Here is a 62,363-nt window from a genome sequence, read left to right as displayed (position 1 = left end):
TTTTGATCAGCCCCAGAATGCTCTCGGATCACATGCCGGATGGTGTCCTCCGAGCTCTTAAGAGCCTGACCAGCAACAAGCCCTACTCACTCTGCCCGTCATCCTCAAACAACAATCAGCACAACATCGTCTGAACGTATTACACAACCAGACTTGTCTCAACGACATATTCAAAATCCCATTCCCGTTTGTAAAGGTGATTTGCATTCTCCATGTGCTTCCTATGTATTATATTTCTGTTCCTAAGCCTATATTTTGTTGCACTTTTACCATGGATACTCCATTGTAGTTGCAATCACACTGGAACATTATGAAAGGCACATTGGATTCGTTTGTTTGTTTGCACTTTTAATTATTTAACTGTAATGCTTCAGTTCTACGTTTTGTGTTACTGTGTCAGTCTTACATGAATGATCACATGATTATGGCATGATCACTTAATGTGCTTTGTGAACAATATGATATGTTTGTTCTTTACAGTAGGCCTATATACTCTGTAATGTGTGTGTGTGTGTGTGTGTGTGTGTGTGTGTGTGTGTGTGCGCGCGCGCGCGAGTGAGATGTATTGACTGGACAATGCTCCAGCCAGATGCTCAAAGTGAGCAGTGCGTCTTGCTTGTTTGTGGAATGATAAGGGATGACCATAATAATAGGGGTAGCTTTTGTCTAATAGTCTAAATGTTATGTCTTTACAGTCATTGCAGTTAGTGTTTTCCACTTTTGAGACATCAGGGTGAAAAGTGCCTAAGCTTTACAGGAAAAAGTATTACATTGTTTTGACAGAAAAAGGCAACCATGTTCTTAGTGTTGCTTAGAATGTCCCCAACTGATGTTCACTCTTTTGTTGGTGCAGATATCGTTGGGATACTATTCACGTTTGTGCAAACTGACAAGCCGTGGACAATACCCCCTCCCGAAAAGGCAGTAGAGTATTAGGGTTTGAGTCATTTGATGCTGTCATTTTCCCAAATATAACGCACTCAATCACATGATGCAAATAAACGCTTACGTGGAATGTACTGCCATTTTTTTTGTCCGCTATAATATTCTTTTACCGCTGTGTGTAATAGGCAGCACGAGGAGCATCACGTGCACTACAATGGCTCATAGAGCTCATACTTTGCTAGCCTACGCCAATCGAGCAAGCCCATATTTGAAGACAAGAACACAAAGAAAATATCTGTCTGGAAAAATTAAATGTCATTTCAGGGCGTTAAAAAAACAACAATCAAGCGACGATTTACTTTTTTTTCATTTGACGCTCTTTTTTTTCCCTTGATTAACATTTTTTTTCTACTGGGCTTTATTTTCAGTGAATGTCATGCCTCCTCTTTTACACCCACTGGTAGCATAATTGTAGTCATCCAAACTCCCAAACTGTCGTGCCCCAACGTGATACTTTCCTGCTAACCCTAACCCGTAGAGCGGAATTCCTCCCTTCTCTTCTTTCTCACATTATTTACTATTGGCATACAAATCTTTTCCTAGTCTGTTCGTTTGTATTTGCGATTGACATACAAACAACTCGCTGGGTTGCACACAAGACACAAATAGACATGCAAAACGTGATTTGAATTACATTAGCGAAGTTTTCCTCCGCTTTCCATAGGTAAAAGAAAAATGACGGCCTCCATCTGAGGGGCGCGCCCCTGTAATATAATTAGCAATATTTAGACCAATTTTTTTTTTTTAAAGATGCTTTTGAACATGCGTGTTGTCGAAATGTATAGTTTTTTTTTTAAGAATAACTCAGAAAATTTTACACACAATACCTTTTGAATCGCATTAGAAACGTAATGAGTTGAAATACAAAAGAGAAAATGTGAAGGTTGACGATGTCAATAAGAGTGATGCTTGACGACGAGGAAGTTGGCTTCACGGGCGCGCTCCCGTGGATCCAGCTTTACATTCCACCTTAAAAGCCCGCACGTGCGCGTTCTTGCCTTTAGATGGTATTGTTTCCCACAGGTTTGCATGGCAGAAGACTATGCTTTTCTAGCTCTTGTGTTCTTATCAAAACAGATTTAAGTGTTCTTCTGCTCTGCTTCTTTCCTGTTTCATGACCTACACCTTGCTAGCTGACATATGAGAGCCATTTTTGAAATTCCGATTTGCAAAAATTGAAATAAAATGAGTTTGAAATCACACAAAATGACCTTTGACCTACAAACTTTAGGTGATTCTGGCCATGTTTGGCCATGTTACCCCCATCAGCTCCGGCTGGCGTTGAGTTTCTCATCTGATTCTTAATCTACACATTGCTAGCTGTCAAAGGAAACAATTTTGTAAAATCAGATTTGCAAAAAATTGAATAATTTAAGTTTGAAATCACACAAAATTACATTATTCCGTTCTCACTTAAGGTGTTGGTTAAGAATCAAGTGAGAAACTCAATGCCATTTACCCTGGTGCTGATGGGAGGCTATCAAAGATGGTCAGCATCACCTTTAGTGAAAAAGTGGTCATGTCATTTTGTGTGGTTTCAAACTCGAATTATTGACATTTTTGCAAATCGGATTTTCCAAAATAGCTCTCACTTGACAGCTGGCACAGTGTAGATTAAGAATGAGGTGAGAAACTCAATGCCATTTTACTCTGGTGCTGATGGGAGACTGCCAAACGTGGACAGCATCACCTTAAGTGAGAATGAAGTAATGTAATTTTGTGTTGATTTCAAACTCAATTTATTTCAATTTTTGCAAATCGGATTTTGCAAAATGGGTCTTATTTGACAGCTAGCAAGATGTAAATTAATAATCAGATGAGAAACACAACGCCACTTTACCCTGGTGCTGATGGAGCCTTCCAAAGATGGCCAGCATCATCTTAAGAGAAAATGGACTAATGCACTTTTGTGTGATTTCAAAATCTTTTTTTTTCTTTCAAATTTTCCCAATCGGATTTTTCCGAAATGGGTCTCATTTGTCAGCTTGCATGATTTAGGTCATGAAAGAGGAGAGAAGCAGGGCAGAAGAACGTTTAAATCTGTTTTAATAACGACGCAAGGAGCGAGAAAAGCAGACTTCTGTCATGCAAACCTGTGGGAAACAATGCTATCTAAAGACGAGAAAGCGCAAATGCGGGCTTTTAAGGCAGAATGGAGAGGACGATTCTCGGGAGAGCGCCCGTGAAGCCAACTTCGGCGTCGTTGAAGCTTGTGAGTCAATGGGGTGGAGACAAATAGTCATTGAGAATCGTTTCCACAAATATATCAGAGCTGCAATTCAGACTGTACTCCAGTCCCTGTTTAAATGACGTCACGACGAATAACCTTACCCAGCTCATGCGGTGTTCATAGGTCTCGGGAATTTAAAAAGTATGAACTCGGATATTAATCCGTCTGAATCGCTTATTGAGAGTTCTATGTGTAACCAATTCTCCTTTTCACTACTGATAGAATCAAACAGAGTTTAAAAATGCACTAATTTAACCCTGCACAAGGTCAGTCACGTAAATGCTCATTCGAGTTACAATTTAGCATGAGTATAAAAGATCAATAATTTAACCATATTAGTCAAAAATAGTCACACCAACTATTTAATAGTTGCAATCATAACCAAACATGATGACATCCTGTCTGTATGTGGTTGGGGCTTGGCAATGTTAATTCCGTTCTAGTTTTTCCGATTGCTCTTTAACGTAGCAGCAGGAGCTCATCTGTTGGACAGTGAAACTAATCAGGAGCCAAGTAAAGTCTCCTCAGAACTGCTAACAACAACAAGGCTAGCAAAGCTCTTCAAGTCAACTGTGCGGAGAAGCCAAACATTACAGACGCCAAACGACGCGCGGTTTCTCTTACGAGTCAACGCAGAACACTTGAACTATGGTTTAGAAACCAGTCGGACTGCTTCGTGAGTAACAAGGCGAAAAGCCTCCGGACCGTCAATCTGAAACTTGCGGCTAGCTCACTCACATTAGCCGGGGGGTAGAAGTGTGCGAGTGGCGCAGGAAAATGGAGTTGTCCGACGTCGTCCTCTACCAGGACGATTCCTGCAACTCATCCATGATGTCCGAGCGAGTCTCGGGTCTGGCCAGTTCCATATACCGCGAGTTCGAGCGGCTCATCGCCAAGTACGACGAGGACGTAGTCAAGGAGCTGATGCCGCTCGTTGTCGCCGTGCTGGAGAACTTGGACTCGGTGTTCTCCGTCAACCAGGAGCACGAAGTGGAGCTGGAGCTTCTGAAGGAGGACAACGAGCAACTTGTCACCCAGTACGAACGAGAGAAGTCGCTGAGAAAGCACATTGAAGAGGTACGTGTTTATATCATGCATCCTGATTTCCAACCACAACAAGGGTTACAGATCGAATAATCCAACTACGTTCAACTACTAAGAGTGTAGTAGCTAAATTACATTCTAAATTTATTTTTAAAAATGATAAAATCACATAATTCGACTGCTGCACAAAGTACGATTTATTAGAACCAGAGTGGCAGCTTTTGTTGCACTTGTTACTGGAAGGTTTTACCTGTTGCAGAAACCAGAGGTTTCTTTAGGCCTGCAATTAACTATCATTTCAATTATTCAATTGATGTTCACTGATTTTATTGACTAATCATTGCATCGGATTTTTCACGAGTTTAATTTTCGCCTTTCATTAAATCATCAAGACATTTTTTTTTCAAGTTGAAGTTTCCAGAAGCGTTCATAATTGGGTTTCTGGTTTCGTCCATAACATCAGAAAATCAGAAAAGTGCTGCTTATTGCCTTCCTAAATAAAAGCAGATTTTGCTAATATTTATTTTGATTCAGCAACATGATAAATCATTCTGCCTTCAAACAGTACTATAGGAGTCTAAGAAAATTTCCAAAGAGACTGAATTTCTGAACATTTGGCTCATTTTAGGTCTCTACACAATTGATCATTCAAAATATTTATTGACTTAATCTGGTAATTAGTTACTATCGAATGAACAATTAATTGTTGCTCTGTTGTAGTTATTTATTTCTGTTTGGCTTTTTTATTCTTTAGTTTTTAGATTAATTTAATAGTACTATTATGAGAAATACTTCATTTTCGTTATGAAACAATGGCATTTGAATCACACACAAATTCAGTCGCTTGCATAAGCGTGTCCTACAACAGAGGTCCCCAACTACTGGTCAGTGGCCTGGTACTGGTCTACGAATCAACTGTTACCGGGCCGCATGGGCTGCAACCAAGATAATGAACTATTTCCATTTTATGTATTATCCGAGCCTAAAAGCTGTATTATTTTGAAAAACAAATTGAAAAAAAATTGAAAACTGGCCAGATTCTCTTGGATTTGTTTCAGTCACTTGAGTGCCAAAATTTCACTCGTAAATAAATTAAATGAACAAGAAAGAAATGTCTTTGGGAAGCGGGAAAGGCCCAGCCAATCAAGAGACATGCGATGAGCCTACAACTATGAAGAAAAGAAAGTCTTACTTGAAATAATGACTTAATGCGGTCAGGACCTCAAGCGCTACTTTGTCCGAAAAGCACCCACAAACTGAGAAGCAATGGATTTGCTACCTTTCTGTTACCCCCCGTCAATGACGATCAAATTGTCAAGCGTCAATATGTCCGCTCCCGATTCTTTACCTTTTTGTTACCAAAGTAAAAGTAAAAAAAAAAAAGTAAAAAAAAAACAAAAACCATTGACTGAAGTATGATGATTCTTTGGTCGTCTATAGATTGAAGCAGACATATTTTTTTCACTGAAACAAATTATTTTGAATTGAAAATTGATTCCAAATCATTGACCCAAAACTCATAACTGAATCAAATGATGAGAGAGTGAAAAAAAGTTGAAGCTTATTATTCACACTGAAAACTCGGGCAGTGCCGTTGTCAACACGATAGAGCTTATCCTGCACCTTGGACAGGATGATGCTGGAATAGTCTGGAAATGTTTTAACTGTGAAGTTTGTCACAGTCAATTTCACTTGAAATATAAATATGCATCACTGTGGTCTCATCTTTTATTACAGTTATCGGCTGTGAAATCTATTGATCAATGGACTGGTTTATGGCTGGCTCATTCTAACCTCTTTGGTTTAATGCGCATTTGAAGACGTACTCTGATGTTACTTTCACTTGCAGTTTAACAATCTCTAGTGTCTCATGTCGGAGGATGTTTACACTTTTAAGGTTTTGTATCTGTATTGTTTGATTTTATATTTTTTAAATGAGAAACGTTTTGTGTCCAGTGGCTATCAAATCGAAAGCCCTTTAACTTAGTATATTTAGGCAAAACAGTGGAAAAACACAATTTACTAGAGTGTAAATTGAATAATCACCACCACATTATCTGCTCAGCTGACTGCTGTTCTGTTGTCAGATCTTGTGGTCTTCTCACTAAAGTAAATTGCTTAGCCATGCAAATATGGTGCAATGACAGTTGTTTTATTTATAAGTACACTAAGGATGCACATGTATTGTGCAGAAGCCATAGAAGCAAAAGTGCACCGAGAACTTGTTGACTCATTGTGCTTTCTTTTTGTTTCTTAGCCAATCAGCACTTGATACTTGACCATTCTTCCACACTGCCTTTTGTTATGTGTATGAAGTCAACCATTGAGTTAAAAATGAATGCTTCAGGGGTCATGATGCAACACACCACTCTCACTTAACGGGGTTTACAAGTAAAAGAGTCACAGAAAGCGTCACAAATCACTCAAGGACATCCTCGGAACCCGGCCCCAGAAGGACAGAGAAAAACTCAAAACCTCATCGGGGGAAAAATAAGAAACCTTGAAAAGGTACTGCAGACGGGAGTACACCCGTTCCAGGTTCAACAGGCTGCTGTAGATGTTGAGTGCTAGATGACACATGTGCCATATGTGCCATATAAAGCAATGAAGGGTACTGTAGAATAATAAGAGTAAATTCTAAAGATGAAATGATGCAGGAAGATGCCTTTTGAGGAAGGTCTTTTTCAAATCATCACAGCAGCACCTCTGTGCCGTGCTCTCTTTTGCCTGCGTTCCTGGGTCCTAGTCGCATAATTTTTCACATCAACATTTCAAATCAATGTGCGTCCACCGGACACAACGCCTTTTGTAGCAGTGTACTAAAGAATCGTTTCACATAAAAATAGTAATTTTTATTTAGTATGATTTAAATGAATTTAAAACGTCACTGTATGAATATTGAAACTAAAAAATAAATAGATACACTGGCATTCCAGTTCTGTACTTTTTTTTTACTCCGTGGCTAACCAACAAAGTTCGGTTGTGGTCATTGTGTAAGCGGTTTAAGTGTCATCTCTCTATCACGGCTCCCTATCATGTTGAAGCTATCGTTCATATTTCTGCTGCCTTCAAATTGAAAAGAATCCATTTAGTTGGAAGGCTGCTCTTAATAGATAAACAACGACACCACGAGTGTCCTCGCACTCTTGCTCGCGCACTTGAATTCAATCAGCTAACCGGGAACAAATATTTGTACAGAACAGAAAGCAAATGGTCCGTTACCAACACAACACACAACTTAAGCATGTCCACAAAATAAGAACATAACAAAATGAAATTCAAAATAATGTATGCAAACTCCAAATTAATTCACACACACATCACAAATACATCCAAATGAATAAACATACTTTCTATACTGTCTACTCCCGATATGCTCAGAGATTAACAAACTGTCACACTTTCATGCTTTGCCCATATTCAAAAACTAACAAACAAAAAATTGTCACAGATAAACTGCATTGGTCTACAAGCCGCAGGTCGTAACATCACATATTTATGCAGAAAGATGGTATATGGAAGTTTTTTTGTTTTTGTTTTTATTTGTATTTAATTTTTTTAACTACCTGCTTACAGCAATATCTATCTTCAATTGACTGAACATGCCTGCATCTTTACCATCAACCTATTTTCAACATAGTAGTGGCTGTAGAGCAGGGATCACCAAGCGTTTTGAAAAGGCTACATCTTTGGTACTGAGAAATACTGAGAATACGAAGGGCTTCCAGTTTACGTGAAGACACCGATCATGTTAATGATTTTTCACAGTAATTAAGGAAAATCTGTAGTAAATATGTTAATCAATTTTAATATGTAATGCAAATGTAATAAATGTATCATTGTTTGTAAATTCATAGAAAATCACCAATGTTCTATCATTGGTAAGCTATTTGCAGAACAGGCCTGCAGGCTACTCGTGATCTTTGGGGGCTACCTGGTGGGCGGGCATCACATTGGTGACCCCTGCTGTAGCTTGAAATAACAGTTCTCAACTCAAAATCACTACTTCAATAGTGTCTCCCTTTTTCCCTTTTTTGATTGTTTATTTTATTGCACCTATTTGCACATAAATCATATATATATATATATATATATATATATATATATATATATATATATATATATATATATATATATATATATATATTTTTTTTTTTTTAATGGACTGCTCCAATAGCCCGTCGAGTCATAAGACTGCCATCAGAGGCCTCACATTGAACGTGACATGACTGGATGCTCACTGCAGGAAGGCGGTCCTATACTGTATTGATCCACCATGTTTAACGTTGGAAGTAGTTAAAGTGTAAAAAAACAACAACTGAAAAACATGTTGCTCAACCATGAGGTAGCGCAACCATAAGGCATAGCATACATCAAAGCATACATTTAGCAGAAAATTCTAATCTGCTCGCTTTTTTTAACCCACAAGGGCTGAAGAAGAGCAAAACAGAAATTGGACCGAGGCTACTTTCAGTATTGGCGTGCATGTCAATACAAAAGGATTTATTATTGGAAATGAAACGTGAAAACAAACTCTACAGGCAAGTCATGAAAGTCTTTCTGTGGAAAAAAAGAAGAATGGATTTTGTATTAAAATAAGTGCTGCCCAAGTGTTTGTGTGAGTCAAGCATTTGATGTACTGTAGTTATTTGTTCATTTTTAATATGTTTTTGTCATTTTATTTAATTCATATTCAATTAGTGGTAAAGAAATAAAATGATGTTCCCTTATGAAACTGCAAATTGTAATTTAGCATGCAATCTTGTGAAAGCTTGCCTGCTTTTAGTGTCACATTCTGTCTGGGTTTTTACTGTTGTGAGTTTTTTTTTTGTGGCGTTTGAGTTATTTCGCTTTTGGGTTCATGTTGTTTTTCCCTGATGTCTATTGTTAGTGTAATTTGTGTCTTGAGCGTGTTCTAGCTCTAGTGTCCTTACCTCTGTGGACTCCGCCTTCCCTGGCATGCCTCACGCGACGTCCCAATGTGTGTGTATACTGTTTGTATAAACTGGTGCCCTTCACATGCCTCTGTACCCATGAAGTAGCTCTTGGTTTCAAAAAGGTTGGTGACCCCTGGTCTACACTGTATGTGCTTAACTGATGACCAATCCAGGGCATACCCAAATTCAGCTGATATCAGCTTTAGCTCATAAATGACCTTCCATAGAAAATAGAAAATATAAATATAAATAGTAAAAAAAATGAAAGCCAAGTTAACAAAATGTCAATTTATAGATAGGCACAAGAAGTTGTTCGAAATAGATTTGACAAATAAATCTGAATTTGATATTTGGGATCTTCACGTTACAGTGAAGATTACATAACAGCCGGGGACAAAGGCACAGACCCTTAAACATTGCCTGTCAAAGTCCTATTTTCTTTTTCTGTTTTTATAAATAGCACATATTGCTAAAACTGGCAATGCTAATGTTCTGGAACCCTGCAATCACTGAACTATAAATGAGGCAAATGAAACCTTTAGAGGAGATGAAAATGAGCTGACACCACTCATGTTTATCAAAGGGAGTAAAGAACTATACTAATCACTGTTCTTATTATGACAGAAAGTGACAGTCAACCGAATAATCATATTAATTACCGTATTTTCCGCACTATAAGGCACACCGGATTATAAGGCGCACCCTCAATTAATGACACATTTTAAAACATTTTCCATATATAAGGCGCACCGCATTATAAAGTGCAACAGTAGAAGCAGTCAAACTTTATTAGATTACAAACCAGCTTTCTGACAACGCCATTCACTCCCAAAATGAATAAACGACTGCCTTATGTTTTATTTTATTAGTATTTCCGTGACAGCTTATCTTTTAACAGCAAGGTATAACATGTAGTGCAACATTTCTCAGGGAATTTTTCCTCCAGTGCAATCACAATATAGTAATACTCAAAGTAATAACAATAATAACTCAAATAATAACTCTAAACTCTCAATAGCATAATTACTAAATGTCAATCTGACCAACCTTGTTCAACTGTAAACACACAAAAGTGACTGGTAAAACTTACTTTATCAGTTAATTCCCCATCTATGAATCCCAATCTTAAATATTCATCCATATATACGGCGCACCGGATTATAAGGCGCACCATCAGCTTTAAAAAAAAAAAAAAAAAGGCTTTTAGGTGCGCCTTATAGTGCGGAAAATACAGTACAACAAATATTTTCGTTATTTAAGGCATATTCCACTTGTCACTGCTCCAAGTCCAGAGGCCTAGCCCCAGCTCGAGGTTTATCTCAATGGAGGAGGAAAAGGCAAGGCAGGAAATTCTTGAGGAAAAACAAGGACTTCCCTTATTTCTTTCGTCCAGTCATGGGTTTCTGCTAACCTACATGAGATTGTCAGCTAGTGCAGTGCAGAACCAGGGTTCAGATTAACACAAATCATTCTTCTGTAATGTGCATTTCAATACATTTCGTGTGTGTGTGTGTGTGTGTGTACATATAAAAAAAAAGCTGTCAATTGAGACGCATTTTCAAAAATCCATCCATCCATAGCCGCTTCCCCAATTGGCAAAAAATTGAAATGACCAAAAATGGCGTTCTGACAGCTAAGTCTATAGAAATTGTAGTTGTACCACACAAAATGTAGGGTTTTTGAATTTATGGTTGTGTTCAGAGAATCAAGTTATCTAAAGATTTTGATATGGTTACGCATATAAATGTTTACAGTGTGTCACTAGTAATAATATAATATTAACGCTATAAGTCATAGCACAACCTTTTTCTTTTGTAGCTTTTTAGGAGTGTTGCAAAAACCACAACTTCATCATGGGTTACTAATTTTTTAATTGATTATCTAAGCCAGGATTTTAAGCCGCAGTTTCCCTGGACTCACAGGACTAAACTTCTTCTGTCAGGGCGTGTTCCTTGTTGTGGTCTTCCCAGAAGCAGACAAGACGTTTTCAGAAACAAAGTTCATTTCAGCTTGTTAATTGAGTGCCAATACAGTGGTGCCCTGTGAGTTTGGTTGCATCCATGCACTTGTGCCTGAGCCACATGTGTTAGTGTACTGGAATCCAAAAACAAAAGGTGCATTATGCATCCATTGCTGGAGGAAGAGAGTGTGACAGTCAACACAGAAACTCATTCCCTGGTTTCTCATGTGCAGTTCAATCTTTTTTTTTTTTGGTCATGTGGATAAACTTCAGGATGAGAGTAACATGCTGAGTTTTGCTACAGTACAAGTATCATGAACCCCAAATTGTTGTTGGTAAATGTTTATACGCTGAGATTCAAGAAATCACTCTATAGGCTGAATTATGGCTCTCGAGGAACCGGAGTTCCCTACTCCTGGTATAAAATATACTTTTGTTCAGTAGTCTGTCAAAAGAAAACTATATTTCATGCAGATGAAAATGCAATGGGTGGTTGCCTCAAGCAGTTTGATGGCCTCAGATAAAGGTTACTGTGAAATTGTCACATAAAACAAAAGAGAATAACCTTTGTATATTTGAATACTAAATTATAATAATATCTTGGTCAAGCTATGTACTGTATGCAACTTTAATACTAACTAACTATATTTTTCAGACATTTAGGTGCAATTAAAAATTTTAATGAAAAAAAATGTGCTTTTTATTCTTAGTAGTCAGTCAAAGCACGGAAAATCTCAATTGATCAGGGGCACAAGAAGTTGCAGACTTCTAAAAAGAGCTCCTTGGTGAGGTACTAACAGGGAGAGCAACATTATGATATTGTTACTAAAGGAGTCTGCTTGTGAAGTGGCGGGTGATTCTCATCTGTTTGCAGATGAAAACCTCCCCTAGGTCAGAACTTCATATAAATAGGAGCCCACATCACAAGACTCCATCTTTACAAGCAACATGCCTGATCTGAATTCCCCTGAGTATCTGTCCGTTACAGTATGACTTTCAAGATTAGGTACCTGTGTTACTTTCTTACATTACCTAAACGATTACATATCAATCGTTGACTTAAATATAGTGTTCCAAATTTGATCTTTTAGATGCAGAATTTACTAGATTTAATAACTTGCAGTGTCTAACATCATATGTTGAGGATGGAGTCGCTGAAAGCAAAGTAGCGTGAAACTTGATTTAACAAACTAATTGAGTAGAGTTTGTCCATTTTAGCCGAGTATCTGTCAAATTGAAGTGCTTTTTTTCCCCTCAAGACTGCTACTATGATGGGGCACCATAAGTGCCAAAAATAATAAATCAAATACAGTCGGCCCCCGGCTTACGAGCACCCTGATTTACGAACAATTCGCCTTACGAGCGTGGATCAGGGAGATTTTTGTCCTCCGCTTACGAACAAACCTCTCGCCTTACGAGCAATTCGACATGCCGGCCATTGAGTATGTAGAAATGTTCTTGTTTAATTGCGTCAATAAAATCAACAGTAGCGACATCATCAATCATCAGTAGATACTTGTGGCAGTAACGTGAACGCTATTGGTCTTACAACGTCACACTGACTGTCTCACTCACGGTGTCTAAATATATTACCATTTAAGTGTAGTGTTTGTACAGCTAAAGGGAAAAACAGCTGACATGAAATTAAATGTGCCGATTGCAGGACAAAGAATTGTCATTGGTTTAAATGTGTGTTTTTTTTAAATTAATTGTCAATACATTCCAACCGTTTAAAAAAAAAAGTGCGAATAATTATCAGTCAGTCACGGAGATGCGAATATGCTATTGGTCGATTAAGGTCACCCGGTCTCACTCACGGAGATGCTATTGGCCGGCGTTACACGTCAATCACAGAAATGCCGATATGCTATTGGCCGAACGCCTTTATCTAGCTTGAAGGGACAGGATGGAAGGAAGCAGAGAAAATGAGTGAAAAACGGAATGTTGTGAAGACTTTGCAAACTTTATCTGTTAGACATAGCTTCTAAAATTACTAGCAGCGGTAAAGAAAGAAATAAGAGGATGATGTTTTAGTATCTGCGTGATTTGCACCCTGACTGAAAGAGTTACTGTAACACTGTAAGACCAATAGCATATCCATCGCCGTGTTATTTTAGAGCGTTGGACTCTGCCCCCTATGCTTACACCCAGCTCAAGTCTCGTCGTTTCAAAGGTAAAAGCTATTTATCCAATGTATTTATTATAAAATGCAAGTGTGCAGCAGATTATGTCACTCAATTTTAATATATGTATACAGTGTGTCGTTTTTACCTAAGACTTCTGCGCGCGATGCACGCATTCACGAATTAACATGGGTTTGGATTGCCCGCTATACGAGCAATTCGAGACACGAGCGTAGCCGCTGAACGGATTAAGTTCGTAACCCGGGGGCCCACTGTACTTTATGAAATAGCGTTAACATTATTAACATACACAAACCGCATCCTGTGGTTGTCTTGTGCATATGCGGTTTCTCCAACTGTACTCATCCTGCCCAATTCATACCCACTGAATTGGATGAAAGAATGGAAGTTATTTTGTCGATGAGTTGACGAATCATCCCTTTCTGCTTTACGTTGTCAGTTTAGAAAATTAACTTCATGATTCAGAATGTCAGAAGATACACATTTATTCTTAAATACTTGATTTAACAAACACATATAGAAGAGTTTTGAATTGTAAACGCAGTGTGGGTAGCAGAATAGGTTATGTACGAGTGCAAACCAATAGTGAGTTTGTAAATTTCTTCATCTGGTATTTTAGAAGCATTTCTAAAGTGCCTACCATGTTATTTATGTTTATTCTACAAAGATAGCGACCACTTGTCACATTGCTAATTACGTATTAATTTATTTAGTATTGATTATGCAGCCAGTAAAACAAATGTTTGCTTTGATTAATACACTTTAATGACGTGTGACTTGTAAATGGTAAATGGACTTTCACTTTTCTACCTTTGGTACTCAAAGCGCTTTGCATTAACTAGTCATTTACCTACTGATGACGCAGCATCAGGAGCAACTGGGGTTTAGTGTCTTGCTCAAGGTCTTTGGTAGAGGTTTTATGAAGATATTTATGAATGCATAAACACACACACACACACACACACACACACACACACACACACACACACACACACACAATACATGTTAAAACCAAACACAGGTCCTTGCCGTATAGCTGGATTTCTTCCACAAAAGAGCCAACATCATCCACCTGATGTGCCAATAGCTTACATCAGTGGTTCTCAAATGGGTATCACTCGGTGAACTCCAGGGGGTACTCGAGAGTTTAAATAAAATGAACAAAAACTCAATTATTTAAAAATAGTGATTGAAATAATGAAATGTTTTAGGAAAATATAACTTCATAACAGGTCTGACACTTTATGTTGATTATTTTTTATGGACAATCATCAATAATTCAGTTATTTCTTTCTGATAACAGATCTCTTCAATGATCTAAATGTGGACACATTATGTTGATTATATTTTGGACTAATACAAATGAAGTTTGAAGTGTTCTAAAGTTTAATACATCAGACACTGAGGGCATGTTTTAAGTTGTTTAAAATGTCTGAAAACATATTTTACAGGGGGTAGATCACTGAAAAAAGGTTGAGAACCACTGGCTTAGATGACAGATAATAAAAGACATGTGCTGTGCAGACAATTTTCTCAGACGAGTCCACACTTTCTCGTGCTGCAATTGTTATCCCCTTATTTATCTTAGTTCAACATGACTCTAAAGCCAAAACCTTGCTATTCCCTATTTGTTAATACAGAATTAGATGAGAAAATCCTGCCCCATTTAGTTAATTTATATAGTGATCTTAAACTAATGTGAGTGTGTAGGGTTGTTTGTCAATTTCTCCTCTGGCTGGGGACCAGTCTATGGTGTGCCACAGTCAGGATAGGCTCTAGCTCACCTGCGACCCTAATGCGGGCAACCATGATAGAAAATGGATGTAAACTGTACTGTTATGTCAAAAAATAATGACAAAATTGAAATTCAGTGCCTTTTCAATGTCTTTGCTCTGATTTTTGTTTTCTTCTTCATTTGCAGAGATATATTGCAAATGAAGACTCCTTGGACGGTGAGAGGAAGGAGCTCCAGAGTAGAGTTATGGCGCTGGAGTCACACTCTCGTCAGCTGGAGCTAAAAACAAGAAACTATGCAGATCAAAGTAAGTCTAATGTATTAGAAGAGGTGTGATGCACACAAAAGTTCAGTTGTTAACAGCTTTTCAGCTTTGTGACTGTTGAAGGCAATTGAGCCAGATGTACATTGTATCAGCAACATATTGGCTTAAAAATCACAAACTGTCGCAAAATCATATTCTGGGTGAAACTAACGAAGCAACAGAAATAACAATGACTGATTCAGATTTTTATCTTAATTATCATTTTATTTGAAAGCAAGCTTGTACCTGGTCGGATGACTTCTACAGACTAATTAGAAATGCAGGACAGGACAACTTTCAGAGCTAAGTTTCAGGGCATCACAAACGGGGAGATAATCTTCTTAGACCATCAAGGAAAAGCCCTCATGATGTGTGCATGACTGCCTTGTTGACAGCGCGTGACCACTTGTTTGTTCCAACAAGGGTTTTGTATGAAGGGAAACTTTGAGAAGTCAGTGTCATTTTGCAGTGTGTATTGCAGCGTAACACTTCTCCTTTTGCTGTTTTTGTCATATTTAGTTTCACTTGTCATATATTCTGTTCCTTGGCAGAATTGAGTGCAGCATGGGCTAAATTAGCAAGGCGGTGGAACACATTCCACTCTTTCGCAGGAGTCTATCTTCAAGTACAAGTACAGTAGCTCAGTGATAAAGTTTATAACGCCCTCTTGTGTCTAAAGAGAACTCATTTGATTTTTCTCAAAACAGCTTTCTAATTATGGCTATTGTGCTGTCAAAACCTTTGTTTTGAAAGGAAAAAAAAATGAAACACTAAATTAGCATTGGCTATTATCTTCCGTTGTTAAAGGAAAATTTTACTCACTCAGCAGTAAAAAAGTAATATTTTGTCGAATCAATTTAATAGCTTCATTACTGTTCAGTGTACAATTAATACCTTTTAAAAATGCTTCTTGGCACTTGCTGACTGACCATGACATCACATGTGCTCAGGCCTTAAGTAACAGTCACAGCTCACCTACTGTATTTTCCGAGTTTGGTCATTTGACATTTGGAAGCTGTGTCGTGATTGGTTGTGACCTGAGCATGTGCAAAATGTGTTTTCAGAAGTATTACCTGTACATGATTACATCAAATTGATTACCAACAAAATATTACATTTTTATCACCAAATGCTAAATTAAGTAAAGCAGAAACCAGTTCCTCGACGTTCATAATCCACCTGTTTTCTAGCTTTCACTTTCAACACACCTGATTGAAATGATCAGGATACTTATCAGGATCCCACAGTGCTTTGTTATGTGTTCAGTCATTTAAATCAGGTGTGAGGAAAGGGGGAGACACCGAAAACAGGTAAGATACAGCTATCAAGAAATTGCTCTTCTCTACCAGTTTTAAAGCGTATGCATGGCGGAAAATGGAATCTTAATATTGTAAGTATTGTGTTTGCTTTTCCTTTTAAATGTATATTTTATGAATTACGCATCTTTACAAAATTAAATACAACATCTTCCTTGTAGTTTTAGAAAGTTACTACAAACAGATGAAGCTTTCAACGAAGTGGCTGTCGTACTAAAACTACTAAAACATCTTCCCTCGTGACACGACCTCGGATAAGTGGTGGATGGATGGTAGGAAAGAAGCAAGGAAGGAAGGAAGGAAGGAAGGAAACACTTTTTTGAATTTGACAGGAACTGCCGATAGGAAAGTGTCTAGTCAGTGTGACAGAGGTCCCCCTTCTGGTCATGAGCTTTCAATGCAGCCGCATTAAATTGAACTTGCTTTACTTTTGTTTTCAGTAACTGTCGATTTTTTATTTTTATTTATTTATTTATTTATTTATTTATTTATTTTAATGTAGTCATCAGATTTGAGGAGAGAGAAGCAGAGCTCAAGAGGGAATACAATGCTCTCCATCAGAGACACTCTGAGGTATTATTTTTCTTCTTTTTTCTTCTTTTCTCATTTTAAACAGACAGGGTGTCCATAAAGACGCTTTACCATTTCAATAATGTATTAAAAATGCAATTGATTAGATATTTTCTTCTGTTTTATCTTACTTTGTAGATGATCCATAGCTACATGGAGCACTTGGAGCGTACTAAACACCAGCATACAGTAACAGTGGAGCCCTCAGATTTGGGCACAAGCACGGGCACGTCAGTCAGAACGCGGTAAGGCCTGACTCCTCTCCTTGAAGTGAGTTACAGTGGACCCCCAGTTTACGACATCCCCGCCTTACTTTTTTTTTTTTCATCTTATGACTTGGACCGCAACGTTTTTTTTTTGTCGCCTCTTTACACCATTTTTTTTTTTGCCTTACGACACCTCAAACATGGTCAGTGACGCGTGTCTACAAAGGGCAACACGCTCATACGTCACGACACACGTCACTGCTTACGTCACTACAATGCTGGTCTACTATTGGTCGGTGTCACGACTCCCTAAGAAACTAGTCTACTATTGGTCGGCATTACGGGGTCACAAAGATTCTGGTCTGCTATTGGTCAGCGGACGGGGTCACAAAGCTGGCTGCCTAAAGACTTGATCTCATTTGAGAGTGCTTTCAATATCGTATTTATAGTGCTTTTTAGTGCTTAATTCAAACTTTAATTGGTTAGCCATTGGTCCCAAGATTGCGAGTGATGTTAAAAGGAGAAGTAAGACGATGATTAGTATGGAAACGAAGCTGGAGATAATCAAGAAATATGAAGAAGGCTAAGCTAGCCTAGCCTAAACAAGACTACCCTCTCTAGTGAATATGGCCATAACAAGCTCGTCACTTCACTTAAAGGTAAATAAATCCTTTTATATATTTTTTCTATGCATAATTTATGCATTTATATTACCATATTTTCTGCACTATAAGGCACACCTAAAAGCTTTAATTTAAAAAAAAAAATGATGGTGCGCCTTATATATGGATCAGTATTGTGATTGGGATTCGTAGATGGGAAATGAAGTGATGTAAGCTTTACCTGTTTCTTTTGTGTGTTTACAGTTGAACAAGTTTGGTCATATTGACATTGAGTTATGCCATTGAGAGTTTAGAGTTATTATTTGAGATATTATCATCACTTTAAGTATTACTATATTGTGATTGAAAAATTTTTAAAATATGTCATTAATTGAGGGTGCGCCTTATAATCCGGTGTGCCTTGTAGTGCGGAAAATATGGTACATATGGTAGCACTTACTATACTATTTTGATACAAATTCTTAACATTTATGCACAATTGATGTTTTTACCTGCGGTTTTACACGTATTAGCTAATTAACATAGGTTTGGGTTGCCCGCCCTACGGCGAATTCACATTACGCCCCGAAATTAAATACATTATATTTGGATGTGTTCAATCAGAAAGAATTCATTTATATGTTTATTTGTGAGAAAAAACATGTGTTGCTCACTGAAGGTTTTGATTTTATTTACACACTTGTTTTAAATTAGCATGGTAAATGTTTTGGTAAACATTTACCTTGGTAAACAAATGCTATATTACTGCATATATTTTGATTAAAAATAAAACAGTTTCATGATGCAGAGCAATGGCAAATTACCCCAAAAGATTTTAAAATGATATGTTTTGGAGCTGTGATATTTTTGCTCAAAGTTATCGTACCGTCAGAATCTGATATGTTCCTACGCCTGTCACGAATAACCCGCGGATCCCAAATGGGAATGGACCCCAACCAGGCACGAGAGGTGATGGTACTGAGTTTAATAACAAAAGGAGCACGCAAGGCGTGAGAAAAACACAAAAACAGTCCGAAGGCAAAGTAGCAAACCAAAGTCACAAAGTACCAACACAAAGCGAGATGAGAGCGTCTGGATCAAAAGTCCACAGGAACGAAGGGGGGCGTGAGTCCACGGGGAATGGCTGAAAACAAAGTAACAACAGAAATCGTTCACAAGCCGTAAAACATAACACGCACAAAGTACAAACCAAGATGACTCGAGAAGGTAGGACGTGAGGACAAGAGCGCTGGGATTCACGGAACAGCAAGCAAGCTTGGCGAAGGAATAACCCGGCAAAGGCTTGTAAGTGCCGGCCAGCTTATAAAGCCCTCTGACGAGATGCGCTACAGGTGTGAGTGTCCGATGGCCCCGCCCAATGCGGAGGAAGGAGACAGTCTGCAAATCAACACAAACTAAAAAGGCAAGAAACGTGACAACGCCTAATGGGCTCCAAATATCACTTATCAGCTTCCTTGACTGCTAATAGTCTGTTTTGTCCGAGGAGAAGAAGAAGAAAAAAAATAACCCTGACACCCCAACCAAAAAATTAATACTTACCTTTGGAAAAGTTCAATCCACAATCCAATGATATAGGTTTAGTTCCCAGACGGTCAACCTTTAGAAATGGCTTATTATGTCACTAGGCAGTCTTGCAATCTCTGTAAACTGTTTACAACATTCTGGTGATTTTACACAGTACTTAACCACATTTCTGCCACCTGGGAGTCCTCCTGTGCTTATAGTTTACAATCATGATGAAAGGGTCTATTTTACAAAATGAAAGTTAAAAAAAAAAAAAAGAAAAGAAAATTCTCTCTGACATTCTCTGTCTTATGTACATGTACTCTAACTTTGATGCAAAGTTCACTACCTCTCTCTGACACACTCAGACAAAAACAGGTGACTTTAGGATCATGCAGCCAGGAAGTTGCAGCCTGATGAGAGGCATATAGAGTAGGCTGCCTCAGCATCCGACAGAGGGGGAAGAAGTAAAGGGGGCGAGAGAGAGAACAGCAGCGAATTTTGTACTGCGCAATGTCATATCTCAGAAGGCAGGAAGATTGACAGAGCGACAAAAACTGATTCGTCAGAGGAAGGCGGCGGTGGAATTAACAAGCTGCTCTTTGCTGTCAATGGATGACTTTATTCTTTCCTCTGCTGCTTTGATTTGCTCTGTTGGTGCTCCTGAATTGCTGTTATTGTCACTGCTGCTCCCATTCACTGCCTTCCTCACAACTGAGCTTTTTTTCTGCTGTGACTATAAAACTGCTTACAGTATTTTATTCTGGGTTCTAATAAGGTTTATTCACTTTTCTGGTACCCATAGCTGCCTTAGTTTTTCCCAAGCATTTTGGCACCATTGTGATATGGAGCCATGAGCCCCGGGCTTTTGCTGCTTTTTGTTTTTGGCTTTGTTGGGGGAGCAGTGGTCATCAACTCTGCTATATTGGTGTCTCTGTCAGTTCTGCTACTAGTTCACTACTCAGTCTCTACTGGCGGTTTACCTGCCTTGCCGTCTTTCCCCTCCATACAGAGTCCCAGCAGGTACATTTATGTGCATAGTCATGACTTTAATGGCATTTTGAATCTTTCCCGTTTGCGACCCAATCTAATTTTAAAACCTGTTTGAATGCTTAACAGGCAGTAGTCCTGTAGGAGATAACACATTGTCACAGTTGCACATAAAAAGTACAAGCCTAAAAAGCTTAAAGAGAGTATGTGTAATTTTTCGCATGCGCCCGTGGAGAGATTTATGGGCATTACAGTAAATGCCGCAAAACACAACTCTTCCTCCAGCTGTTGGAGTAGTGCCACCCTCATGTAATATAATTTAATTTCATGATAACTAGACCTATATTTAAAACATACTGTTGGTCATTAAGAACACATTTATTTGCAAGTTTTTGAAAATCTTAATAATTGAATGTATTCATTTTAAATGAAAAACAACCTAAACCTTACATATTGTCACTTTGAAGGAGAAAATAAATTTCACTCAATGTTTGAACAGCCAACAAACCAGTTTGTAAAATACGTACTATTTTAATACTATGGGTTTTAACAAAATTATAGATTCAAACAGCCTCCATTGGTGTTTCATCACACCAAAAAGAATACATGCAAGCTATGTTTATAAAAAAAAAAAAAAGTAAAACATTGGTTGGTCCTAATCAACTTCTACACCTGACAGATAGGGAGTATTTTGGTAAATCTTAGGTTAAGTAACAATTTGTTCTCTGCAAGTGACCTCTGCATTCTGTGGTGCTTCTTCCATTTTTGTAAGAACACCACCTTTCATAACTTGTGCTTTATCTAAGCTACAATTGTTCACTTTTGCTGTCTCCATCATACGTATTTATAGAAAGGGAAAGGCCAAAACTATGTTCAATTGTTTATACAATGTTGCAGGTGTTTTTCAACCTTAGCCTTCATTAGCTGTTTTCTCCCTCTTTTCTGAAATGTAAACGTTGCTGAAATGCAAATACTTAAATGTAATGTAATTTATGTTGAGATATGCCCTCACTAGTCTATGCTCGACATTCTGAATTTGTGTTTGTGGAATATGAATATGATTGCTTTCATTAATCTGGAGGGCAGCCTTATTGCCTTGATTGTTTTTGGCAGAAATTGACATCACAGTTTGTAAGGGCTGAGGTAATGAGCAATCATGGCTCAGCTGTTTTCTGAATTTGGTCTTGTGACAATCACAAGCTGATCTGTAATTAGTCATGACATCAACCCTGATCAACTGTGATGTCATTTTTCGTCCACAGCAACTTGCAAAATGGCTGCCACTGAGCTAGATTTTGCGGCTTGATTTTATTTATTTTTACTAAGACAATATTAGTCACAATAATGTATTTACTCCAAACTAGATAGTTACTAGATACTAGTTACTAGATAGGACATATTGTCAAGAATGTTTTTGCTTGGACTTCCTCTTTTTTAACTCCGAAGTCTTGTTTTGTTGCCTTTCGTTTATAGGGAACATGTTATTCTATCCTTGTTTTTCCTAAGAACTTGCCACTGTAATCCTCTACTTGATTATTTTTCTTTTGTCCTCATCTGAATTGTCATTGTGTATGCAGGAAGGATCGTTCCATCTCTATGGGCATCTTTCAGGTCCCTGCAACTGATGGCATGAGCACTGAGCTCCACCAGGATGTGGATGTCCATGCTGAACCTTGGAGATTTAATAACCTCAACCATCCAAGGTCTAACACCAGTTTGAAGGTATGTGGCTGGTTTTTTAAAGGATGTTTTGATTAAATTAAATTAGAATGTGAGGTTGGGGTTCTCACTCGGGGTGATGCCATTCAGTATTATATAATTCAAAGTGAGCTCTAAAAACAAGTCTCTGTACAATTATGTTTCAGAAAAATATTTTGCAGTGTTTAGAATTTTGAACAGGCTCCATTGTAACTGGGTGGCCTGGAGCCCACTAAATGGAGGAAATGGTGCCATTCAGGGAGGGAGGAAAGGACAGGGAGTCTTTACATTGTCGCTTTTAGAAACCGCGCTGCAAGCAAGACTGCATCATCAATATTAATGACTTGGCTACAACAATCAACTGCAACATCACCACCACCACATCCAATTACGGCTGTATTAAAAATTGGGCCTTTACAAAGAATTCTCAACTTGGATTGACACAACCAGAGAGCAAGCATTTAACTAAATTGTTTGTCATTGTGTTGGCACTTTGCTTCAATATACAGTGGGCCCCCGGTTTACAAGATTAATCCGTTCCGCGTTGGGATCGTAACGCGAATTTGCCGTATGGCATTCAATCCAAACGTATGTTATTTAGCTAATGCGTGTAAAATCCCAGGTAAAAACATCAGAATTGTACACACATATTAAAAATTGGTATCCAAATAGTATACTAAGTACTACATATATATAATATACTGTACCTGTATACAATTAAATAACATCAGAAATAAAAAATATATAAAGGATTTATTTACCTATGAGCCACATGAAAAGCTTGTTATGGCCATATTCCCTAGCGAGGGTAGCCTAGGCTTGGCTAGCTTAATCTTTTTCGTATTTCTTGATTATCTCCAGCTTCGTTTCCATATAAATCATCTTTTTACTTCTCTCTTTAACATCACTAGCAATCTTGGGACCCATGGCTAACCAATTAAAGTTTGAATTAAGCACTACAATGCACAATCAATACCATATTGAAAGCACTCTGAAACGAGATTAAGTCTTTAGGCAGCCATCTTTGTGACCTTGTTCGCCGACCAATAGCAGACCAGTATCTTAGGGAATCGTGACACCGATCAGTAGCAGACCAGCATTGTAGTGACATAAGCGGTGACGCGTGTATGGGCGCATGAGCGCACACTGACCGCCATGTTGGATGTGTCTCGCACGGTGACTGCCATGTTGGATGTGTTGTAAGGCGAAATAAATGGCGTAAGGAGGGGACAAAAACACCTCACAGGCCACGTAGTAAGTTGAAAAAAAAAACATATGGGCAGTTGTAAACTGGGGGTCCATTATACCCAACTCTATTACTACGGTTTGTTGCTGTATGAGCACAAACTAACCTAGAGTCTTTCACTCTTCAGTTTGATGCCCGAAGCGGAAAGTTTAAATTCCCAAATCAGAAGTCTGATGAGGTAAACCTGTTTACAGGTCATGCATGTGCGGGTGCAGTGGAAAACCATGAACATGCAATCATGTGTGATTTGCTCAAACTTACCCCACAGTGCTAGGCTTGAAGGAAGAAGTACAGATATTTGTTTGGCAACTAACTGCAGTATGGCGGACAGTACTTCAATAAACCATGTTATACAAGTAGGCGATCTTTTGCTGCATGTGTGACTAATCAGCAAAGCCAACCCTAGCTTCTCCAAAAGACAAAATTCATTGTCATTTTCAGTAGGTGCGTTACAATGGTGACATCAAAAGTTTATTGGATTATAAACAAGATTATAAATGCACACATTGAACTAACTTTAAAGACAGCACCATGTCACACAGCACAAGAAGGCATACCCAATGATTGCAACACTTACTGTTTTTCATTTTTTAAATAAAGTGGACCCCCGCCATACGAAATTAATCCGTTCTAGAGTTGGGATCGTAAGGCGAAATCGTCAGATGGTAGGCAATAGAAACCTTTGCTAATTACCTAATGTGTGCAAAATATCAGGTGTAAACTTCAACATTTTTTATATCTATTTGTAACGTATAGAATCGAATAGTTAGTACTAGTTATATATAATATACATGTATATAATTAAATAACATCATAAATAAATACTATATAAAAGGAAAAAAAAAATTACGTTTGGAATTACGTGACTTGAACTAGTTACGGCCATAGTCCCTAGTGAGGGTAACGATGCGCCTGCCTTCTTTGTATTTTTTGATTACTATCTCCAGCTTCGTTTCTATACTAACCATCTTCTTACTTTCCTTTGAAGTCTTGCGCAGCTGCGGTCATATTGAATTAAAGTTTAATCTCTACATGATCAAACATGATAACAATGGAGAGTTTACACTTGAAATACCATTTTACTTTAAAAGTACCGGTAATCTAGGAAAGAGATATCCAATGGTCTGATGAACGTCTGCTCCATTGTGTATCTGCCTTGTCAATGTGTGTGTGTGCGTGTGCCAACTGCTTCAATAACAATCACATTTGCTCTTTGTGCGTTTCATGACTGACATGGCATGTCCCTGTGACTGTAAAAGCAGCAGTTGGGGTGGGAGTAGATTACAACTCCACAGGGATGTGCTGTGTAACTCATTAAACACACCCCGGCACACGTTGTTGTCGACAGGGAGTAGGGAAAGGAGCAAAGACGACATTCATCAAACCGTTAGAAATCTCTGAACTAGATTTTTTTTTTAATAATAAAATGGTATTTCAAATGCGAATTCTCCAGTGTTACCATGTTTGATCATGTACAGATATGACTTTAATTCAATGTCCAGGCCGCTGCTAATATGGCGGCAGCTGCGCAAGACTTCAAAGGGAAGGGGGAACAGTTCACTTACTGTACATTGTATAAGGTTTAATTCTTTACGACTTAAGTAAATATGTGCACTGCAGTAGTTCCACGTCCGAGGAGGGCCCGTGGCAAGTGCATTTGTAGTTAACTCGTCTGTCTGGCATGCAAGAAACCATTACAGTGTGTCTCTCCGCAATACAGTATAAGCGAAAGACCGAGGGCGTGAAAATCAAAGCGCGACGTAGCAAGGGATCACTGTATTCCATTTCTTAATGTGAAAAAAAACATAAGCCAGGGATGCCGTAACCCGGAGTCCACTGTAATTGTTTTTCATCCATCTATCCATCCGTGTGCTGGTGTGCTGGCTTTGATGGTTGTTTTGTTTCATTTTCATTTTCATTCATTTGTTTGTAATTAGGAGTTTACTACTGCATTTACATTTGTGTTGCTTCTTAAGTTTATAAGTGTTGGTTTCTTTTATTGCCTCGGTAAGAATGAAACACCATAGGAAATGAAGAACCTTCTGTAATTAGTCATGCTTATCCTGCCACATAATTGTACAAATAAAAATCTGTTCTGTGTACATTTTCACACCCACTTTAGGATGAACTGGCCAACACAAGTCACGAAGAATTGAAATCTAGCCTGCCACTTAAGCACGGAGGTGTTTCCAAACTTGTTTCCTCATCATCACAAGGTGGAACATCACAGACTGCTAGCTTGCCAACAAAAACCACCTCATCCACACAAAGCTTTGACAGCCAAACTTCAGCATCAACGTTGCCTCATGCCGTGGCAAATAGCCTTACAAGTCCTTCAACCAGCCTAGTAAGTGGTTCTGGGTCTCCTATTGCCTTGGCTGTTGCAATGGAATCTGTCACGACTGCTCCGGAATTTGGTGGCCTCAACAAAAATCTGGACTGCAACGATGACAAACCAAACAACAGTAAGAACATTTCGAACATGCAAGGTCAACTCGAACAGGAAAATCAGGAACCTGGAATTATGTCTCTTCAAAACAACGGTTAGCACTGCAAACAACCCACTCACACAACACAAGAACAATATGCTTAATCAATCCCTACGTTTCTATGTCACTTCTTTTAGATGACAAAAACAACCTGGGAAAGTCTGAGGTATTGGCAATTATAGAGTCCACTCCTGAGTTGGACATGGACCTTGATGGCTGCCAAGGAACAAGGTACAGGACAGCAGCAGTATGAATTTACAAAAGAAAAAAAAAGTGATCACATTAGAAACTGGAACAACAATTGGTGACCATGTTAAGATCTTCAATGGTGTTGTTTTATATTATTTATCTGAATACAAAGTATTAAATTGTTTTACTAAGATGATGTTTTTGTAGCTATGTTGCACAAATTAGGAAACATTAAATGCCTTTTCATCAAAATTATAAGCAGTCAACCCAAGTAAAGTGTTTTTTTTGTTTTGTTTTTTTTCATTTTTGGATAATTTTCTTCCACATCAATCACAGTATTTTAGCCAAGGGATGGTACACTCATGGTAGTGTGGTAACTAAGCGGTGATACCATGTTGAACTTGAAATGCTGTCACCATCTGGGTGAAATTTCACCTCCTTAGTGTGTCATTTCAATGCTTCCCATTTGTTGTGAAGATCAAAGGATTGAGCAAAACACAGCACAAGGGTTAAAATGACATATTAACGTTCTAAAAAATTACTATTGAACTAGCATTTAGGAGACTGTTTACATTCTGAATAATTTTGTCTACATGTGGAAGTAAAAGTTAGTTGGTGAAATGAACAGTTAATGAGCAGTCTCGAGTGAAATAAAAATGTGGCAACTTCCGCAATTTAAAATCACACCAGGGACGAAATAGAACATGTTTTCCCAATGCATATAATATATTGACGCACTCTATAATATGTGAAGATGCTGAAGCGATAACGTTAACAAAACCCATCACTCTCAGCCATGCTGGTAGTCATTACAAAAGCCCTGACAATTTGTGATATCCTTATAAATGTAACAAATCATGTTTATCAAAGCACCTACATGAATCACTTCAGTTTTGACACAAATATACTATGACAGTTGCAGAGAGATGTCAATAATAGAATTGCGGTCACACATTACCACTGTCCAGGACAAAACATGATGGTAGGCCTGGGCAGTTAACAAAAATGAAAATATAGTGAGGCAGATGTCAACCGAATAGATTGTACAGTAGATATTAAAGTTGTTCACCATGTTTGCTTTTGTTTTTGTTTTTTAAGCACACCTACCAAAGGTGGCTTAGAGAATCTAGCATTTGACCGGAACACAGACTCTCTGTTTGAGGAGCTGTCCTCTGCAGGAAATGACTACATAGGAGATGTTGATGAAGGAGCAGACCTTTTAGGTAATTAGCATTGCTCATTCAATATACTGTACTTGGCTTTCTCCTATCATTTTTATGAATTGTTCTTCTGTTAGCTACCGGGCTTTATCAACATCACAGATGTTGGTTTTCTGGTGTGTATCAACTACTTTACATCATTGATATAAAGTATATGTATTTTTTTTAATTTCAGTTCTCCTCTCAGATGTTGTTGTTTGTTTTTGTTTTGTTTGTTGTCTTTTGGGGTATTACAATCTTGAATTATGTTTTTAGACTAGAAATTGACAGATCAGAGTATCAAATTTACAATGATACTGATTTTAATAATGTTAAATAAATTCTGGTAAATATGATTTGGCATCTGGTCCATTGTAATGATAACAGGCTGAGACGGAGGCAGTTGATTCGCTGTGGCAACCCCTGAAGGCAAAAGCCAAAAGGAGCAGAAGAAGAAGAAGAAATAAACTTTTTGTTTCTAATCTGCACCTATCGTTAAATGATAGATTACAATTTTTTGGGCTAAAGAGGGAGTCTAGTAATGATGTCAGAAACATTTGTTCATATACACTTTGTTATTATGATTTTTTAAAAACTAAAGATACAGAATACCTCTGTGATTTTTAGGTATGGGTCGTGAAGTTGAACATCTTATCCAGGAGAATGCACAACTTCTGGAGGCAAAGTTAGTACACGGAATATGTTTAATAGTTTGTGGTATGATTTATGTTTTCTCGATTGACTTTTGTTGCTATGCATTCTTGAAATACATCGAGGTGGACAAACCTCAAAGACTATTGTACAGCAAGGGCCACCAACAATTTTTCAAATAGAGGCATTTCTTATGTGCTTATTGCAGCGAAGAGCTACCAGTTTAAAAGCATTCTTGAAAGAACAAATTTGGTCATCTTATTTATACTTTTATGTTATTAAAAATAATTACTATGAATGGGTCAAGATCTCTTATGATATGTTCTCATGACCTTAGAACACCATAAGATTTATGGTCCCAAGCTTCACAATTCTCTATGTTTGTTTTCTCAGAAATGCTCCGTCACTACTTCAAAATAAACCTTATTATGTTAAATAATGTATGGACACAGTCGATTTTGAACACTTATTTTTCACGATTTTCCCAGGCGATTGTGATAATGATTACTGGTAACTTCATTCTTTCTACTGCATCGACTGTTTTACCTGAATGACTTCAGCTTTTTTACAGCTCACCTTTTTTTTTTTAACTTTTCAAGAAACAAAACTCCTAGGATATCACAATGTCCCACCACTAGTAAAATTTATTAGAGATAAATGTCCCATTACTGGTTAGCTATTTGCAAAACATGCCTACAGGCAACTCATATTGGTCCTTGTTGGAGCGACCTGGCACCAATGAGTATCATGTTGGTGACTCCCTGCTGTATACAGTGTCTTTGATAGAAAATCCTTCTGAAAATGTCTTTTCAGAAATACCCTTAATGTGGTCAAGAATGACTTGATTGCTCGAATGGATGAGCTGTCCTGTGAAAAGGAAGTCCTACAAGGAGAGCTTGACGCCGTCAGCCAGGCCAAGATCAGACTAGAGGAGAAGAACAAAGATTTAGAAGACGAACTAAAAAAGTGTGTCATTTGACAAGTTTATACTTTTGAACTTGCTTCGTAATGCACAATTTATGTTTAAAACCTGTCATTCTCTTTAGAGTTCGAGCTGAACTTCTGAACTGCAAACCCAAATCTAAGCCTGAAAATGAAGATGATGTGAGTTATTTATAATAGTACATACAGTATGCATGAGTGGGACTAATGGTTTGAGAAAAGAAACCACAAATAAGAGAGATGGAATTGAAATGGCCTTTCTTTATTTTTTTCTATATTCCATATTTATCACAAAAATGGCTCTATTTACATGCAGTCAATAGCCTTTTTAAACCCCAAATATTGGCAACATTCAGGTACTATGTAAACAGGCACAGTGATTCAAATAAGCTCATATTGCTGTTTTTAAAAACCTGAGTAAGACCCTTGAGATACCCCTTTTCTAACTCGAATGTGTGGTAATTACATTGAGGTTACCTCTTTTTAACTGGGCTTTGGTTTGTGTTCGAAACTTGGATGCAAAAGAGCCACACTTTTAGAGCTGGGCGGAAATTGATTACTGTTATGTGGCGAGTGATAAGTATAATATGTCTCATTGACAGTAGAAAGTAACAAGCAGAAATTGTCAATTTGTGTCAAGGCAGCCGCACTTTCGGTTTCAATGAGGGTAAGACAATTAGCATATCCCTCCTTGTTGAAGCATGTACATAATTGGAAATATTCTGAATGTTTCTGTAACGCATATTTTCACATAACTCTACATTCATCTGAATGTTGACTGCGCATAATCGCAGCTATTGTTGCTGGTTGTACAGAGTGATGTGCCCACAGCACAGAGGAAACGTTTCACGCGGGTGGAAATGGCCAGAGTCCTGATGGAGAGGAATCAGTATAAGGAGAGGCTGATGGAGCTACAAGAGGCTGTCAGATGGACAGAGATGATCCGGTAAGTTTCAAAGAATGTAAACAGAAATTGAAATATCAGTGTCATCTTATCAAAGGGCCAATATCATGATATTTTAAATTTCCACATTGAAATATATGTGTGTACTGTAATTCTCCAATTATAGGACGTACACGTGTATAGGACGCACCCTTACTTTTAGGGTCAACTTCTAGTATTATCTATATTACCGTGTCGAGGACGCGACAATGTTAAAATTATCGCAAAGCAGAATTAAATCTCATCTTTGTCAATACTTCATATTTTGTTGTGTTCTTTTCCATTAGTTATACACTTGTTGTGGGTTTAATTGAAGTGTGTTTCTGATTTCTCACACTGTGAACGGTCAATGATCGTTGGACCAGCGTGTCGTTAAATGAGTTAGAAGCAGTTGATTTTCTTTTTCTTCACGACGCCGCTTGAGTCCATTTTGCCATAAATACCCAAAGTTGTGTACCATTTGTATTCCACCAAGCTTATTATTGTGTGTACATGCCAAAAGACCACAATTAATAAACGAGCAAAATGGAATACCTTTTCGTGTGCACATAGCTCCATTCCTTGCTACTCTTAATTGAATCAGCCGGAGACATCATAACTTTTACATGATCCTTTCCGTTTTGAGTCATACTTCCGTGTGTGGCCAAGGATGGACTTGATTGTTTTTTTCAGCCTGTTCTTTAAAGGGATACTGTGTAAGATTTGACAGTTTTTCATGACGGACAGCAGGAGGTACTGCATTTACCATTGTCTGTAGCTATAACAAACATGGCTGCCTCTGTAGTGCCTTTCCCCATGTAATATAATTTAATGATAACTAGACCTATGATTATATTTAAAACATACTGTTTGTCATTAAGAACACATTTATTTGCATGTTTTTGAAATTTATAATCATTTAATTTTTTCCTTTTTAATGAAAAACGGTCTAAATCTAACACATTGTCCCTTAATTGAAAATAATGCCGTAACAAGTTCAGCTAACGCAAGCTGCTGTTAACCGCAAAAGGCATTTGGCTGATAACAGCCAACTGACTTTCGCCCTCTAGCTCCTTACATTATTGAAATTATTGTAAGTAAGGATATGGCTAATATAAGTAAGGATATGGCTAATATAAAAATGCATCTCAACTCCGGAACCATGAATGAAACTAAAATGTGAATGAGATTGACATTTATACACTCTCATCAGGCGGTATAGGGACGGTGTAGGCGATGGACAAATTTCTTCTGTCGTCTTAAGTTCTCTCTCGAGTTATGTTCATCTGTTCAGGCGGGCCAGTGTGGGGGTGCATAATAAGCAAGGAATGCTTAGAAACGCATTAATGAATTAACACTTTGGGGGTGAGAAATGAACATAACATCTCAGAAAAGATTACTTTTCATGATAGAGCCTATTTAAAGGATGTAAAGCAGACTTTAAAACAGAGTTTGTTTGGCTCTTTGTAAATTTTGTGTAACATTAAAATATCTCGAGAATTAAAAAACTGTGTCAATATAAGGATGATTAAAATACTGTATTTAAAAATATTTAAATATATTTACAGTGTATGTGATCATTTAGTTTTTATTTGAATGAAGTGTTCAGGACATTCACTGAAATATCAGATAAATAGGACTCAATTAACACACTATACATCTTGCAGTACAATTTTAGGAGCATTAAAAAAAAAAAATCAATTACACAATTGATTTTGGTTGATGTGCTTTTTTTCTCAGGGCATCAAAGGAAAACCCAGTTCTTCCAGAGAAGAAGAAATCCAGCCTCTGGCAGTTGTGAGTTCTCTCTGTTTTTGTTTGTTGAATACCCGTCATTGTGGATTCTCTGTCTTATGTTTATGTTCTCCGTTTTACTTTCCCCTTTGTATTACATGTTGTATGGGTGTTTCTCCAGGATGTAGGTAAATAGGTGACTTGCATAAGTGAAAAGTGTGTTTTCTGATGTGCTCATCTTCATATAAAAATCTCAACATAGGTGAAGCCTGTCTTGGTGAATCTGTGAATGCATCCAAACGCTCTTTTTTGTACAACAGTTTTTAAGGTCTTTGTTAAAACTGGTCAAAAACAACAAACATGGCTGATATAATAATAATAATACATGAGAGACTGACTGAAGCCTTGATGCAGGGTCTACTTTGCTGGGTTATTGCAGGCATATATTTGGTTTGTTGTGGAATTCTGCATATTTTAATACACATGTAAGGCTAAGGTACACAGGAATTTATAAATGGGGACTGACTTTTGATGATCTCATTATTTCTTTTCCCTGTTGTGTAATCCTCTGTAATCTGCCTGTCGTGTGTCTGTATGCAGGCGGTATGTGGGGAGTTCATAGTGTAATGTCTGGTTAAGTTTACAGACGTTAAGATTCTGTGTTTGAGCTTTAGGGCACTAACATACAGTAACAGCACAATAATGTTTTGCTTGTGGTTTAAGCTTCAAGGATGTCACATATCCTGTATGAGTTTGGGAATGCCATCTAATCAATTTGGCTGCATGCATGTTAGATAAGTGCATGTTAGCTTTTGCTTGTAATTGATATGTAGGCTCAGGTCAGATGCAGAGAATTACTTGTGTGTTAAGCAGCTGCTCTCTCTCTACTTAGGGTACTAAGATGGACTGGTTGTTGCATATACACAGACACAGTTAACCTGCCATGGCTTTCTAGTGACTGTAACTGGCTTTCATAATACAGTGTTCCCTTGTTTTTTGTGGTTAATGGGGAATGGAAAACCTGCAAAAAATGAATTCTGCGAAGTAGGATTGCCCCCCCCCCCCCCCCCCCCCCCCCCCACCACCACACATAAATACACTTAAATAAAGTATATGAAATGTGTTTTGTAAAACCCTCCCAGTGATCACCTAACCATAGTATGGAGGTTGAACAGTCTCTTTTTGGGCAAAAACACATACAAGAGTTTATAATTAAGTGATGAGCGCCGCTCAATAACTCTCAACTCTCTCTGCAGCTACCCCCCGCCTATTCGCACATTGCAATTGTTCTTAAAGGGCCAGCCTCAGTCTGTGTTTTCACTCTGTTAAATCTGCCCACATTCCACCACCTCCCCCACATGTAAATCTCTGCACAGCTCTTTGTCACAGCTACAAGTGCACAGCCTGTGTTTTGTAGAGTTCTTGCAAAAATGGCCCTAGATAGTGCCAAATGTTGAAGAGCAGTGGTTTAGTTCAAAGCAAAAGTGCCTTCATTTGAACAACATCATGCAGCTGTGAAATGATGATCCTTTGGGTGGAAAAAAATTGCAAAGCACTGAGGCCTTGAAAAGTGATGTCCAAAGTGGCGAGGGAACACTGTATAATGCTTTATGTAAGCATGAAGTTCGATCAAGACGAGGCTAACCATTTGGGGTGAGGGGAATGTGTTTTTGTTCATTGTTGCTTTGTGCCATCACTAATGTCCAAATCAATGCACAACTCTAATCCTGCACCCCATGCTCCCCATTTGAGTCTTCACACATTTTTTTTCTTGCTTAAGTGCAACCCAGTATATTCTTTTAATTATACTATATATTAATAGTTTATCTGTGTAATTGTTACCTATGTGGAGGCCGGCATGCAAATCATTTGTTATCACCTTTTAAATGCTCAAGCCCTCTCTTTGCTGGAGCCACTGCTTTTGTCCATCCCTCTATGTGTTTGTCTGTGTGCTCTCCCTTCCCTTCCCACCTTCCTCCCCTCCCCTGCCCTTCTCCCTGCCCTTACAACTCCAGTTTCAGCCGTTTGTTCAGTTCGTCGGGCGGCACATCGAAGAAACCTCCTGCTGAAGCCCCCGTCAACCTGAAGTACAATGCCCCCACCTCGCATATTCAACCATCTGTCAAGAAGAGGAGCAGCGCTTTGCAGCAGCTGCCCAGTGACAAGAGCAAAGCCTTTGACTTTCTCAATGAAGAGTAAGTCTGTTAGGAGAGATCCTATTTAGTTTTTTATTCATTTAGTTATTTGTTTAACAATAATAAGATTGAACACAATACAAGTAAAATCAGTCCTACCCATATTGTCTACCCAGACTTAGGGAGGAAGATTCTGTCCTATTTTGGTCCATGGTCATGGAACAATCAGCAAACCCACTTGAACTAAGCTCTCGCATACATTTTGTTAATTTCAAACCGATTTCCAAATTCCTTGTCACTAGCTGTTTTTGTAATTAATGGACTACTGATATTACAAAGTTTATTACTGTGGTCATTACTGCTATTGTTAACAATTTTAATGACATTTATTATTATTATTAGTATTATTATTATTATTATTGTTATTATCATTATTATTATTGTTATTTTCCCCTCTTTGTTATAATTTCTTTCCTTTTTCTCACCCTTCTGAACTTTTGTCAAATTCTGATGCCTCTATTAAAGTCTGCTTTCTGTAAATTCTTCACTAGGACATCCTTGCAAAAGAGATGCAAATCTTAATTGATCTCTCCCTAATTAAATAAAAGTTTAAAAAAATATACAGTTGTTAGAGTGTAATTAATAAAAACAAAAAACTCTGAAAGAGATCTGATAATGTATATCCGGCAGATCGTCTGTGGATTGCGTGGTGTCCAGACGAGAGCAGAAGCGGGCACAATATCAGCAGGTTAAAGCTCATGTCCAAAAAGAGGAGGAGGGCAGAATGCAGGCTTACGGCTGGAGCCTGCCCAAGAAGCAAAAAGTAAGTAGAATATTTTCTTTTGCTTTTCATTCAAGTCACTGTTGATTTCGAACCTGCCACTTGATTTGAAATCTGTGTATTTCTGTGTATTTTACCACAAGCATCTTGAAATAGCATCCATCCCCCATTTAATAGATTCTGTATCTTGTATGATGAAAGTTGCCATTTATCATATTTTTGGATCTTTTCAGAAAGAGATTTAATCTGTTGTTGGTGAAGTTTTGGGAACTTAGTGAAATTAAATGTTCTTCTTGCAGAACAATGGCGGCCAAGAGAAGATGAAAGACCTACCTGTTCCAGTTTTCCTTAGACCTTTGGATGAGAAAGATGCTTCAATGAAGGTATGTTCCCTCAGTTTTGCTCCTGTACACCTGCTGTTCTTTGACTCAAAAGCTACAATATTGTGTTCGTCTACATAATCAACATTAAACAAAAATATACATCCAATAGTTGTTTTTGCTTCTGTTGTTTATAAGATAAGCTCAAAACCATAAAACTTTTCCGAAATGCACAAAATAACCATTTCTCTCAAATATTTTTCACAAATCAGTATGTGATAATGAGCACTTATCCTTTCTTGAGATAATCCATCCTACCTCATCAAGTTACTTTCTGTGAGCAATTTTTTCTGTGCATCCTCATTTCTTAATCCACATACAACCCTGTCTCTCAAAGTGTCATTGAAAGCATCTTTGAATTCACAGTGTTCAGCCAACTTCCACAATGCAGCAACAAACATGGTTTGCGCCCTCTCCTTGGAAATGTCTGTGAGACCTGAATCTTTCTGCTATCATCAAAAGCTTTTATGAAAAATGGCGAGTTGCCGCATCGTAAACGTGGACCTTGTCCATTCATTTTATCACTTTGAAAAATGGGCACATCCTCGATTGCGTTAGCCGCGACAAAATACCCAAGCCCTCTGTGAACGAGCTCAATTGCTCGGCGCTCTCATCAAAGGGGCCATTAGAGCCAATAACGCCAGCCATTTCAAGGCTCTTGGTTAAATGTCTCTCTTCTGAAACTTTCTCCGCAACGTCATTTCTTCCCTCTGGCGTTACTGTGTCCGGGCAGCCGGCACCGTCTATCACCTGGTCCGGGTGAAGAAACGCAGCCAAAATCAAGACACGCTCGCGTCCATCGCAAAATGCAGCATAAGTTCACACGTCCTCATGGCCACTTTTTGTTATATCTCTCATGCTGTCATCATGCTTTCTAATCGATATTTTGATGTGGCACACGTGTGAAGTGGGTGGATTATCTCAGCAAAGGAGTTGTGCACACTATCACAGATTTAGACTGATTTGTGAACAATAGTTGATAAAAATCCTTTTTTGCTTTTTGAGACGATTTCATGAAAAAATGGGCTCAAAAACAAGTGTTGCCTTTATGTTTTTGTTCAATGTGAGTAGGTTTTATATCTTGACCTTCTAATGCAGCTAGTTTATTGAGCATGTTAATACTTGGATCTATTCTAATATGTAATTCTATGCTCCCACAACAATAATAAACAGGGTTACTTACATTCATTGCCTATCTGTGTGGCTGCAGTTCTGTAGTCTAGTAAATTTTGAAATTATACCAACATTTTCAACTCTCTTTAGCAGATCACTGCTCAGAATAACCGACTGGAGTGTCTTACTCATCTTTGTGCAAATTTGTGTGTCTATGCTTCAGCTATGGTGTGCTGCTGGCGTACACTTATCTGGAGGTAAAACCAGAGATGGGGGTTCAATCGTAGGAGCTAGCGTGTTTTACAGTAATGCGTCAGGACCAGAGAGCCCCAAAAAGAAAATAGGATCTCAGAGTAGCCTGGAGAAACTGGATCAAGAACTCAAGGTTAGAATCCCTAGTTGTTGTACTTATGATCTATTAACAGATAATGATGAAACTTGCTTTTAAACCAAAGGAACAGCAAAATGAACAGCAACAGCAGGAGGAGTTTTCATCATTAGTGTGGATTTGTACCAGCACCCAGTCAACTACTAAAGCTGTTGTCATTGATGCTAACCAGCCCGGAATCATCCTCGACAGCTTTTTTGTGTGTGATGCACATATCCTTTGTATTACCAGTGTACCAGGTATGTGGCTGTTTTCATTAGTTAAAGAAAGGATAAAACAACATTTTCCTAATTAAAAAAAAAAAAAAAAAAAAAAACTCACTATGTGGAGAGTTGATAACATGTTTAGTCCTTGTGAAGGAAACTCATCAAATTATTTCAAAATGTTTTCACATAAAATGAAATGATTACTTAATTTCAAAATGAGAGCAGAATAAACCATAATAGGGGTAGCTGATCCAATTTAAACTGTACCTTAAGCTCGGATTACAATATTGTTCCCCATTAATCAAGCTTCATATCTATCCATCCATTCATTAATTTTCTATAGCTGCTTATCCTCACTAGGGTCGCTGGCTTGCTGGTGCATATCCCAGCTGTGTGCGGGCATTAGGCGGGTGATACCCTGAACTGGTTGCCAGCAAATTGCAGGGCACATAGGGACTAACTGGAGGTGAACTCTGAACTGTGAGGCGGACGTGCTAACCATTCTTTCATGAGCCACCCAAGCTCCATATCATAACTTGAAATTCGGCGCTAAATTGATGTAATAACATGTTAAGGGATTGCCACCCATCGATTATATAGCGCTTGACTGAGTTCCTGTAACAGGAGCAGCAGGTTTAGCAAAGAAGCCCAGACTTCCTCTTGCCAGCCACTTCATCCAGCTCCTCTGGGGGACCCCCAGTGTTACCAGGCCTGCCGAGAGCAGTCATAGTTTCTCCGGCATGTCCCGGGTCATTCCCGGGGCCTCTTCCCGGCGTCTCACCAAGGAAGTGTCCAGGAGGCATACTAACCATACTATTTTTAATTCAAAATGATTCAGTTAATTGAAAAATGATTTCTGCCTCAATCTAAAAATAGGCTAAGAATAATCATACGACTCCTGTTTTCCACGACAGAATAACAAAGGGAGCCGGGTGTCATTTAGTCAAGTTTTGATTTGTTAGGAACATGCCTTTTTCGACACAAACATGTTAAAATAAACTTTTGCAAATGAGCGTCCAAATTGAAAGTATGTGCAAAGCATGAAACGTGGGCCTGTTTGTTCAGTTTCCAGCTTATCCGGAGCATTTATCAGTCACAATTGTAACATATCCAGTACAGTATAGACAGTATTTCCATTGATTTATATGTATGTAAGTAATACGTGTTCATGAAAAAATTTAGAGTTTGCATACCTTATTTTATGTTTTATCTTGTTTTGTTTTTTAATTCATGTGCGCGTTGAGAGAGTGAGGATAGTCGTAGTGTCATTCTTGATCTATTTACTAGATCAACAATGACTGCTGCATTCCTACTAAAGTAGAGGTAGTTCAATAGAAAGGCGGCAGAGGTATTTATCAATGATTCAACGTGATTGGAACTCGCGATAAGGAAATGCCACTTTTAATGCTTACACAATCACAAGATCTATGACGGTCAAACTCGCATTCATTAGCGGTAGAGTCAAATGTTGCGTTTACATTTGCAGCCGTGTGGCTTTAGTGCATCAAACAAGTTCGCAAAACATGACAAGACTGCTTTCAATGAGTACTGAGCGGTGGAATTTCCTCCATTGTTTGTTTTGTGCGTCCTGTGGAGCAGAGTTGATTTTCTAAAATGGGCTGCGTGGTGACATCATGGTACAGTGTGCCTCCGACATAGTAACCGACAGGAAGCTTATCTATCATGTTATCTATATGGATTTTGTGGCGTTTTAAATTGATTTCAATCATAGCAAACGAGAATCATGATTCCTATGTGAATCGATTCTTTTTTTGGCACACCCTTACTGTTTTATGTGCCCATTGGTTTACATCATATTCACTCACAATGATGAATCTGCTGTGCCATATGCTGAAATGAGTGCCTCGGTTTTTATTTTCTTCAATTAGTTCACAACTACAACCTTTTTTTTTTTCAGGTGCAAGAGAGACAGACTATCCAGCAGGTGAGGAACTAAATTTGAGTTCAGAGTCTGCGTCAGTCGAAAAGGCCGGTTTGTCTGACAGCTGTAGCAGCACAGCAGGCAGTGACATTGTGCTTGGAGGCATTACCGTTGTAGGCTGTACAGCTGAAGGAACAACAGCTGTCCCTCAGAGAGCTGACAGTGCAGAGAAAGAAAATGGAGAGATGGGTAAGAGACCTCACCCTTTTTCATAGCCCACACCTTTTTACTAACTGTGTGACTTTTTTACTGTAGATGCCACTGAGGAGAGTGAAGGGTCCGCTAGTCAGAGAGGAGTATGCAGTGAACAGGCCTTCACTGATCCTTTGGGTTTGCAACAGACAGCAAATGCTTCCGGCAACTGCTCTGAAAGGTAATAGAAATATGGTGATTGACCCAGAATGTCAAGTATATGTCAAGCATACCTAAAAATGCATCGTTTTTAACATGAACATAGGAAAAAAAGCAACATATATAGCAATTGTCAATAACCATTCACTACAGTGGCGGTCCGTGCGTTTCACACTTAGGCCTTCAGTGATTTGGCCCCCTCAGAAGCACACATACGCATTACTGGGCTACACAGGCTATTTTCCGGAGCATCAATAAACCTACATCAGAAATTGAAACGTATCATTATATGTCATACTGCCAGAACTCAAAATAATTAAGAATAATTTTATATTTGTCCACAAAGTTTTATGAAGTCCACCAAGTATCATGTCGGTGCGGCATGTTGGCGACGGATATGGGAAGGTGAATCCAAAATGCTGGGAGGCAGGATGAGATGGGCTCAATAAATTGATTTATTACTCGCAGAAGCTGGGCGAAACATTAAACACTTGAGCTGGAACACGCTCATGACAGGTGACACAAATGACACTAACGACAGACGCCAGGGAAAAACAACACAAAACCCAAAAACAAAATAAGTCAAACGCCACAAAATAAAGCCACAACAGGAAAACCCAGACAGAACGTGGTACCATAATGTACGCTATGCCTCATGGTTGCCGTTAGCTTACGATTGAGCAACATGTTTTTTTTCTTTTTTTTCCCAATAACTTTATTTAACTACTTCCAACGTTAAACATGGTGGCTCAATATAGTACCGCCTTCCTGCAGTGAGCATCCAGTCACGCCACGTTCAACGTGAGGGCTCTACACGGCGAACTTATGGCTCGATTGACTGTTATAGCTGTCTAATGCACATTAGGCCCACTGACATATCCATCTGTACTTGCGCAGAAGCCCTCGCCGTGTTGATACGAATACCCTGGCTACTGGCGAAAGCAGATATCACACAGCATAGCGACACAAGTTAGCTGAATTCTTATTGGCTAAAAACTCTAACATAAAACTACAGCACTGCAAGGAGCGTAACCAAATGGATATAAAATGACACCAAAAGAACAGGATATGGAGAATAATTTTATATATAAAATCTATATACTTAGTAAAAATAAATGTAAAATGAAATTTACTTTTATCATAGTTATAATAATTATTATAGTTTCTTATAGTTATGATAATATCAGGTTATTTTAGGCTAGCAGAGAAGCTAGCCTAACGGCTGACGGCACACCACTGCACTACTCATTTACAGACTTTATACAGGTTACAGGTTAGTTTAAAACGGAACAAAAAACAAGAGCATAAAACAACTAGGAAAAAAAATGCCAATTTTTATTTTGTTGCAGTTCTACTTCACTTAACCTAAACAAAACCCCAGGCATCACCCCACCACTATTTGAGAGGACTTAACTAAGCAAAAAAAAAAATAGTGTTCATTTCCAGTTATAGATAGTACAGTTTTTTTGAAACCCTGAATTTTTAACACCACGGTAAACCATCAACCTTGTTATTGGCCAATGGCTACTGTTGAGAAGTTCATAGTTGCTGAAAGCTTGATGACATTTAATATTCTGTCATTTACATGATTTGTAGAGGATATGATCAGGAGAAAGGTGGTGTGAGTTCAAATTCCAATGCGGAGGACAAGGATCTGCTGAGAGAAGAAGCTCAGAAAATGAGCAGCGTCCTTCCTACTATGTGGCTTGGGGCTCAGAGCGGATGGTGAGAATCAGTAGTTGTGTTCAGTTTGGATTTTGTTTTGTCAGTAGAAATTCAATCAGTGTAATAATTTTATGTCCCCAGTGTGTATGTCCACTCATCTGTGGCTCAGTGGAAGAAGTGTATCCACTCTATAAAGCTGAAAGACTCTGTACTTGGCATAGTGTAAGTTCACATAGATAGCAGCTGGTTTGCGCCTGCAAAATTCTGCAAATTTGATTTTTGACATTTCTGCCACAGGCACGTGAAAGGACGGGTCCTGGTTGGTCTCTCTGATGGCACGTTAGCGGTCTTCCACCGTGGAGCTGGCAAGTAGCAATAAAGTTCCATCACTAAAATCAATGTAGAATAAAGATCATGGTCTTACTTTTCTTTTCTTTTTTTTTTTCCCCCAGATGGACAGTGGGATCTGACTAACTATCACTTGCTCGATTTGGGGAAACCTCACTACTCCATCCGCTGCATGACTGTAGTACATGACAAGGTTTGGTGCGGTTTCAGAAACAAGATCTATGTGGTGCAACCCAAAGCTATGAAGATTGAGGTAATTTAACATTCAACTTTCATTTCTGGTCTTCAAATTCAGGGGTAGAGAAGATCATTCTTCTCATCTGTAATAATCCTATACTTCAATGTCGCATGCACTGACTCCTTTCTTTTGTACAATTTAAACTCTGATACATTTGGAAAAAAAATTAAAGAACCTTCCCCATCGTGTTGCTAATTAGTTTAAGAAACACAAATTACTGGATTTTTCGTGTTTAAAGTCGCTCCGGAGTGGGGTGTAGCTATCGCAGCTACATACAGCATTTCGTTATCTGGATGTTCTGCAAAACATTCAGATCATTGATTGAAGATTCAGATAGGAATAAAACATTGTTTTCCTTAGTGAAAAGCAATCGTAAACACAGAAGACAAAATACAACATTTAAATAAAATTTTGACCTAGTCCCAAAAAATGGTATGTATGATGATGCATCTGATTATGTACGTTAACTTGACTCCGCAGAAGTCATTTGATGCACACCCACGTAAGGAGAGCCAGGTGCGTCAATTAGCATGGGACGGCGATGGCATCTGGGTGTCCATCAGGCTGGATTCAACTCTCAGGCTTTTCCATGCCCACACTTTCCAACACCTGCAGGATGTGGACATTGAGCCTTATGTCAGCAAGATGTTGGGTTGGTTAATTATCTTAAATGAATCATGTATCTACCGTTGCAAACAAAAGGTCATTGCTGCAATAAATTCCAATGATTTACACACTTTTTCAGGTACGGGGAAACTGGGCTTCTCATTTGTGCGAATTACGGCTCTCATGGTGTCATGTAATCGTCTGTGGATTGGTACTGGGAATGGGGTCATCATTTCGATCCCTCTTGTAGAGAGTGAGTAATAGATCGACGTGATATCTAAACCAACTCATCAACAAATTTGTAGATACAGTGCATAATTGATTGATGAATTTCACTTTCGTTGTTTTTTTAATTTTCAGTTAAGACTGTAAAGCTGATCATTGTTTTTCATCTTGGGGGGGGGGGGGTACGCAACCAACACTGGTAACCTTATGCTCATTTTAGCAGCCAACAAGCTCACCAAGGGAGCAGGTAACCACTCAGAGAGTGTGATTCATGTCTACGGTGATGAAAGCAGTGACAAAGTAGCAGCAGGGACGTTTGTTCCATACTGCTCCATGGCCCATGCCCAGCTCTGCTTCCATGGACACCGTGATGCTGTTAAGTTCTTCACCGCCGTCCCAGGTAACTAAAAAGCTGCTGTTGTTTTCTATTTTAGATCTTTACCTCAGTCTTCAACTCATGAGCCCAGACCTGCCTGTGGCTCTTTATCGTTCTACTGTGGCTCTTTGTAACTTTGGAAAGAAGAGCATGCCGTTGAAATCTAAATCACTGTAGTCTGTTGGATTTCGAAGTGTAACTGCAAATATGAAGATTGCAAATTATTATGCAAAGTTAGTTTGACTAAAATTGTCATGAATAATTGATGCAAATGTCAGTCAGTATAATTTTCATAAGCTGTTATTCATTCAAACTTCACTGATCAAGTTTCGAAATAACAGTATTTTTAAAATAAATGCATACAATAAATAACTATTAAGTCCACTATAAGTGACACAAATGATTAAGCACAACATCCTTTCAAGACTTTTTATGGGCTGCAAAGAACTGAAAATGGTCACATGTTAAATTTGTAGCATTACAAGATCATAGGAAATAAAATATTGATTGAAATCACTGTTGAATAAACAGGTCTTGTTTCATCCTCTGACAATCGTCATTCTGTCTATAGTTTAAAATCAACTGTTGTTTTCTTCTTTATCACACAGTTAAAGACTTGAAAATTTTAAAATTCAAAAATAAAAACTTAAAATTTCGAAGAGGTTTTACCTGACATGTTTCGGCGTTATCTTTGGTTTTCTTCAGATTGTCCCGAGACGGTCCGTGACTTATCTTTTTTTGTCAGCTGATGTTTCATGGAGGTGTGACTCGCGTGTCAGATTTCCTCCTGTCAAAATCTGGCAGGTGAGTCACGCCTGCATGAAAACAACACATCACTGAACCAGGCAAACCGTCACAATCGTAGCGTTTCTAACAAATCACTAGATAATATTTAGATTTTAGACACGTAACAAGACAACAAAAGTATTATCTGGTGGGGAAACGAATGCAAACAAAAAAGTTGTTTTTTGCCGTCAGTTGTTGTGTGCTGTTTCAGGTCATGCCCTTCCATCTGCAACCAGCGGTGGAGATGACAAGACATCAGATAGTCCATTTGAGGATGGAACCAAGTCTATGTTGGTGATGAGTGGAGGAGAAGGCTACATTGACTTCAGGATGGGTGAGTTAACTGACTGCCTGTGAATTTTAAGGGGCCTGTTTTGGAAAGTATTATTTGGTCTTTGGCCTACACATAAAGTGTGATTTCAACTACTTCAATCTTTTGTGAGATAGTAAAGAATGGCTTTCTCACAGATGTACAGTGGGCCCCCGTGTTTCAAACTTAATTCGTTCAGCGGCTACGCTCGTAACTCGAAACTGCTCGTATGACGGGCAATCCAAACCTATGTTAATTAGTGAATGCGTGCAACGCGTGCAAAAACCTTAGGTAAAAACATCACGACTTTATACACATATTAAAAATGAGTAACATAATCTACTGTACAGTTAAATTAAATAACATATACAAAGGAAAAATGACATTTACCTTTGGGGCGACGTGACTTGAGCTGGGTGGAGGCGGAGGGGAGCAGAGACCAACCCGCAGAATGTATTTATTTATTTTCTTAAACGGGAACTTTTCTCAAACTAGAACATATCACCGGCGATTTCCTTCTCTTTAATCCATAATAGAAGAAGCCTCTCCATTTTGTTGTCCACCGAGGTCCGTACCCCGGCAAGGAAAGTCTTGCTCTTAGAAGATTTCCGAGCGGTTACGGCCATACTCACGAGCAAGGTTAACTATGCCTCCTTCTTATTTTTTTTTATTATCTCCTGCTTGGTTTCTATTGTCATCATCCTCTTACTTCTTCCTTTACCGCCACTAGCAATTTTAGCAGCCACGTCTAACAGATAAAGTTTGCAAAGTCTTCACAACACACTGACCAGCTGTGCCATCAAGCTAGATCCATGTTTTTCAACCGCTGTGTGCCGCGGCACAGCGGCACAGATATTGTCAGTTGTGCCGCGGGAAATTATCCCCCCGGTCCGCTGTCTAAATTTACGGCAATGACTGTGTCGCGGACAGCACCCTCAAGGCTTTAAATGTGACGCGGTGATCAAAAGGTTGGGAAACACTGAGCTAGATGAAGGCGTTCGGCCAAGCATATCGGCATTTCTGTGATTGACGTGACGCCGGCCAATAGTATATCCGCATCTCCGTGAGTGAGACCGGGACTGTGACCTTAATCGACCAATAGCATATCGGCATCTCCGTGACTGACTCCGTGACTGACACCGTGACTGAGACAGTGACTGTGACATTGTAAGATAGCGTTCAGCGTGATCGTGACAAGCGTGAACATTTAATTTCGTTGATGCAGCAAAGCGAAAATAATTGTGCGAACACATTTACCGGCGGCATGTTGGATGGTTCGTAAGACGAAAGGTTTGTGCGTAAGTGGGGGACAAAAAGCGCCGCAGACAACGCTCGTAAGACGAAAAGTTCGTAAGAGGGGGAGTTCGTAAACCGGGGACCCACTGTATTTTAAAAAATAAGACAGTTATGCAAATGCGTGACTAATTTACAAAACATGACTAAACTTAAAATACAAGTTTGTCTACATCAATTGATCTAAAGTTGGAGATTTCATGCCACACTGGCTCATCCCTAACAAGAATTCCAACAAGTTTATTCACAATCAAAATCTGCTTGGTTAAATCCATTGGGTGATTTGGGATGGAATGACACTTCAATGCTCCCCCGAGCAATCGTTCCACACAGAGAACATGACTTTGAGTTATATTGTCAGTTTACATGTGCTTGCTGAAACAATTCGTTAAATTGCTGCTACATAGATGCTAATTAGTCTTAGCATTACTTGCTTCTTCAGCTAGTTTGGCTGTTTTAACCCCTGGGGGAAACTCTAGCTTTTGGATGTTTTTGATGTGTGATATCAAAGGAAAAGCATACAAAAAAACACTAGGAGGCTAAAATATTGCATAGATTGTCAAAACATGCTGACTTTCTGTATGCCGTCCTTTTTGAATGCTTGCAAACAGGAGGTAGAGCGGTGTGTTGTTTTGTATCCATCTGCAGGCGTTTTTAGGTAATTGCACTTATTTTCAGTTTGCCGTCAATGCCTCCATGCTACACGACAATGTTGGTCTGCTATTGGTCCGTGTCTTCTCAAGGAGATGGTGGTCTGCTATTGGTCGGCCTCACTCGTTTCAAAATGGCGGCACGTTAAAGCATTGTTCTATTGCGAGTGATGACAAAACCGTAATTATAGTGCATTTTACTGCTTAATTCAAACTTGAATGGGTTAGCTATGGGTCCCAAGATTGCTAGTGATGTTAAAGAGAGAAGTAAGAAGATGGTTTGTATGGAAACAATGCTGGAGATAATGCTGGAGATTTTTTTTTTAAATAAGGCCAGGTTAGTGATAAATCCCCGACACCCAGTGGTTAATTAAAGAAAGTGTTTTATATTCATTTGCAAATAGCATTACACAGCTCCAAGCTCGTTTAACTATTTGTCAAAGTGCTGTGTGTGAAATGAGCAATTGTTCACTACAATAATACAATGTGAGTGCCACAAGTTTGACCTGTCAAAGATTGGCAAAGGGGAGGAAAAAAAAACCAAACAAAAAAAACACCAAATGACTGATTGTGTCTCAATACTAGTAAATGAGGTCACTTATAACTCAAACCCCCACTCTACTCTAAGTTACTAAGACCCCTGGGATCTGTTTTAAACTAAAAATGCATCATATGTCACCTTTAAAGCTGTATGAAAACTTACTGAAAGGAAATGACGCGCCATCTTTTGTGTCTCCAGGGGATGAGGAAGGTGATGCGGCGGAAGGAGAGGATGCCACAGTGAAACTTCATTCCCCCCTATCCATAGCCGAGCGCAGCCACCTCATCGTCTGGCAGGTCCGAGACAGCGACAAATGAGCACTAACCTCAGAGAGCCTCAAGACCTGCCTCCAAGCACTTTTGTTACCAAAGCCAAACAATAACTTTCTGCTATTGTGTTTTCACTTCATACTAAAACATCATTTATACATCTACCCTCCAGTCAAAAAATCCTTGCATATTGAAGTCATTTAATGAAAAGTACCCGGTTGAAGGCAACCCATACAAGCTGTGTGTCCAGGCAATAAGATGCATGTCCCCAATGCAATTGAGTGTCCTCAGTTTGTGCCTTTTGCGTAATATTCCAATCATCCAATCCGAACGTGTTTTGACAGATGACCATGGATGTTTTACATGGATTTCTGTGCTGAGGACTAGACTAACCAAATAAGTTGCAGAAGACGCACAAAGGGATTGCTCTTGAATGTCAAAAAAGAACATTTCCATTCAGTCGTGCTTCTCTTTCCAAATATTCAAATTCCGACAGCTGAAAAGGATAAAGAAATACACAGCAGCAAAATGAACCATCAGCAATATTAGACGGATTTTTTTAAAAATATGTGTTTGCCAGCAAATAAGGCGACATATTGTTTTTACATTGTTATTTTGGGGGTTTGTTGTTGTTTTTGTTTTTTGAGACAATTCAGCTTTGCTACAAATGATAAAGAAACAAACACTGGCTATAAAGTGTTTTTGTTTTTCAACCGGGGGCAATGAAGAAGCACCATAGCATATTTTAGGCTGAAGTTTGTCTTCATTTCTTTTGTTTGCAAGACTTCCAAAAACTTTCAAGAGTACTTCAGCTGCCTTAGACTTTTGCCAGCATAGATGTATTTTCCAGCTTGAAAGAATGTTGTTACGCTTTTGAGCGGTTTTGCAGCAATATGAACGTTTCCTGCACAAAATATTTGCTTTTATTTGAATGAACTTTTTAATGTCATCTTTTATGAGGGTGGTCAGCCAAATAGTTTTCTGGCCTTTGTACTTGGACACTGCAATGGTTTGTGTTTATTTTGTTTTGTATTTAACAACATAAGGTGTGTCTTCAGCTTGTCTTGTTCTCTTCTTGAGAAGACATAAATGTAATTGTAGTCTCGCCATTTCAGTATTTATTTTCATGATTGAATCTTTGCAATTCCAAATGTGTCTTTGTATATTACGTTCAATTTCTCATGTATGTTTGAAACGTGACTCTTTTGGGTTAATGTCATTGAAAAGCTGTAGGCAAGGAGACTTTACTGAGCTATGCAAAATATCTGCAGGGAGAGGAGTGATTTGTGGTGTTTTCGCAGCAATATGTTTTCTAAAAATAGAGGAAAAAAATAGGAATGTTACCCAACTACATTTTGAAATTGAGCACTTTGCCCTGACACTCCTTATGTAACTCCTATATGTCTCACCTTATTTGGAACAATCAATTAAAGAAGATTTTGTGGGGCGAATGGATTTTCTTGGCTCTTTTTTCCCTCTTTACGCGAGAGGTTTTAGAACTCGGGATCAACTAATCTCCCAACTGTCTTTTTATTTTTGTATTTAAAATTTGATGGCCGGGTTGTGTGTTTGTGTGTGTGCGTGTGTGTGTGTGTGTTTGTGTGCGTGGGGGGGGGGGGGGGTCTCTCCCAAAATGGATAAAATAAAAATGATTAAAAAAGAAAATAACCGACACTTGAACGACAAAGATACACAACTAGAGAATTGTACAGTATTCAACACAGGAAGACATACATTTATCATTTCCTACCCTTAAATCCTCATTGTATGATCGGAATATCAAAGCAGTAGCCTATGTGTCCATTTTTTTTTTAAATTACGCAAATTATCATTATACAAAATTGGAGCAAATGTCTCATGCGAGAATACAGTACAGTCAATCGAGAGGCAATTACAATTCCATGCTTGCGTTCAGTCATGTTTTTACGCATACAAATCAACTTACAGGTTTTTGTCACAATTTTGAATCATTACGCACTTACGTCCTCAGGCCCATATTCGTGGATTCTCGTTACACGGTTGTCTCCGCAATTACAGAAGCTGATTCCTTGAGAGATTACATTGACATTGGTGGGTTGAATGACGTATTTGTAAATACTTTTGCTACAATAATGTTGTTGCATTTGCAGCTTCAACATCCATCTCGGGAAAGGTTCGCGCAAACAACCCGCAGAAAAAGGATCACTAAATTCTCGATGTCTCATTTTGTATTTATTACACTGATCACAATATTCCTTGCAAGTGCGAGTCCAACTCTTCAAGACGGCTTTTTCGCGCTCTTCTTCCGAGCTGCCAAAAAAAGGTGGTGAAAAAATCAAAGAAATAAACAAACGTGACAAATGAACAGTTTCATTACAATGATGCATCTCTGACAATGTGGAAAAAACGAACGTCTCTAAATGAAAGCACACAACGCAACATGCCCCTCTAAAATGTATTTGCATTTTGTTCTTGACTGGGTGATTCCCTGTGCTCGGTAGAATCTGTTAAAGGTCGTCAAGGAATGGATTGTATTTGTTTTTCTAAATTGAAATTTCCGTTGCTCTTTTTTTGACGCACCCAATTAGTGGATGAGTTGTTTTACCTCAGATGCAACACTAAACGAGTGAGTCCACAAACCAACATGTGATGTCACTGTTGCTCTGTCCATGTATTTTCATGCGTCCATCGTTCTAAAATATGTCTCCTTGCCGTTGTGCTGTTATACATGTCTCAGATCAAAATGAGAGATTAGCAAACAGATTGTGCAAGGGTTTCATGTGTTCGTATTATTGTATTTATTCAATTGATATCAAATTAAATAAATGCAAATAAAAACGCTAATATGTGCTAGAAACATGTTTATATACATCAAGTTTTACCACTCATTTACTTCTCTATTAAATATATTTTTGAAAGCTGCTTATTCCATTGAAGTATCCATTTTTTTTTTAATGTTAGTTTGAAGACACTACATTGCCCATTGGTGTGAAATGATGGTGTGGCGTGACATTACTATGACTAGATAATGTCTAAACTCTTGAACTAAAACATGACTCTGCAAGTGAGAGCTGCGCTCGGGTCTCACAATCCCTAAACGACTGCTCCACAATGTCCACTGCACCTGAACCGAAACACATCCCTGGAATGAGAGGGAGGTTACGAAGAACCCCCTCAGAGGACTCAGTCAATAAGGACCGAGACAACCAAAGCAGGAATCTGCCCGGTCACTTTGTGCAGCTCCTACGGGAGAATCGACAGGCGTTTCCAAGCACGGCGAGTGTGTCCTGGGTCATCCCTGGGGCCTCCTCCTGGTAAGACCAGATACTCAAAACGCCTTAACTGGCTTCTCTCAACCTAGGGGAGCAGCGGCACAAAAATGAGCCCCTGCTGGATGATCGAGTTTCTCATGGTATCTTTAAGGGGAGAGCCCAGACATCCTGCAGAGGAAACCTATTTTGACCCCATGTATCTGGGATCTAGTTTTTCGGTCACGAACCAGAGCTCATGACCATAGGTGAGGGCAGGAATGTAGCTCGGCCGGTAAACAGAGAGCTTCGCCTTACGGCTCAGCTTTTTCTTTATCACGACAGACAGGTACAGAGTCTGCATCACAGCAAACGCTGCACCGATCTCTCATTCCATCCTACCCTCACTTGTGAACAAGACCCCAAGATGGTTGCTTGAACATGGGTTCCACTTGGGGCAGGACCTCATCCCCGAGCGTGAGAGGGCTCGCCGCCCTTTTCCGAGTGATGATCATGGTCTCAGACTTGGAGGTGCTGATCTACATTCTAGCCGCTTCACCCCCGCCTGTGAACTGCTCCAGTGAGAGTCGGACGTCACAGCCAGAAGAAGCTAGCAGCACCACATCATCCGGGAATATCAGAGATGCAATGCTGAGACCCCTTCTGGTGTGGGGTATCTTTTGGATGCAGTCTGTTTTTTTTTTTAGAAGAGCTTCTAGATGTATGGAACAATGCACTTGTTAACTAATCCTTAAAAATCAGATGAATGGTGCTAATATAATTTTTTTTTTAAAGTTCTTTCTGAAAGCATAGTTGATACATTCTGTTGGTTCTTTTCTGTTGTGAGGTTATTCTTAATAAGTTTCTGTTTTTGTTGTTTTACTCGTGTCTGTCGTTAGTGTAATTTGGTCCTCCTGTCATCAGCTTGTTCCAGCCCCCATGTCTCCTCCAATCAGCTTCTCCCACTTCTTGTTCTGTCCATCTGTTTTGTACTTGCCAAATTATTGTCTTGTCTATTTGAGTCCCAGTTTAGTTACGGTTAGTTGTCGGGTCATTGTCAAATGTTGTTGTTTTGCTACCGGTTGTTGTTAGGTTACATTCCAGTCCCGTGAAATCCATGCTTCCCTGTCGCTGTTTCCCCGTGTTTGATTTCAAGTTCTGTTGTTACTTTTGAATCCTGTATTGTTCGCGTTCTGCTTAGTCCCTCCATATGAATAAATCCTTTTTTGAGCACATCTCATTACAACTTCCCTGCATATTTGGATCCACCTTTCCCAGACCTCTCACCATCATGCCTCATAAGCATTACAATAGTCACGACAACGCTCAAGCAAATCGGTCATCTTGGCTTCCCAGAGAGAGCAGCCTCCTTTGTGAGCAACATGGTGCTGTTCTGAAATCAATTAGGTCATAAGGTGTTGTTTGGAAATTAAGTTCAGCACAAAAAAAACCCAAAAACAACAACAATCAACCGACGTCTGATGTTTGTTTTTTTCAGCTGAGTTTTTTTTTTTTTTTTAAGTGCGATGTCACGCGGGCGACCAAAATAGCTAGACGGTTGTCCGGTAGACTGCGGTTGACGCATTGAGCAGCCCTGGGCCAGACTGTAGAGGTCTGTGCGTCACTCCATGGATATACCTTCCTAGACCAATACAAGTGTCACAGTAGTCACATACACTGACCTGGGACAAATGCTAACTAGTAAAAAAAAAAGATTGTCAGACTAAGCCCCCACGTTAAAACCAATGTGTTGTCGATTTCATTATTACCAAAGCAACTACAACTCATTAACTATGATGTGTGATTATCCTCAGTTTACTTCCAGTTACTACTACTGTAACCTAACTTCTTTTTACACGTTTTACCTTTAAGTGAATTTAGTAAGGCCGTCACAATAACCAATTAATGCTGGAACATTTTTATAGAATGCTTCTTTTAACCCTCTTAAGCGCACATGTTTTTTTTAAGAGGGAGAACACATGGCAGCCAATGTTGAAGAGCAGCTGACGGCAACATCAAACATTCATGAGAGAGAAGGAACAACTGTGGACCAATGGAAACAGAAAAAGAGACAGTGATGATAACAAATGTAAATGGACCCAACCTGTGTGGTAATTCTTTTTCTGCTATTGTTTGTCTGCAGCATATATCTAGTTCAGTGTAAGTGCACATGGCCACCTTTTAAGTGCTTAAAAAGGAAATTCATTCACTGTAGTCTGTTGAAAATCAACCCTCTGCCAAAACAACTGTGTTGATTCTGCTGATTGTGTTTGATGAGTCGAATAAACATTATCTTGCAACAAAACGTGAGGTGGCAGGTCCCGCAGAGATTAGACTTCAGTGTGTGTATGTGTATTGTGTGGTAGGGTGGGGGGCATCTAAAAAGCATGACAACCCGACCTTCCCTGCAGCTCCCGTCATGTCTACTCAGGGTTGGTTGCAGTTCGGGGGCAGGCAGGCAGGCAAATATACAGTAGGGAATTAGAAGGACACATCACATGCTGACATTTCACAGAAAAAAGATAAAGAGCTCACACACTAACACGTTTTGTCTAAGGAAAAGAATGATTTGCCAGAAAGTTTTTATTTCGTGTTGTTTGAGAACTGTCTCCGTGGTCAATAATTCTGTCCTAATTGTGTCCAAAGTAAACACAGTTCAACTCCCCCACTTGGGGCAGGATTCCATTCCGGACCTGGGGAGGACACAGCATTTTCGGCCTGAGTACTGTGGCCTATGACTTGGTGGCTCTGATTGTCATCCCAACTGTTTCACACTAACACCTGACTAGAGATGGTCTGATCCGAACTACAGTATCATATCAAAATGACAGGATTGCTGCAAGCTTTGTGTTCGCCATGCAGGAACTACAACTAGTTCTCGCTTATGTGTCAAAGAATCATGGGAAAAGTAGTCTTACTAGCTTAAAACTGTAAGGATAGGAACACAAGATGAGCCTTAATGCTTACAATGCAGACTTGCAGTAGGAAAATCAAGTAACTTCAAACTTTTTTTCTGCCTAGTAAGATCCATTCCCTCTTATTCACTTGAAGCAACACACAACAAGCATGACACCTACCCGAAGTTTCCTGCCTAGTGTTATACCAATATAGTTAATTAGCCCTAACGATGCATGGAGCTTAAATACTGGTATCGTTATTGGATAAGTGGATGGAGAAAGTGTAAGCCATCTTCATACTGATGAAACTGACACCAAATCATTTGCAAAAATCAGAGACGTAAAACTATGTTTACCAAATTGGACACCGTCAACATCTTTGCTGCGTCCAGAAATTCAGTCCTTAAAGTTTATGAACTGAATTGGTGACAAACAGCACTGATAACAAATCTGACAAACAGCCGGAATGCAGGCCAATCACAGATATCGAACAGCCCATACGAAAGTGTCCACTACCCCGTACTCCCAGTTAATGCCTGGGCCACAAGTGTGTCTCATCCCTCTCAAGAGAAACACCTGAGTCCAAACTTTTGGTCGAGGTGAGCCCCACAATCTCTTGTCAAAGTTCTCAATCTTGCACACAAGCTGGAACTCCTTCCCACCCAGAGAGGTGTCATTACCCGTTAGCCAGCTTCTGTAGCCAAGGATCAGACCGTCAAGGTCCGCACTTTTGGCTGCCACCCTCCTATATATATATATATATATATATATATATATATATATATATATATATATATATATATATATATATATATATATATATATATATATATGTGTGTGTGTGTGTGTGTATGTGTGTGTGTGTGAACAGTATGCAGAAGAGGTGGACATTTTCCATTTTTTGCCGGTCAATCTATCGATCAAAGAAAAAACTCAGGAGCAAGCACAGACAGGTAAGAGTTGGAAATGGCTCTTTATTTATACACATACACAAGGAAGTCAGAATGGCTGACTTGGGGTGACCTTGTATGCATGTCTGCTTTGGCAGACCTGCTTGAGGGGGAGGAGGCACGCAGAAAGAATTTTCCCGAGGCTGTTGGTCCATTAGGGGAGACTCGAAGCGTGGACAGGCAGGTGGAACAGGTCTTCTTACCATTGCGTTGGAGTGGTCATTGACAAGCTGGGTCAGGAGCAGGCAAAATGGTTGTCAGGCAGGCGAGTGGTCTGGAACAGGCAGGCTCGACGGTTGATAGGCAGGCCAGGGTAATTGCTGGAAGGCTTGGCATGGAAACACAAGACGATCTGGCAAATACTGTCAGGGAGAGGCATGGCAGTACAGGAAATTGGATGCATCTGGTGGTAATTTGACTGATTGTTTCGGATGTCGTCAAACTGGTTTGTGAGAGAGAATGAGGTCTGCACAGGTGGGATATGAAACCGTGATTTACTGTCAATTACTGTCCGGTACAGCCATGATCTATTTTGCTGATGAGGGGAAAGTAAGTGATGGTGTCGGTCACAGCAATGCGTTACCGACAGTTTCCTTCTTAAGTGAGACTGTTGTGTCCTTTATGCTCTAGAAACCAACAGTTATTGATAGGCGCATTCTTGTAGGTTTGCTGCTTTTTTATTGTTCTATACTCCCAAACTTAAACTATAACACAATTTCACATTTTTTCAGCAATACAGAGGACTCAAATAGCAGGAAAAATCAACTGTTCCATCATCTCAAAAATTTCTCGGAGGTTTTTCTTCATTCAGCACGCATCAAACCGACAGACTCCCCAAGCACTCGAGTTCCATCTGTTCGACTGCTGCCCACTGGTATATGAATGCATACCATTTCACAGATGTTTATTTGCATGTGTGATATAAACTTAAATATAAATGAAATAACTTCATTTTAGGGACCACATCTTGTCACGGTAAATTAATTTCAAACAAATCAGTTGTTTTTAATCTAAAAAAAAATGCAATTATGCGGAGACAGCACGCCCTGTTTAAAAAGACACACAGACGGCAGTGTTTTGTGTGTTGGGGAAAGGTTCTTTTCTTGCTTCAAGCTGACATTCATCATACAGTTATTGTAGATGTAAGAAATTGTCCATGCCAATGTTTTGTCTGTAGTGCCATTTGCAATGTGAGGTCATTGCAAATATTGAACTATATAGTCTGAAAAAGTGACTATTTCGCAGTTAGAATGAGTGTGTCTAACTGATGAACTCTGAATCCAAAGTTTCTCACCAGTGACATGACCCGAACATCATACTTAATGATGATGGGTGTAGGCCTACTGCTCTTTCATGGAGAAGCTGTGTCCAGGGAGGAAGGAAGATTGAGGTCAGGTAGTATGTGTGTTAATATGTATGTGGGTGCATGTGTGTGTTCACCAGAGAACATCCTAGAAAGCTAGGATGATTAGCTGTGTTAATGCCTGATAATACTGACACATATCTGCCATTGATCCTCATTAGCCCATGTGCTCGCGAAAAGGTTAGCATCAAAGTACTGAGCAGATTAAAGCATTTTGTGTTTTCAGTGATGTATATACCCAGAAGTGCACAGAATTTGTTTTGTGGGTTACTCACATGAGTACCAGGACATCATATTTTAGTTTGCACCTTTTCTTTCATTCAAAAGTCTTCCTCACTATCGTTAAAAGTGTTGCTCCCACATTGTGCGCACTGTCTGTATGCACACAGTGATGTCGCGTTGTTCAATCCTGCATCCTCAAATTCGATTCATACGTTCATCAATTATGGTTTATCGTTTAGGACACGGTTTGATTGGTCCAAAGAAGTCACAAAAAAAGAATAAAAAAGGCAAAGAGCAATAATAACAGTGGTGGACCATCAGGGCCAGCAAGGCTTTTTCTGCTGGCCTAACGTAACCTGACATCATTATCAGAATAAATTATAAGAATTATCATAAAAGTCAATTTCATTTCAAATTCATTTTTAATAAATATACATTTTTTTATTCATAAAATGATTCTCCATATTGTTCTTTTCGTGTCATATTATATCCAATTTTGTTACGCTCCTTCTAGTGTTGTAGTTTTAAGTTGGTGTTTTTAGCCAATTAGAATTCAGCTAACTTGTGTCGCCAGGCCATATCTAATCAGACTTAGCCAGAAGCCAGGGCATTCGCATCAACACGGCGCGGGCTTCTGCGCTTGCGCAGATGGATATGTGAGTGGCCCGTATAAGACAGCTGTAAGAGCTAACCGAGTCATAAGATGGTGTTTGAAGTTACACTGGATTTGCAAACTTCAATTGTTTAACCAAGGCAGCAACGAGACACCAAACCACGGCTGGACACACACACTACGGTGTTTTCTTAAACTTATGGGGACACCTGGGAAACAGTATTGTACATCTCAGTTCGAAGGTAAAGAGAGCTCCTCAGTGCGCTGCGGTGCATTTAAAACTTATGGGGGCACCCGAATGGATATTCAGTATTGTACATCTCAGTTTGAAGGTAAAGAGAGCTCCTCAGTGTGTGACAGTACTTTTAAAAAGCTTTTGGGAACAGCTGAGTGGATACACTGCACATCTCAGTACCACGAGAAAGCTTGAACATGAAAAGGTCAAGAAAAATCGGGAGATATTGAAAAGACTGCAAGTTTCATTTTAAATATGTTTGTGTTATTTCATTTTGCTCATATTCAATTAAGATATGTTTTTCTTATATTAAACCGTGATTTGTAATTTTGACTTAATAAAACTTTGTGGATATTTATTTTAAATAATTATTAATTTTTTGAAGTTTTGACAGTATCATGTATAATGACCACTTTTAATGTCTGATATATAAAAGGTCTAGAAAATAGCCTGTGTTGCCCAGTAATGCATACGTGTGAGCATGGGGGCAATTTATTCGAGAGTTCGATATCACAGAAGGCGTACTTGTGAAAGTCACGGCCTGCCACTGAGTAATAACATCCTATGTCTATTTCTAAATGAAAAATCTGATTCCTGCATTGGAAAAGCATTGAGAAACAACAATTTAGCACCTATATTTCGATGTAAAACAGTACTTGGATGTCATCAGCCGAGAATAGAGCAACTTTGCAATAAATAAATTCTAAAAAAGAAAACAATCAGGGTGCTAGGGGACATAAACTCCCTTGTAACAGCTCCTCTTGTAATCCTGAGGCGAGATGGATGAAGCTGTCCAAACTTCACGTATGGGATGTCCCTGAGCCGGCGTTTCACCTCGTTGAAGGTTGCATTAGCTGTCAGCGCCTTAAGATCGGGAAATATGAAACACTTGAATCCTTCACCTTGACTCACTGCTGGGCTCGCGCATGTCGTAAGACATCAACAACATCGGTAAAATAATGCAAGCGCGGAATAATATTCCGGGGATGTTTACCAGGCTTTGGTTGCAAAGTTCGATGCATGCGATTCGCAACAGGTTCTTTGTCCAAAGACAGAGCCTCTTTCAGGAGCACAGAAATTGTGCTCGCATTAATTACGTGTTCCTCGGACAGGACCATATTCGTATATTGTTACGGCGAGCCCTCGCCTCCGTATCTTAACATTTAGTGTCAAGAACCTGCAGCTGTGAGGATAGTTTTTCCACTGTGTCCTTTAAAGAAGTCACATCGTCAGTACGCGTAGACAGCAAGCCCTCCATGTCGCTGCAATTTTAGCATTTATTTCCACGTTAAAATTGTAAAGCTTAGACTTTATCTAGGTCAAATTACTGGTCATGCTGCTTCCGGTTGGGCCTTAAAGATGCCTACTATCTCGTCTCGTTAGCGCAAGCAGCCTTGAAGTCTGCGGATATCACACCCAAGGCAACAGAAGCTTTCTACAGAGGTGGCTCGTCTGCAGTCGCCTTCCGCGGAGAGGTGGTTGCGACACTCTGTGACGAGGTTGTAGCATGGGGTGCAGACCTCATTTGTGCAGCCGCCTGTTCGCCAACATTCTTCAGTCATGTAGCCATTATAACAACTGCTGTGATTTCTAACAGCTCACAAAAACAAAACGTTATTCAAGAAGAAGTGCAACAGTTAATTTCCTATGTCCAAATATGACAACTTTGCAGGAGCTCCCGAATGCTTGTCTCACTCCATGACTCGCTAAACCAGAAGCCCATCTTGACTATCATTACTAGGAATAATTATGGAACAACGTGAGAAACTGAAAGTCTTTCTGGAGCACATTTATTGATTCTCTCATTGATTTGATTGACAGGTACTTACGTCTTCATTTGTACGTTTTGGAGAAGAAGAAGAAAGCTGCCCCTTAGAAACAGTAGTTTGGTCTCTCTTCCATGGATCAGAATATTTTTATTATTTTAATCAACAATAACTACGTTATTTGGAAAAACAGTTCATGGTAAAGCAATGGTAAAATAAGCATGAGTATCTTACAGGGCTGTGTGTGTTTTATAATGTATTAGTTGTTTCAGAAAATATTAAAATTAGAGAAGAGAGTGTTGTGAAATCATTTTACCTGCCTGATCCCTAGAACACCAGGGATTAAAATGCTTCCTGTCTCTTTTTCACCTTGGGCCATTGTTGACTAAAACAACTTTGACACAAACGATAGAAATTTTGATTGTAAATTCAGGTTTAACCCACACCCACCTTACAGGAATGCTTCTCAAATAGTGGGTTTTTTTTTTTTGCTTTTAATTTTTTTTTGTTTCAGACTAAGCTGTAACCCATATAGACACTATAAAAAAAAGAATTAAAGTTGTTGAAAGTTGATTGCTTTTTTTCTTTTGTTAATGTTAAAAAGGTTACAGGTTTAGGTAGACCTATACAATTTTTATGGATAATAATCTTATTTATAGTCAATGTGTCGCGTTGGGAGTTGGGGGAGGGGTGTTGATAAAATATAATTGAGAAGCGCCCTGCAATTGGCTGGTTGGTTGCTTCCAAATAGTTTTTGAAGGACAGTTTATTTGTGTTCAAAGAGTGCCAGGTTTCGTTAGACATAATCTATGATCCGCACGAAGATCCTTCAGTGAAAAAAAATGATTATGAAGAATGCATGTTCAATTGATGATGAACGCTCAAGTCTTATGAAATGGAAGAGGAGGGAAACCACCATTTTGGTAGCTGAGGTTGAAATGAGTCCTTGTGTAAGGTGGATAAATAAAAATGCAGACAAGGATTCGTTTTTTTCCAGTTTTGTATTTTTACGTTTATGTTTTCCTGATGCCCACCGACAAGTTGCAACCACATACTGTACACAACATTGTAAGACGCAACCAACGCAGTACGTTGACCAGTTTTAAGAAAACAGAAATAAAAAAACACCAAATAATGAACATAAACACAATAGCCTTATCAGGTTTTTTTTTAAAAGTCTTTTCATGGAGCAGTTTTTGCCTCAGGTCCCTGGGGTGAAGCTTGGTCAAAAAAAACAACATTTCAAAATTGCTCCTCAAATGAGGTAAAACTGACAAAATTGACCTGCTCATATATATGTGTGTATATGTACACCACCAAAATCGCTCTGGTCGATCAGCGCAGATCCGCGTGGCAGCATTCATTTTGCTCATTGCCAATTAGCCCACTCTCCGAGCCGAGAGAAGGGAGCAGGAAGGAAATAGGAGAACACGGCAGTCAAACAGTTCAACGAAACGCATGAATATAAAAAATGTGTTTTTAGTCAGGTTTTGAACATTTCTACTGAGATAGCTGCTCAAACTTCCATGCGTAGAGCATTCCAGAGCACTGGTCCTTGAATAGAAAATGGCCACAATCCTGAGGTCTTCTGTTTAGCTCTCGGGGTCACTAGCAAACAGGTGCCTTGTGACTTTATCTGTGTTGAAAATGCTTTTTCTGTATTTAAATCAAAAAGGAATTGTCTTTGGAAGACAGGCACTTACTTCCTACAGAGGATCTATTCTTTCTAATTTCAGTTTTTTTTGTTTTTTTTTTCCACTTTTAGGACTGAGAGCGCATAGGAACTCTAAAACACGAATGAATGCCCCAAGCAATTCAAGTTGCCATTTTGCATCACTGCCAGCTAACAGACTTTGCACACAGATATAGGTAGGGCAAATGGTCCGAGAGTTAGCATCCACTGATGAGTAAAAGCAGTGTGCTTTGAGGATAAGATGAAGTCTGAACAGCTTTTTAGCCTGCAGTCCTCCATTATCTGGCAGGGCTTTGACGACAGCTGGCTGCATCATTCCCATCTCGTCGTGTGACCTGAGGCTACAGCTATGATCTCCATCAGATCTGTGGATTTGCAGAGTCTACAGCCTGGTCATAGTTGGGCCAACTGGAAACCTAATCTACGTCTTGTCAATATGTGTAGCTTGATCCAGATGTGAAAAGACATACGTATGTGAGTGTGTAAGACAAATATATTCATGTCTTGGAACAAAACAATAAAGGGCAACACTCAATAAAGGGACATTAAGCATACTCTTTGGGTAAAAGCCTCTTTTTTTGTAATCTTAGGGAAATATGAATGAAGTGGCATGGACTCAGCTGGTATTGATCACGGGTCTCACTGGCTAGCCTATGCCTGCCACGCTAATGCCGACGTCACTTTTCACTGGTCATATCCTCGATAGTCCCGCATGCCGGAATGATGAAGTTCCAACCCTGAAATGATCAATTTCAATTAGCCCTCATACGATCAATCATATTCTCATTAATGTCCGAAGCACTGCCTGCGGCTGTTCGGGCAAGATTACAAGTCAGGCATCCAAATTGAACACTTTTATTGCTCAAGTCCCAGTAAAATTTATATTACAGACTCGCCAGGGGATCAAGAGGCATTCAATGTGATGCAACATTAACTGCCAGTTGGTGGGAACACTGCTATGCTATTATTTTTCTTGTTTGATAAAGAATAGCAGGTCACCAACCAAGGAAACATACCGGGAGAACAATTGCTAGATCTAAACTCCTGTTTATATTCCAACTTCTCTTCCAATGCCAACAAACTACACTGTGCATACAATAGTCCCCTGAAGTTAGATTTTGCCTGGCTCAAAGGTTTAAAATGGTTTAATGCTCCAGTCATGCTCAGTGTGCTGAGAAAGAAAAGGGTTAGGAGGCAAAAAAATAGTCATTAGTCCCCAGACAGGCACCAAGGTGAAAGTTGTTTTGTAAATATTATGGTTCATATTCGTCGCTTTTGCGGGTCTGTTTTGAAGAATCACAGTCTTTACCCAAATGTACCAGGGTTACATAATGTGTGGTTGGTGTCAATTGAAGTGCTAGTCAATAATTGGAGAAAATACACCATATATATATATATATATATATATATATATATATATATATATATATATATATATATATATATATATATATATATATATGTCTTAAAACTCTTAAATCTCTTATATGCTCTTAAAACTAATCAACAAAAAAACAACTATAACCCTTTTTGGGTCCAGAATCAGTGCACGAGAAACTAAACAAAGACAAGAACTCTCCGGGAAGAATGCATGCATGTTTTTTTTTTTTTTTTTGGAAATGGTAATATTGACAATATAAACATCTTTAACTATTTTGTTCCAGACTTATATCCAGAAGCAGCTTCTTCAACAAATTTAAGAACAAAATGTCATTAAACTGTCCATCTTTAATAGCTCGATGAAAAATGTAATTTGTATTTTGAAGCGGTATTTTGTGCTCTTAATCACAGCAGAGCACAATTTTCTCTCTTTTTTTTTTTTTTTTAGAGTAAAATGTATGAAAAGAATGTCCATGAAAATTGTTGATCCAGTTCCACCTAGGTGGCAAAATCAAAAACATTTATTGATGAACTGAACAGTTAGGACATAGAAGAAAGTGTGCTTTGTTATGGATGAACAGAACATTTAGGGCCTAACTGTTCTGGTCATCGTCGGATTGGTATGTAGAGGGCATGTAGCAGTCAATGGCAGTGAATGAGCTCAACTAAATCTTTGACATCTAAAGCCATCAATGGAAGTGAATGAGATAAAGATCTGTTCGTGAATGCTATAGATATTCATCTCTCATTTGATCATGAATTTAATGATTTCATATCACATTTTCATATAACTATTTCATTCTGTGTTTACTGTGCTTCCTACTTCACTATATGCTACAAGAGTTTTACCAAGTTGTCCTCTAACTTTGGTCAGGTATCATATACGGTAGCTGCCTTTTGCAGTCGCTGGCTGCGGCAGTGCTTAATGGGAGCCATGAGACTGAACATAAAGTTGCAGGCAGTTAACTCTTAATAATGAGATAAAACTTTCTACATGGTTCTAAGGACCTGAAGGAATTGCTGAACAAATTACAATGAACAAATTAATTTGTGTTTGTACCTATTTCTCAGACCTAATTCAGTCAATTCGTTAACAGATTTCATAGCAACAGATGTGTATGTTTAAGCACTCTGGATATTCTTAAAATGGAAATCAATCATATTTTTACTTGTGAAATACAAATATAATACCCTGCATTTAACAAAGAGTAGGACGGCTCATTTACAGACAAAAAGGATAAGCACAGATTAAAGATTTACTTTTTATTCAGCAAACAAAAAGCCAGTCAGTTTTCTTTGAAATGTTATCATAAAGGTAAGCAGATACGCTTCCTCCCAACAGCCTAAATGTCAAAAATTAGTGTTTCAATGTTTTTTCAGTGTTGGGAGCCCAATTTGTGTCACCCTCTTTCAAAGACACATGCAAGTCATACCAATCTTTCATACACCCCCACTGTTGAAATCAACTCAGTTCCATTATGCATGTCGTGTCCGCCATAGGTTACAAGAATGATGCTTGTGTTGTCCTGCAAATCAATGGGCGGATGGCCCCTCAGCGTTACTTCAGTTAAATTTAAATGTACTTTTTATGTTTGATTAGATGGAAACGTTGTGTGCTTATTAAGTGGGTTGCTTCACCTCGCCACCACCTGCTTTATGTGTTATTTCTCAACCTGCAGATGAGAGGTCCTTTGTGCCTCTGATTAAACCTTGCAAGAAAGACTGCATCCTTGCAAAATCCATGTGCGAGCATTTGTGTGCATGTGCAGAATTCAGCCCGTATGTGGAAGCCAGGCCAGACCACATGGTCAAATAGACAAACAGAAGAAGGGGCGGG

The 62,363-nt window shown here is 38.9% G+C and overlaps 2 protein-coding genes across 5 annotated transcripts in view; both read left to right on the top strand.

Moving 5' to 3' along the window:
• daglb (diacylglycerol lipase, beta) overlaps positions 1-1,015 on the top strand; it is a 17,008-nt gene extending 15,993 nt beyond the window's left edge. For both annotated transcript variants that reach the window (XM_088439679.1, XM_088439678.1), the window contains exon 15: positions 1-1,015. This exon is cut by the window's left edge and continues 62 nt beyond it. In XM_088439679.1, coding sequence (XP_088295805.1) covers positions 1-134 — 134 coding nt within the window. In that variant the 3' untranslated portion in view covers positions 135-1,015.
• Positions 1,016-3,678: 2,663 nt separating this feature from the next.
• On the top strand, positions 3,679-47,631 carry spag9b (sperm associated antigen 9b). 3 transcript variants are annotated; one of them, XM_088439149.1, is made up of 29 exons: positions 3,679-4,252; positions 15,182-15,302; positions 17,118-17,188; positions 17,324-17,430; positions 22,085-22,229; positions 25,574-25,994; positions 26,078-26,171; positions 27,228-27,352; positions 27,956-28,013; positions 28,793-28,945; positions 29,026-29,083; positions 29,737-29,867; positions 31,584-31,640; positions 33,593-33,772; positions 34,403-34,535; positions 34,793-34,876; positions 36,210-36,371; positions 36,442-36,613; positions 38,499-38,711; positions 38,778-38,895; positions 40,470-40,598; positions 40,680-40,760; positions 40,836-40,903; positions 40,991-41,139; positions 41,605-41,776; positions 41,870-41,983; positions 42,179-42,355; positions 43,329-43,451; positions 46,110-47,631. In XM_088439149.1, exons 1-29 carry the CDS (start codon positions 3,953-3,955, stop codon positions 46,226-46,228), a joined length of 4,035 nt encoding a protein of 1,344 aa, XP_088295275.1. In that variant the 5' UTR covers positions 3,679-3,952; the 3' UTR covers positions 46,229-47,631. The 3 variants fall into 3 exon arrangements, with proteins under 3 accessions (XP_088295275.1, XP_088295276.1, XP_088295274.1); XM_088439150.1 differs by having other exon boundaries at positions 3,680-4,252; positions 33,599-33,772; positions 42,176-42,355; XM_088439148.1 differs by having other exon boundaries at positions 3,680-4,252; positions 42,176-42,355.
• The last annotated feature ends 14,732 nt before the right edge of the window (positions 47,632-62,363 follow it).

Source organism: Hippichthys cyanospilos, chromosome 17 (genome assembly GCF_059441005.1).
Source record: "Hippichthys cyanospilos isolate Australia breed blue-spotted pipefish chromosome 17, RoL_Hcya_1.0, whole genome shotgun sequence".
Lineage (NCBI taxonomy): Eukaryota > Metazoa > Chordata > Actinopteri > Syngnathiformes > Syngnathidae > Hippichthys > Hippichthys cyanospilos.
Note: the sequence above shows the minus strand (reverse complement) of the source record. Positions and strands in the feature narration are given on the sequence as shown.

What these genes read in the sequence shown, in the direction of transcription:
- spag9b (XM_088439148.1), top strand. Translation starts at nt 3,953, where the DNA reads ATGGAGTTGTCCGACGTCGTCCTCTACCAGGACGATTCCTGCAACTCA. An exon ending in AAATCCAGCCTCTGGCAGTT is followed by an intron (nt 31,641 to 33,592) that starts GTGAGTTCTCTC and finishes TTACAACTCCAG; the next exon opens with TTTCAGCCGTTTGTTCAGTT. An exon ending in TTTGACTTTCTCAATGAAGA is followed by an intron (nt 33,773 to 34,402) that starts GTAAGTCTGTTA and finishes TATATCCGGCAG; the next exon opens with ATCGTCTGTGGATTGCGTGG.